Source organism: Fistularia commersonii, chromosome 9 (genome assembly GCF_037954325.1).
Source record: "Fistularia commersonii isolate RoL2024-O1a breed Wild chromosome 9, RoL_Fcom_v1.0, whole genome shotgun sequence".
In the NCBI taxonomy this organism is placed as follows: Eukaryota; Metazoa; Chordata; class Actinopteri; order Syngnathiformes; family Fistulariidae; genus Fistularia; species Fistularia commersonii.
In genome coordinates, this window is record NC_141292.1 from 16,042,965 (window position 1) to 16,112,081 (window position 69,117).

Consider the following 69,117-nt stretch of genomic DNA (forward strand, 5'->3'; position numbering starts at 1 on the left):
GCTTTGAGAATGCTAATAGAAAAGTACAGAGAAGGCCAGAGGGAGTTACATTGCGTTTTTGTAGACCTAGAAAAAGCATATGACAGGGTGCCAAGAGAGGAGCTCTGGTATTGTATGAGGAAGTCTGGAGTGGCAGAGAAGTGTGTTAGACTGGTGCAGGACATGTATGCTAGCTGTGAGACACTGGTGCGGTGTGCTGTAGTTGTTGCAGAGAAGTTCAAGGTGAAGGTGGGACTCCATCATGGTCTTGTTTGCAGAGGTGCTGGACAGGCTGACAGATGAGGTTGGACAGGAATCTCCATGGACCATGATGTTTGCAGATGACATTGTGATCTGTAGTGAGAGCAGAAAACAGGTAGAGGAAAATCTAGAGAGGTGGAGGTATGCTCTGGAAAGGAGAGGAATGAAAGTTAGTCGCAGCAAGACAGAATATATGTGTGTGAATGAGAGGAACTCGGGTGGATTGGTGAGGCTACAGGGGGTGGAGAGGGGGGAGGACTTCAGGCACTTGGGGTTAACAATCCAGAGCGTAGGAGAGTGCGGAAAAGAGGTGAAGAGACGGGTCCAAGCAGGTTGGAATGGGTGGAGAAAAGTGTCAGGGGTACGAAGAGATAGAAGACTATTGGCCAGAATAAAAGGAAAGGTGTACAAGACAGTGGTGAGACCAGCGATGACGTTTGGACTAGAAACTGTTCCAATGACCAAAAGACAGCAGGCAGAACTAGAGGTTGCAGAGATGAAGATGTTGAGGTTCTCTTTGGGAGTGACCAGGATGGAGAGGATCAGGAATGAGTCTATCAGAGGGACAGCACATGTTAGATGTTTTGGAGAGAAGGTCAGAGAAGCCAGACTGAGATGGTTGGGTCATGGACAGAGGAGGGATAGAGAATATATTGGTAGACGGATGCTGGAATTGGAGCTGCCAGGCAAGAGGTCTGGAGGAAGACCAAAGAGAAGATGGATGGACGTAGTGAGAGAAGATATGAAGGTAGTTGGTGTGAGAGAGGAGGATCCAGAGAATAGGGTTGGATGGAGAAAGTTGATGTCGCGAACCCTGAAGGGAATAGCCGAAAGGCGGAGAAAAAGAAGGTGTGTCGTTTGTATCTTCACTCTTCTTCCTCCATGTCTCTGCCTTCCTCCGTCCTGCCCACTTCCTAATCTGCCTCCTCCTTGTGGATGGAAGTTCTTCTGAGTTCAGGCGTTGACAGAAACTCTATTTCTCTTGACGCTCCAGAGCTTCCCAGAGTGTCTCTCCTCCAGAAGACGCCCTCCTCTCCGGTCAGCTGCCACGCCACCGGTTTCTTCCCCAGGGGAGCCATGCTGTTCTGGACGAAGGACGGAGAGACGGTCCGCCAGGAGCTCGGAGAGATCCTCCCCAACTCCGACGGAACCTTCCAGATGAGCACTGACCTGAAGCTCCTGGACACACCTGGAGATCTGAGGGCATACAAGTGTGTGTTCCAGCTCTCTGGTGTCAAGGAGGACATGGTCACCGTCCTGGACAGAGACGCCATCAGGAGCAACAGTATGACCGGACCCACAGGGGATGAAGGTAGGAAACGACCCTCTAGTTCTCCATCAGCGTCCAGATCTTCAGAGCCAAAGTTGACTATTTGTCTTGCGTTTTTCTCAACAGCAAACACTGGCCTTATCGTCATCCCTGTTGTCATGGCACTGATTGTTGTTGCTCTGCTCGCTGCGGTTGCCATTGGATACATCTTTTAGAAGAAGTCTGGTGAGAGACGTCGACAGAGTGATGTTTGATTTGGACTCCAAGTTGTTTTGTTGCAAATATCTTTGTGCCAACGTGAACCTGTGCGAGGCTCCGAGCCTCAGCCTCACCATGTTGTAACACATTGTCTGCAAACTCTTCTGGTAGAGCTGAACTATTATTTATCTTCTTGTATTTCAGCCAAAAGGACCTCTGTCTCGTAAGTAGAAGCAGTTTTTGTTCAATTCTTTGGAAGTGACAACATCAGCAGGATCATGTTATTTACCCTTTAGCCCCAGTGGAACACGCTCACCTGAGGTGGTTCCTTCAGCTGGAGCTACTGGGAAAATACTGCCACTTTTAGTTTGGAACAGGACTCTGGCTAATTGTTTGTTTCTGACCTTCCAGCTGTCAGCAGCTCAGAAGTTTGGAGGAACTCAATCCCAATTCCAACTCCCCATCCTGCGAGACAAACCCACCACTGCAAACTCTTGAAAGCTGCCTTCCAGGGTTTCTGTACTTACTTACAAAAGAAAGTTCTCCACCTCCATTTTCCCCTCAAAGTAAAGCTTGTCAACTTGGTTCTTTGAAATGGTCAACAGAAAAGCTGACTTTCCTTCAGAAACTGTCGATTCCATCAAAATGTCAACTTTCTAAAAATAATTATTTCATTTTTGCCCCTTCTTGAGCCACCACCCTATCGTGTTGGCGGCGTTCGCATGTTCTAGTGATCCCCAGGAGCTTTGTTGTATGTGGCTTTATGCCATTGGTAGGGTCACCTAAGGCAGCCAGGTCTTGGGTTAGGGACCAGACAAAGCGTGGCTCAAGAAGACCCCAAGTGAGGAAAAAGATGAACGGACTTGGTTTTCCCTTGCTAGGACACGGGTCACCGAGCCTCCTCCCTGGAGCCAGGCCCAGGGACAGGGCTTCACAGAGTGCCTAGTGGCCGGACCTACACCCATTTGGCTCGGCCCGAAAGGGCAACGTCGGTCCCCCTTCCCTTAGGCCCAACACCCATAGGAGGGGCCATAGGGATCGGATGCGATGTGAGCTGGGTGGTGGCCAGAGCCGGGGAACTTGATGGTCTGATCCTCAGCTGAAAAACTGCCTGAGCTACTGCGAATGGCTGAGAGATTCTGCCTAAATATTGTTGGACTCAACTCAACACACGGCTCTGAAACCAGGCCTGTCAAGAGGGGTACGGTCAGAAAGGGTCAGAAAAGTCAACAGCAAGCTTGCATCGTTCCAACATGGAAGACATGAAATACCAAAAGTCAGGTCAAAAACCATAGACCTGATGGACCCAATGTCCCTGAAGGCACAAAGGGCGCAGAGAAAGAAGGTCCCCTGGTGGAAGCGGGGTCCTTGTGTGATCACCAACATCCAGTCCCCAAACCTTTACAAGACCGAGCCACAAGCAGACACTGAGAAGCCAGTGAGAAAGAACAAGAGACACCGGGTAAAATTAAATGACGCAGAAGTATGGCACATATTGGACGCAGACCGGACAAAGACACTGGAGAAACCTTGCCTGGAGGCATTGAAGCCAAGCTTGACCTGTTTGGGGATATAATATATTCGACCTGTAAGGATAGCCTTGGTGAAATTATCCCCAAAAAGAGGACTGCCCCAAGAAAAATGGGAAGGAGGGAAAAGAGGATGACCCAGCATCTACAAAGGCGCTGAAAACAAGAGCTGGAGGAAGGCAACAAAGCCATAAAGAGAAGGTCTGATGGTCCTAGGGGAGGAAGACTGGCAAGGATTAGTCAGGCTTGGCAGAGCTGAACCATCTGCAAGTACAGCCAACGGAAGCAAAATGGGTGAACCAGCTTCCCGAAAGACCCTTTCAAGCATGCCAGACAGCTGCCGGAGCAGAAGAAGCACGGGAAGCTTGAAGCTACCAGGTGGAAGATGGAACAGTATGCCAAAGGGGAGTACAATGACCTGGGAAGGAACATCCCCTTAAACACCAGGGTGTGTGCCTTGACCAATACCACTGACAGATGAGTTTTAAACAATGCTCCCAACCTCAGCAAAGTCAGGCATGTCGTTGAGAAGTCATTGTCCGCTTCTGCCCCTGGCCCCAATGGAGTCCCCTACAAGCTCTACAAAAACTGCCCAAGGTGCTAGAGCTGGTGTGGTACCTGATGAGAACTGCCTTGAAGACACAGCTGATTCCATCTGAATGTCAAAGGGCAGTCGCGTCTAATGAAGGACAACACCTTGGTAGACAGAATGAAACTTACCACAGACCACATGTGCACGCTTTTGGACCTCTGTCTACAGGCCACATACTTTCAATACAACAGTGGTTTCTATAGTCAAAAACACGGATGTCCCATGGGCTTGACCGCGTCCCCCCGCCCTGGCCAACCTATACATGGAGGAAGTTGAGAGCAGGGCCCTTGCGTCCCTCAGGGGCACACCTTCAGCCAGGTAGGTGGATACGACATTGGCCAAGATTAAGAAGTAAGAGGTGGAAGCGTTTGCTTCACACCTCAACTTGATCGACACCAACATCAAATTCACTAGGGAAGATGTCACTGATGGGTTCTGACTCATACCAACTCATGCATCAATATTTACTCTTTGACTCACATCACCCCCTTCAACAGAAACTAGGGATTATCAGAACTCTACACCACTGGGCCAAGAACATCCCATCAACCACCACAGGCAGAGAAACTAAGGTTCAAAATAGTACAAAAACCCACAAATCCTTGCGCTTTTGCCAAATCTGAAGCCACCAGACCCAAGAGCACAGAACAGGAGGAGGACAGTAATAAACAAGAGGAGATCGTAATACTCTGTTTCTGGCATTTAGGAAAAGCTCCTTAGGGTTTCCAATGAACACCAAATACTGGTACACTTCAAACCTCACAATACTCTGATGCAGTAATGGCACTGGGCGAAATTATCAAGGGGGTACAACTTTTGCGATGATGATCAAGGTAACCCATGAATCAACAGGTGACTAGACAATTGTCACAATTTGTCAAAACAAAGCAATACAATATGTAACCAACTGGTGGGCAGATAAACTAAATGTTCCCTCTAGCTACATGAGCTACGAGCAAGTTACATATAGGTACATCACCCGTAGTCCCTTGTTTGTGGCAGGGGTTACATTCCAGAACCAGTCGCAATAATCGAAATCCACGAAGCAGCAAACATAATTATATATTTTTTACAGATTTATGACCCCCCCACATTCTTATTAACCCTTCCCATACTCATATAAATACTTCCTATATAATTCAAAACAGACACAACACAACAGCAGAGTAGCACTACTTCTCAGAAGATGCTGAATGCAAGGAAGATGCTGACCAGGAGATGCAGAGAATGATGCTACTGTTGCTAAGCCAATCAGAGCCCAGGATATAGAACACCATGTCCTTGTTGGTTGCCACCTTAGAAAATAATAATTTTGCCATAAAAATAATTGAAATAGATATCTAAAAATATATATTTACTGCATATCCACAGTAAATCCACAATATAAAATCACTGCGAAAGGTGAACCAGGTTATGGGGAGGGACTACTGGGGATCCAATGGATACCATTCCTTGGCCTGAGCAAGTTACGAAATGACAAAAGCACGTTTGTGCAAGCCCTTGCTCTGTGTTTTGAAAAAAAAAATATATATAAAAGGATTTCACATGAGAGTCTGAGAGACCTCAGAGGGATTTTTACCTAACTGAAAAGGGGGCGGTTCGCCACCATGGAGCGGCACTGCATGCTGATTGGGCAGAGCATTCAGAGTCAGAACTGTAGTCTCTAGAACTGTAGTCAATAGTCAGACCTGCTGTTATTGTGGTAGAATTTTAAAAAATTCCCTCCTTTTCCGCTTTGGTTATGGGTCACCCACAACACCCTTATGAACAAGCCACCCCTGCTCTCATGTAAAGGCTGGTGGACCCCAAGGACAAAGCACCCAGACACAAGTTCGAAAATGTGCCATTTGCGGTCACCTGCATTGGGGATTGTGGTAACATCTACATTTCAGAAACAAAACAACTTCTGCACAAAGGGATGGCCCAACACAGGAGAGCCACCACTTCAGGACAGAACTCTGCAGTCCACCTACACCTGAAGGACAAGGGCTACTCCTCAGAAGACAGCAATATCCACATTCTGGTCAGAGGAGACAGGTGGTTGGATTGAGGGAAGGGAGCTACAATGCCGTGGTGGGATCCACCCCAGAAAGAGCCAACACTGAACCAGATCCGAATAAACCTGAACCTCAGTCAGCGTGATCCAAGAGGTGTCTCTCTCTTGGTCACATTTTGAGAACTTTGGCTACACCTTGTCAAATTTTGATCCAGATATGTCCTCAGAAGATGTACCTTTGTTCACATGTAACGATACTCCATTAGCACAACAAGGAAAAGGTAGAGAGTTGGCTGACATGATGCAGAGAAGGAAGGTGGATATACTGTGTGTCCAGGAGACCAGGTGGAAAGGTAGTAAGGCTAGAAGCTTAGGAGCAGCTTTAAGTTGTACTATTATGGTACTGACAGGGAGAAAAATTGACTTGGCATTATCTTGAAGGAGGAGTTTGTGAGGAATGTTGTGGAGGTGAAAAGAATGTCAGATAGACTTATGAGTCTGAAACTGGAAACTGAAGATGTGATGCTCAATGTTGTGAGAGTCTATGCCCCATAGGTTGGATGTTTGTTTGACGTGAAGAAGTTCTGGAAAGAGCCAGATGAAGTGATGCAGAATTTCCCCAGAGATGATAATTGATGGTAATTGGTTCAGACTTCAATTGACATGTTGGTTCAAGCAAAACAGGCACTGAAGAAGTAATGAGCATGTTTGGTGTCCAGGATAGGAATGCAGAGGGACAGATGCTGTAGACTTTGCAAAAGGATGGAATGGGCAGTTGTGAATACTTTTTTCCAGAAAAGGTAGGATCATAGGGTATCTTACAAGACCAGAGGCGGGATTACGCAGGTAGACTACATCTTGTATCGATGAGGTAATCTGAAGGTGATCAGTGGTTGGTGAGTGTAGCTAGACAGCATAGGATGGTGATTTGTAGGATGACTTTGGTGACAAGAAAGCTCAAGAGGACAAAGGCAGAGCAGAGAGCAAAAGTAGTGGAAGCTGAAAAGAGTGTTATATAGTTTTTCAGGAGGAGTTGAAAAAGGCTCTGGGTGTTCAGGGAGAGCTTCAAGATGACTGGACAACAACAGCTAACGTGATCAGTCAGAGAGGTAGGAAAGTACTTGTATCATCTGGAAGGAAAGCATATAAGGAGACCTGGTGTTGGAATGAAGAAGTGCAGGAGTATATACAGAGAAAGCGGTTAGCAAGAGTAAGTGGGACACTGAGGGCACTGAAGAGAACAGGAGTACAGGGATATACAGCACAAGTTAAAGACAAAGGTAGCAAAGGCAAAACAAATGGCGTAAAATGACTTGTGTGCTTCGTCAGACAGTAAAGGATGGAGAGAATGATCTATGCAGGTTGGTGAAACAGGGAGATAAAGATGGAAAGGATGTACAACTGGTCCGGGTGATTAAGGACAGAGAGGGAAATGTATTGACAGATGCTAGAGGAGTGATGGAAAGAAGGAAAGAGTACTTTGAAGAGCTGATGAATGTCGGAAAATGAACGAGGCAAGGGTGGAAGAGGTGACTTTTGTAGACCACAAAGTAGCAGAGATTAGTAAAAGTGAAGTGAGGAAGGGATTGAAGAGGATGAAGAGTGGAAAGGCAGTTGGACCTGATGATATACCTGTGAAAGTATGGGAGTGTCTTAGAGAGGCAAAGGTAAGAGTTTCTAGCTAAATTATTCAACAGGAGTTGAGAAAGTGAGAGGATGCCTGAAGAATGGGGTGTGACGAAGTGTGATGGTGCCAATTTTTAAGAGCAAGGGGGATGTGCAGAATTGCGGCAACTATAGAGGGATACAGTTGATGAGCCATATAATGAAGTTATGGAAAAGAGTATTGGAAACTAGACTGAGAGCAGAAGTCAGCATTTGTGAACCTCTAATTAGTTTGTTTAGTAATCAAGGTAAGGTACAAGGGAGAGGTGCGGAATTGTTGATGAGCCATACAATGAAGTTGAGGGAAAGTAGAAATGAGAATGAGAGCAGAAGTCAGCATTTGTGAACAGCAGTACGGCTTCATGCCTAGAAAGAGTACTACAGATGCGGTATTTGCTTTGAGAATGCAAATAGAAAAGTACAGAGAAGGCCAGAGGGGCTGCATTGTGTTTTTGTAGACCTAGAAAAGGCATATGACAGGGTGCCAAGAGAGGAGCTCTGGTATTGTATGAGGAAGTCTGGAGTGGCAGAGAAGTATGTTAGACTGGTGCAGGACATGTATGCCAGCTGTGAGACAGTAGTGCAGAGTGCTGTCGGGGTAACAGAGAAGTTCAAGGTGGAGATGGGACTCCGTCAGGGATCACCTCTGAGCCCCTTCTTGTTTGCAGTGGTGATGGACAGGCTGACAGATGAGGTTATACAGGAATCTTGATGAAAATCTTGAGAGGTGGAGGTATGCTCTGGAAAGGATAGGAATGAAGGTTAGTCGCAGCAAGACAAAATGTATGCGTGTGTGTGTGTGAATGAGAAGAATGAGTGGAATGGTGAGGCTAAAGGGAGTGGAGAAGCTGGAGGATTTGAAGTACTTAGGGTCAAAGGTCCAGAGCAATGGAGAGTGTGGAAAGAAGTAAAGAAACGGGTCAAAGCAAATTGGAATGGTTGGAGAAAAGTGTCAGGAGTATTATGAGATAGAAGACGATCAGCCAGAATGAAAGATGCACAAGACAATGGTGAGAGCAGCAATGTTGTATGGTTTAGAAACAGTGACATTGACGAAAATACAGAGGATAAGGAGACAACATTGGTTGTGAAGTAGTAAGAGGTGGAAACTTTTCTACACACCTCAACTTGATAAACGCTCACATCAGAATCACTAGGGAAGATATCACTGTTGGCAAACTTCCTTTCTTGGACTATTGCACTCATACTCAACAGGACAGAGGATTAACTGGAAACCAACACACACTGATCAATTTTTACTCTTTGACTCACATGTATGACTCATATGTACCTGTGATTGATTTAGAGAAAAACTACATAAAACTACAAAAAAAAACTGAATATCTCTCTCTGGCAGGGATAAACTTTGCTATTTCATTGTGCCTTTTCATAATATCAAGAACCATGTTTTGCTCTCCATTGCCTACTGAACCTCCAGCATTGACACTGGATAGTGTTTGGGTTGTAAATGGGCAGTACTTTTACCAATAGATGGTGCTACTGCTCTATCATCGCGTTGTTCTGCTTGTAGGTGTCCAGTGAAGAACGAACGTTCTGTGTGTTCATGCTGCCTGAAATAAAGTTCGTGTTCGAAAAACAAGAGCCTCAGCCGACTTTCCCATACAAACAGCACTCCCCGATAGACGCGCTCTTTATCAAACTCCGTTCAAGCCATCATACACAGCGTGATACAGTCCTACCACAAGTCTCTGGCGTTGCAGTGGTGCACTGTGAGACGTGATCCTTGTGTCCACAGATGCCACTTGGGTGTAGCTTGTTTGTCGACAAAGTTGTAGAGACTCCGAACCAAGAAAAAAACAAAGTGAACGAGAGGCTAAGTCCACTTCCATGCCCTCGTCTGGCCTTATTTATTCCAACGACTAACAACCAAGACAGACAAGGCGAGGCACAGCACGCAGTTCCAAATATTCACTTTCTAGTTGGTTTGCGTTCAACAAAAATGATGTTTCCCCTCCTCACTCCCTTTCCATGCAGCCGCCACAGTGAACAGGTGAATGTAATCCCAGTTCAATCATTCGGTCAATCACCGCTCCTTGACCACACCCCCTGTGACAACTGACAGCTAACTTCAGGATCGATAGCTTAGCATATAGCCCTTTGGAGTTGAGGGGCGGTGTGGCTCAGGGTGTGAGAGTGGTTCTCCTCGGAACTTAACGTTCTGGGTTCAGTTCCCAACGGGCCATTTGAGGTTTTGCTGAGCAAGACCTTGAACCCCTGGCGCTGCTCATTAGCTGCCTTCTGCTCACGGTTCATCCATGATGGATTAAATGCAAGGGTCAAATTTCCCTGATGTTGCGCTCTGTGTAGAACTGAATGTGAAAATGAAGGTATTTCTGTCTTCCACCAATTTAAAAACCTGAATGAGAACGCTGAGGTGGCGAGTCCGTGCAGACTGTGGATGAGCTGTGGCCAACCGTATGACCCAGATCCAACGCCATTGGTCCGTCACGAAGACGTCGGACCCTCCGATCCTGCCCACCAGGTAGACAGGTAGTAGCGTAGCTGATAGCAGAACGGGACACGTTGGACTGGACTGACTAAATCCTGGGAACTCAACACACACATTGCCAAGGTAGGAGTTCTTTTACGGTTCACTCTCTTGTTTTGTTTTTTTCCACTGGTCAGTTGTTCACCTTCTGTTTTTTTTTTGAGAAGCTTATATCTCCTTTGGACCAGGCAGATGTTTAGTGCTGTTTTCTCTCGGTATTGGCCCGGACGATCAAAACTTGAGTAATCTCATATTTTAGCACTGCATTTATCGTCCGATCGGCCGAACCATTTCTTTCAGATTCCAGATGTTCTCGGTGGAAACGTGGCAGCGCCATTGCAAAGTTGAATTCAAAACTTGAGCAATCTCATGTTTATCAGATGTAAAAGAGGATGATTTTGTCCCAAATAGTCAAAGTCAACTTTATTGTCAAAACTGCCCGATGTTCACACATATTTCTTATCCCCCCCTTTTTTTTCAATACAATTTTCCAGTATTATTTATTATTGTTATGTTTTTCTTTTAACTCTGGCACAACATTTTCCTTCGAGATAAATAAAGTTGTTCTTATTCTTATACAGAGCATTGAAGTAGAACAACAGAGAACTACGGCGAATTATGCAGAGGTAGATTTGGCTGGAGCGCAATTTTCTTTCGATTTGTCAGTTCTGTCAACAAGTGACAGAAGGTGCAGTGGCAAGAAAAAAAAGAAAAGTGATAGCAGTATGAAAGTGCAGTTGCATCAACTGTTTTTACAGGGCTTTTTTTGCATTGAAGTGAATGAGTAAGTGAGTCCATGAAAGAGTTCTGATGGCAGGTACTTGATGTGAGGTTCAAAATGTGTTGAGAATGTTTAAAAATAGTTGTATATTGACTAACATGCGGCAATGTAGTGCAGGATTTGTTCAAAATTTAGTGTCTTGTGAAAATGGGACATTGTGATTTCATAGAAATGTTGTAGACGTGATTATTATTATGAGAAAACATGAACACGATCGCTGCCTTCACATGGACGAATAGCATTGATAATTAATAACAACAATATGTGAAGAAAGTTGAAGAAGAATGTTTCAATTAACAAAACTGCATTTCCACTGAGAAACGGTTGCAGTTCTCCAGGCGTCCACTAGGGGGCGCCCTGAGACAAACTCAGTCACAGGAAACTCGCATGTTTTTGACGCTTGATGTGATATTTTGATCAGGACGGAAAGAAAGAGCAGAAAATCCATCAATTGAAACTTTGATCACTATTAATATGACTTTGGAACAGCGGGAAACTCGAAATGAGTTTCATTTATCATGAAATCGCCTCATAAAGTGGATAAAAACAACTGCGTCATACAACGCAGTATTTCCCACACCGATATGTAAACTGTTTTTTTTATTATATACTTTTTATAATTTATATCTTTGCATTTTACAGTACTAACAGCAATGTTTCCACGACCATAAAAGCATTCTGACTCATTCTGACCGACTTTAGCGTCTAGCCTGTGCATTTTGAGTTTACCTGGCGACCCGTGACGTTTCAGCCCGATCTGAATTCTCATTGGCTCAGACGGGGGTTCGTTGTAGCTCCTCCCCAGTGGATCCTTCAGTGGAGCTCCAGATCCTTCACCTGGAAGACCAGCGTGTGTTTGAGAACAACAATCTGTGAACTTCTGGACGCTCTTCAAACCTGGAGATGATGAAGATCTTTCTACTTGTGCTGGTTGTCATGGGAACGTCCAGCGTGACGGCCGGTAAGTCCGTTTCTTTTCGCTTCATTTGATTTCCTCAAAGAGTCTGAAGCAGCAGCTCGTGTTTAGTTTGGTCCAAAGATGATCTTCAGCCTGTTTCTCATCAACATTTCACCTTTAGAATCAGATGGAAACTGTAGTTTTTAGTTCAGAGTGAGAGTTCAGAGGAGATGGGAGCAAATATGGACGTTGTTTGGAGTTTACGATCAGTCAAAACGAAAGTGAAAGCAGATATGAAGACATTCAGGAAATCCAGCATGAAGGAAGGACAGAAGCAAAGATCTTCAAATAAAGTCCCTTTCTATTAATGTTGGAGTTTTATCTGTTCAGATTGAAATCATCCCATTTCCTAAAATACTGGAAATAATCCTTCACTTTGAGATTGACTTGCAGTATTTCTGACTAAATGTTGAACTGCTTTTCTGGAGAATTCAAAGTGTAAGTTCTAGAATAGTTCCATCATTCACTGTGTTTTTACATCTTTGAGTAACTTAAAGCTGTTTATGGAACTTTCAGTCACCAAAACCTCATCATTCGGTGAAATATTTCTTCCAGTGATTCACTCCATGAAGTATTTCCTCACGGGCTCCTCTCAAGTCCCAAACTTCCCAGAGTTTGTGTATGTTGGTTTGGTGGATGAAGTTCCAATAACTCACTATGACAGCAACACCAGAACAGCAGAACCCAGACAGGCCTGGATGGACCAAGTCTCAGCAGATGATCCAAAGTACTGGGAGACAGAGACCCAGAGGTCACTGGGTAACCAGCAGGTCTTCAAAGGCAACATTGAAATTGCAAAGCAGCGTTTCAACCAGACTGGAGGTTTGTTCAAACACACACACACACACACACACACACACACACACACACACACACACACACACACACACACACACACACACACACACACACACACACACAGTTCTGCACCCTGAGTTTATGTCCATCCCATAATAAACACAGCGGACTGTGCTGAGATCTCACTGGTTCACTGCAGCTTCTGTCTCTCTCAGGAGTCCACATTCTCCAGGCTATGTCTGGCTGTGAGTGGAACGATGAGACTGGAGAAGTGAACGGATTTCATCAGTTGTCTTATGATGGAGAAGATTTAATCTCATTGGACCTGAAGACACTGACATGGATCGCTTCAAGACCACAGGCTTTCATCACCAAACAGAAGTGGGACAATGAGGAGGCCAATAATAATTACTTGAAGCACAGCCTCACCCAGTATTGTCCTGAGTGGCTGAAGAAGTATCTGGACTACGGGAGGAGCTCCCTGCTGAGAACAGGTGGAATCACATGACCTGACGTTGCCTCAACAATGTTTCGACTTCTTTTCAAATCTTTGGTTATTTTCTTGATTTTGAGGAAACCTTTTTTTGGACTTCCAGGACGATTGTCCATCTCAGGCTAGTTTGATGTCCAATGAACACGAATCAATCAATCAATCAATCAATCAATCAATCGATCTTCTTTCCTGCTTCTCTGTTCATTGGATGCAGATTCTTGGGTTCTTCCTTTCTGCTTTTTCGCTGATTTCACTCTTAAATATTGAAAGTTTAGACGGGACAGTGAGTAATATTTGTCCACAGCAGAAGAAGGTGTGATGTTTGTATCTTCACTCTTCTTCCTCCATGTCTCTGCCTTCCTTCTCCTGCCCACTTTCTAATCTGCCTCCTCCGTGTGGATGGAAGTTCTTCTGAGTTCAGGCGTTGACAGAAACTCTGTTTCTCTTGACGCTCCAGATCTTCCCAGAGTGCATCTCCTCCAGAAGACGCCCTCCTCTCCGGTCACCTGCCACGCCACCGGTTTCTTCCCCAGGGAAGCCATGCTCTTCTGGACGAAGGACGGAGAGAAGGTCCCTCAGAAGCTCGGAGAGATCCTCCCCAACTCCAATGGAACCTTCCAGATGAGCACTGACCTGAAGCTCCCGGACACACCCGGAGATCTGAGGGCATACAAGTGTGTGTTCCAGCTCTCCGGTGTCAAGGAGGACATGGTCACCGTCCTGGACAGAGACGCCATCAGGAGCAACGGTAAGACTGGACTCACAGGGGATGAAGGTGGGAAACGACCCTCTAGTTTCCCATCAGCGTCCAGATCTTCAGATCCAAAGTGTGTCGGATTCATGTCTGCCATCAGTCGGGCTTTTTCTTCTTGCCGAATTGTTCAAGTCAGGATCAGTCAAACTTAACTGGTTAACAAGAACTGAACCGCAGAGAAGCAGAGAGACGATTTCAAGACGAGAAACTGTTTGTGTTGTGTTTTGCTCGACAGCAAAGCCTGGCCTCGTCCTCCCCGTCGTCATCACACTGGTTGTTGTTGCTCTGCTCGCCGCCGTTGCCGTTGGATACGTCTTCTACAAGAAGAAGCCTGGTGAGAGACCTCCACAGGGAGATGTTTGACTTGGACTCGATGTCGTTTCATTGTAAATATCTTTGTCCCAACGTGAAGCCATGCGAGGCTCCGACTTTCAGCCTCGCCATGTAGAGACACATCCTCTGCAAACTCTTCTGGCAAAGCTGAATTATTTCTCTTCTCTTTGTATTTCAGCCAAAGCTCGTCTGTCTTGTAAGTAGACGCACTTTATGTTTAATTCTTTGGAAGTGACTTGCTCTCCGAAGATCCAAAATGTGAAACCAGCAGAGGTGTTTCCTGCAGGGAAAAGACTCCTGTAGTTTGGAACAGGATTCGAGCTAATTGTTTGTTTCTGACCTTCCAGCTGTCAGCAGCTCAGAAGTTTCGGAGGAACTCAATCCCAAATCCTCCTCATCTTGAGGGACAAACCAACCCCTGCACTCAGTGAGTTCCTCCTGAAAGCTGCCTTCCAGAATTTCTTGTAAACGTGTTTTCTTTTGTCGGCCGTTTTATGTATTTTTGTTCTTCTCATCTCCTCAGGCTTTCAGATGAATTGTAGACGTGGCCGAAGAGAGGAGACGTCATCTTCAGTCCAGCTGAAAACTTGGAATAACCAGTTCAACATCTAGAATGTAGTTTAAAATTGGATTTCTGAAGACAAGCAACTATAAAAGTGTATTTAAAAAGGATTTGACTCCATAAAAACATGAGTGGAACTAATGGACATTCCGTCCAACATCTACTCAGCATCACTGAAAGACACGTTTCCCAACAACACGTTGACAAATCATCCTGAGATCTGGCTCTGAATGCAACACCACTTCTCTGTGTCTGAATACTGCAACGATCTTGTGGTGGCTTCACACACACACACACACACACACACACACACACACACACACACACACACACACACACACACACACACACACACACACACACACACACACACACACACACACACACACACACACACACACACACACACACACACAATTTATTCATCCAGAATTTCCAGTCCTGCTTTGCTCTGCTTGAACACTTGAATGCTTGAATACTTTGGGGTTTTCACCGTTTTATTGCTCCTGATATTGAATTGTTTTGTCGGATAGAAAATCTTTATTTGGAAACCGGGGTTTCTTTTCTGTGGATTTTGTTGTAAAAGAAAAAAAATCAAATCTGAGATTATGAAAAAGAAAATAAATGTTTAAACAAGAGCCACCGGCCTGGAGTCATTTGGGCTGCCTCTTTTTTGGTCAAGGATAGTGGAGGACTTCAGGTAGCGTGGAACAGAGCACTGGGTTCGGGACTGGTTAAATACATCAGCCAGCTGGTCAGCACAATCTCTCAGAACCGTCCGGTCCAGCAGCTTTGCAGGGCTTCACTACCCACAACGTACGCCTCACCTCGTATGCTTGCACTGCGAGAATGAGGCTACTGCTGGTGACCCCGCCTAAAAATGGGCAAAGAAGCAGTTTAACTCCTAAGGCCACTGCAGCGTCATCATGGGCCACCATGAGGTTGCTAGACCTTTAGTTGATATTTTAGACTCCTTCCTTGCCACACAATCCCGTATATTTTTACTGCTTAACTGCTCCCCAGCCCTCTTCTCATACAACTCGGCCTCTCTGATGCCTTTCCTCATACTGACTCTGGCAGCCCTGAACTGAGCTTTATCCCCAGATGAGAAGGTACCGTTCCTGTCTTTTAGGAGCACTTCGACCTCCGCTTCTTCACAGGTTCTGGTTTGGATACACCCAAATTTGTTTGTCCACCATGACAGTGGCAACACAGTGTTAGATGTAACAAGACACAGTTGAGGTGTACACTTCCCAATCCTGGTCTTGAAAAATATCCAGGTTGTTGTTTTCAAAACAGTCCTGCAGCTGCTGAGAGGCACCATCTACAGAAGGGAAACGATAAGGTAGGCTGAGATGGGGGAGCAGTGCAGCCCTGTAGCGTAGGAGTATTTTCTCCTCTGGTGGCACATTGAACATGGTGATGGAACTTGGGGAGCACTACCTTCTAATCGTTGGTTAAGATCCCCTGCATACATATGGGCTACCTCTGGATAGGTTTTCTGGTTCTGTTGGTGGCTAGTGGCATTGTGCAGATAGGTAAGGGCAGAGTTAGCATTAGAACTCGGTGCAATACACACAGCATTCACGATGGCAACAGGAAACTCTTGTGGTAGAGACGAGGGTCTGCACTTGACAGTCATGTACTCCAAGTGTGAGGAGCAGTGGCTATCAATGATTGTGGCATTGGTGCGCCAGTTGTTCATGTAAATACCCAGTCCCTTGCTCTTACAGGAATAACTGTCTCTGTCATGGCAGTGAACTCAATTGCCGTGTCTGGAATGGATGAGAGGAGCCACATCTCAAGTATCAGCGAAATACAACAGTCCTGGATGAGTCTGTTTGCGGCTATCTATTACAGTCAGCACATCCATTTTATTTGTGAAAGATCTGCCATTTGAGATGAAGATGCTGGGAGGTGGAATCTGAAGGTGGGAGGTATGCTCTGGAAAGGAGAGGCTGTTTGCTCAACAAAATACATGAGTGTGAATGAGAGGGACCCATGTGAAATGGTGAGGCAACCGAGTGGATAAAGAAAGTGCAGGATTTTATGTACTTAAGGACAACTTCATAGAGAGTGTGCAGAAGAAGTGAAGAAATGTGTACAAGCAGTGTGGAGCAAGTGGAGTAAGGTGTCAAGTGATAAGAGCGTTTAAAGGTGGAGGAGATGGTGGTAAGACCAGCCATGCTCTCTGGTTTAGAGACAGAGGAGGGGACAGGAGGCAGCAGAGATGAATATGTGGAGGTTTTCTTTGGGAGTGAGAAGGATAGAGAGGATCAGGAAGGAGGGGCAGCACATGCTCGATGTTTTGAAGATAAAGTCAGACCGAGATGGTCTGGATATGGACAGAGGAGGTATGGTGAAGATCTGGGTGGAAGGACGATGAGGTTCAATGCCGAGGGAGATTTATGAACGAAGGGAGAAGAACAGGAAGTAAGTTGATGTGACAGTAGACGATCCCGTGAAGGTCAGATGGAGGCAATGATTGGAGAATGAAGCGACCAAGTGTTTTTGGACAGTGGGAGGAGACCCTGGAGGAAAAAAAAGGCAGGAACGACGAGAATGTGTCCTTCAGGAACAATTCAGTTTGTTTTCCTTACTTATGAAGTTTATTTAGGGGAAAATAAGTGAATCTTAAAAACTCATTTTGACATTAGCAGGAGTCCTGCTTCTGTCCTCTGGTGCCACTTTCAGGTCAGTTTTGTCCTGGTGATCTGACTCAACTGGAAATGAAACACTTACAACAAAGGCGAATTACCAGTTTGAACCTCATGCTAATTGGCCAACATGCTAACGTTAAGAAGAGCGTGTTAGCATTACAGACGGAACTGAAGGGAGTCATGGAGAATTTATTTTTAGAAAAGAATCAAAAGGTTTCAGAACGAAAGGCATCAATCGGGATCCTACAGGAGCAGATACCTCGTAGAACATCGACAGTCCAGGTGGAGTTAATGTTCCTCAATTGTATCCAACGTGCGTGAGACTTGGGCACAACATTTCACCCAAAGTTCAGTTAGAAAAGTTTACCCCCACTCCAAAAGTCCGGGATCAGCTCGTCTTGAAACAAAAGCTCTTCAGCGTTTTTTTCCCACGGCTGTTCTTCTGTAAGAGACACATTGAACCAATACTCACACTGAAAATAATTTTGATTTTTGGTGATATCTGATTGGACTCCCGTTTTGGGGGATCGTCTCTTCTTCTTCTTCTTCTTTTGGCTTTTCCCTTCAGGTGTCGCCACAGCAAGTCAACTTTCTCCATCTAACCCTATTCTCTGTATCTTCCTCTCTCACACCAACTACCTTCATATCCTCTCTCACTACGTCCATAAATCTTCTCTTTGGTCTTCACAAGGTTTAGGTCATTGCGTACTAACTTTATTGGCGCTTTTCTCAATTCTCAATTGCTTTCAGTCTTTACACTTTGCACTTCCCTGACAACTGTTTGGTCAGTCCCTGCCAGTTTCCTGCAAGTATTCCGGTAGAAAGCTTATAATAAGCATTAAGGCTAGCTGTTAGCTATTATGCCACAGGCTTACTCTTCTGAAGGATAGTAGCAACGAGGTGCGAGGGGCTACGGGTGGGAGGGCATGCGGGGCTCCCGGGTGCGATGGGAGGGCAAGCAGGAATCCCAGCGACAGAGCGCTTGAGGCTCCTGGCATCTGGGGAGAGGGCGTGCGGGGTTCCTGGTGACAGGGTGCTTGGATATCCTGGTGAAGGGTGCGTGGGGCTCCCGGTGTCCAAGGGTAGGTTGCGCGTGGCTCCCAGATCTTGCGGGGTGCAGCGACAGGGCGCTCAGGGATCCCGGGGTGCTGCGACAGGGCGTGCTGCCACTCCAGACTTCCTCATACAATACCAGAGCTCCTGAATGAGCTCCATTCATTCATTCATTCATTCATCCCCTCAGGTGAAGAACACTCCCCAGGAAGTAGGTCTATCAGTATCTATGTCTACCATAAAGATGAGAGTTAATAAAAAGGATTCACCACAAGGTACAAACCATTGGTCAACCTCAAAAATAGAAAGAATTGACTTTGACAAAAAACACGTGAAGAAGCCAGTCCAGTTCCGGAACAGCATTCTTTGGACAGATGGGACTAAGATCAACCTGTACCAGAATGATGGGAAGAAGAAAGTGTGAAGAAGAATTGGAAGTGCTCATGATCCAAAGCACACCACATCTTCTGGTGGAGGCAGTGTGATGGCATGGGCATGCATGGCTTCCACTTGTGTTTATTGATGATGTGACAAAAGACAGAAGCAGCCGGATGAATTGTGAAGTGTTTAGGGATATATTTTCTTCTCAGATTCAGCCAAATGCAGCAAAGTTGATTGGCTGTCGCTTCACAGTACAGATGGACAATGATCCAAAACATACTGCAAAAGCAACCCAGGAGTTTTTTTAAAGCGCAGAAATTGAATATTCTGCAATGGCTGAGTCAGTCACCAAATCTCAACCCAATGGAGCATGCATTTTACTTGCTCAAGACAAAACTGAAGGCAGAAAGACCCACTAACAAGCAACAACTGAAGACAGCTGCAGTAAAGGCCCAGCAAAGCATCAGAAAGGAGGAAACCAAGCGTCTGGTGATGCCCATGGGTTCCAGAATTCAAGCACTGACTGCAAAGGATTCTCAAAAAAATATTGAAAATAAATATTTTACTTCCTCTCAAGTCCCAAACTTCCCAGAGTTTGTGGAAGTTGGTTTGGTGGATGAAGTTCCAATAACCCACTACGACAGCGACACCAGGAGAAAAGAACCCAAACAGGACTGGATGGACAAAGTCTCAGCAGATGATCCACAGTTCTGGGAGACAGAGACCCAGAGGTTACTGGTTAACCAGCAGTGGTACAAAGTCAACCTCTAAACTGCAAAGCAGCTCTTTAACCAGACCGGAGGTTTGTTCACACACACTTCTGCACCCTGAGTTTATGTCCATCCCATCATCAGAATCACTAGGGAAGATATCACTGTTGGCAAACTTCCTTTCTTGGACTATTGCACTCATACTCAACAGGACAGAGGATTAACTGGAAACCAACACACACTGATCAATTTTTACTCTTTGACTCACATCACCCCCTTGAACACAAACTCGGGGTTATCAGAATTCTACACCACCGGACCAAGAACATCCCGTCAACCACCGAATACAGAAAAAGTGAGGTCCAAAATATTGGTAAAGCCCTCAAATCCAGTGGCTATTCTAATTGGACCTTTGCCCAAGACTGGAAATGTGGTGGAACAGCACATGTTCGATGTTTTGGAGAGAAGGTCGGAGATGGTTGGGTCATATTCATTATTATTATTATATGTGGTATATGTACCTGTCATTGATTTAGAGAAAAACTACATAAACATTTAGTTTTAAAAAAAAAACTGAATATCTCTCTTGGGCAGGGATAAACTTTGCTATTTCATTGTGCCTTTTCATAATATCAAGAACCATGTTTTGCTCTCCATTGCCTACTGAACCTCCAGCATTGACACTGGATAGTGTTTGGGTTGTAAATGGGCAGTACTTTTACCAATAGATGGTGCTACTGCTCTATCATCGTGTTGTTCTGCTTGTAGGTGTCCAGTGAAGAACGAACGTTCTGTGTGTTCATGCTGCCTGAAATAAAGTCGTGTTCGAAAAACAATAGCCTCAGCCGACTTTCCCATACAAACAGCACTCCCCGATAGACGCGCTGTCTATCAAACTCCGTTCAAGCCAACATACACAGCGTGATACAGTCCTACCACAAGTCTCTGGCGTTGCAGTGGTGCACTGTGAGACGTGATCCTTGTGTCCACAGATGCCACTTGGGTGTAGCTTGTTTGTCGACAAAGTTGTAGAGACTCCGAACCAAGAAAAAAACAAAGTGAAGGAGAGGCTAAGTCCACTTCCATGCCCTCGTCTGGCCTTGTTTATTCCAACGACTAACAACCAAGACAGACAAGGCGAGGCACAGCACGCAGTTCCAAATGTTCACTTTCTAGTTGGTTTGCGTTCAACAAAAATGACGTTTCCCCTCCTCACTCCCTTTCCATGCAGCCGCCACAGTGAACAGGTGAATGTAATCCCAGTTCAATCATTCGGTCAATCACCGCTCCTTGACCACACCCCCTGTGACAACTGACAGCTAACTTCAAGATCGATAGCTTAGCATATAGCCCTTTGGAGTTGAGGGGCGGTGTGGCTCAGGGTGTGAGAGTGGTTCTCCTCGGAACTTAACGTTCTGGGTTCAGTTCCCACCGGGCCATTTGAGGTTTTGCTGAGCAAGACCTTGAACCCCTGGCGCTGCTCATTAGCTGCCTTCTGCTCACGGTTCATCCATGATGGATTAAATGCAAGGGTCAAATTTCCCTGATGTTGCGCTCTGTGTAGAACTGAATGTGAAAATGAAGGTATTTCTGTCTTCCACCAATTTAAAAACCTGAATGAGAACGCTGAGGTGGCGAGTCCGTGCAGACTGTGGATGAGCTGTGGCCAACCGTATGACCCAGATCCAACGCCATTGGTCCGTCACGAAGACGTCGGACCCTCCGATCCTGCCCGTCAGGTAGACAGGTAGTAGTGTAGCTGATAGCAGAACGGGACACGTTGGACTGGACTGACTAAATCCTGGGAACTCAACACACACATTGCCAAGGTAGGAGTTCTTTTACGGTTCACTCTCTTGTTTTGTTTTTTTCCACTGGTCAGTTGTTCACCTTCTGTTTTTTTTTTTTGAGACGCTTATATCTCCTTTGGACCAGGCAGATGTTTAGTGCTGTTTTCTCCCGGTATTTGCCCGGACAATCAAAAGTTGAGTAATCTCATATTTTAGCACTGCATTTATCGTCCGATCGGCCGAACCATTTCTTTCAGATTCCAGATGTTCTCGGTGGAAACGTGGCAGCGCCATTGCAAAGTTGAATTCAAAACTTGAGCAATCTCATGTTTATCAGATGTAAAAGAGGATGATTTTGTCACAAATAGTCAAAGTCAACTTTATTGTCAAAACTGCCAAATGTTCACACATATTTCTTATTCCTCCTTTTTTTCATACAATTTTCCAGTATTATTCATTACTGTTATGTTTTTCTTTTAACTCTGGCACAACATTTACCTTCGAGATAAATAAAGTTGTTCTTATTCTGACACAGAGCATTGAAGTAGAACAACAGAGAACTACGGCGAATTATGCAGAGGTAGATTTGGCAGGAGCGCAATTTTCTTTCAATTTGTCAGTTCTGTCAACAAGTGACAGAAGGTGCAGTGGCAAGAAAAAAAAGAAAAGTGATAGCAGTATGAAAGTGCAGTTGCATTAACTGTTTTTACAGGGCTTTTTTTGCATTGAAGTGAATGAGTAAGTGAGTCCATGAAAGAGTTCTGATGGCAGGTACTTGATGTGAGGTTCAAAATGTGATGAGAATGTTTAAAAATAGTTGTATGTTTACTAACATGCTGCAATGTAGTGCAGGATTTGTTCAAAATTTAGTGTCTTGTGAAAATGGGACATTGTGATTTCATAGAAATGTTGTAGACGTGATTATTATATGAGAAAACATGAACACGATCGCTGCCTTCACATGGACGAATAGCATTGATAATTAATAACAACAATATGTGAAGAAAGTTGAACTGAACAAATGTTTTCATTCACAAAACTGCATTTCCACTGAGAAACGGTTGCAGTTCTCCAGGCGTCCACTAGGGGGCGCCCTGAGACAAACTCAGTCACAGGAAACTCGCATGTTTTTGACGCTTGACGTGATATTTTGATCAGAACGGAAAGAAAGAGCAGAAAATCCATCAATTGAAACTTTGATCGGTATTAATATGACTTTGGAACAGCGGGAAACTCGAAATGAGTTTTATTTATCATGAAATCGCCTCATAAAGTGGATAAAAACAACTGCGTCATACAACGCAGTATTTCCCACACCGATATGTAAACTGTTTTTTTTTTATTATATACTTTTTATAATTTATATCTTTGCATTTTACAGTACTAACAGCAATGTTTCCACGACCATAAAAGCATTCTGACTCATTCTGACCGACTTTAGCGTCTAGCCTGTGCATTTTGAGTTTACCTGGCGACCCGTGACGTTTCAGCCTGATCTGAATTCTCATTGGCTCAGACGGGGGTTCGTTGCATTTCCTCCCCAGTGGATCCTTCAGTTGAGCTCCAGATCCTTCACCTGGAGGCCCAGCGTGTGTTTGAGAACAACAATCTGTGAACTTCTGGACGCTCTTCAAACCTGGAGATGATGAAGATCCTTCTACTTGTGCTGGTTGTCATGGGAACGTCCAGCGTGACGGCCGGTAAGTCCGTTTCTTTTCGCTTCATTTGATTTCCTCAAAGAGTCTGAAGCAGCAGCTCATGTTTAGTTTGGTCCAAAGATGATCTTCAGCCTGTTTCTCATCAACATTTCACCTTTAGAATCAGATGGAAACTGTAGTTTTTAGTTCAGAGTGAGAGTTCAGAGGAGATGGGAGCAAATACGGACGTTGTTTGGAGTTTAAGATCAATCAAAACGAAAGTGAAAGTAAATATGAGGCCTTTCAGGAAATCCAGCATGAAGGAAGGACAGAAGCAAAGATCTTCAAATAAAGTCCCTTTCTATTAATGTTGGAGTTTTATCTGTTCAGATTGAAATCATCCCATTTCCTAAAATACTGGAAATAATCCTTCACTTTGAGATTGACTTGCAGTATTTCTGACTAAATGTTGAACTGCTTTTCTGCTAAATTAAAGTGTAAGTTCTAGAATAGTTCCATCATTCACTGTGTTTTTACATCTTTGAGTAACTTAAAGCTGTTTATGGAACTTTCAGTCACCAAAACCTCATCATTCGGTGAAATATTTCTTCCAGTGATTCACTCCATGAAGTATTTCAAGACGGGCTCCTCTCAAGTCCCAAACTTCCCAGAGTTTGTGGATGTTGGTTTGGTGGATGAAGTTCCAATAACTCACTATGACAGCAACACCAGAACAGCAGAACCCAGACAGGCCTGGATGGACCAAGTCTCAGCAGATGATCCACAGTTCTGGGAGACAGAGACCCAGAGGTCACTGGGTAACCAGCAGGTCTTCAAAGGCAACATTGAAACTGCAAAGCAGCGTTTCAACCAGACTGGAGGTTTGTTCACACACACACACACACACACACACACACACACACACACACACACACACACACACACACACACACACACACACACACAGCTCTGCACCCTGAGTTTATGTCCATCCCATAATAAACACAGCAGACTGTGCTGAGATCTCACTGGTTCACTGCAGCTTCTGTCTCTCTCAGGAGTCCACATTGTCCAGGTGATGTCTGGCTGTGAGTGGAACGATGAGACTGGAGAAGTGAATGGATTTCATCAGCACTCTTATGATGGAGAAGATTTCATCTCATTTGACCTGAAGACACTGACATGGATCGCTCCGAGACCACAGGCTTTCATCACCAAACAGAAGTGGGACAATGACGAGGCCATCAAGGAAAACAACAAGCACTACTTCACCCAGATTTGTCCTGAGTGGCTGAAGAAGTATCTGGACTACGGGAGGAGCTCCCTGCTGAGAACAGGTGGAATCACATGACCTGACGTCGTCTTAACAATGTTTCGACTTCTTTTCAAATCTTTGGTTATTTTCTTGATTTTGAGGAAACAATTTTGGGACTTCCAGTAAAATTGTCCATCTCGGGCCAGTTTGATGTCAAATGAACACACACCAATCAATCAATCAATCAATCAATCAATCGATCTTCTTTCCTGCTTCTCTGTTCATTGGATGCAGATTCTTGGGTTCTTCCTTTCTGCTTTTTCGCTGATTTCACTCTTAAATATTGAAAGTTTAGACGAGACAGTGAGTAATATTTGTCCACAGCAGAAGAAGGTGTGATGTTTGTATCTTCACTCTTCTTCCTCCATGTCTCTGCCTTCCTTCTCCTGCCCACTTTCTAATCTGCCTCCTCCGTGTGGATGGAAGTTCTTCTGAGTTCAGGCGTTGACAGAAACTCTGTTTCTCTTGACGCTCCAGATCTTCCCGGAGTGCATCTCCTCCAGAAGACGCCCTCCTCTCCGGTCACCTGCCACGCCACCGGTTTCTTCCCCAGGGAAGCCATGCTGTTCTGGACGAAGGACGGAGAGAAGGTCCCTCAGGAGCTCGGAGAGATCCTCCCCAACTCCAATGGAACCTTCCAGATGAGCACTGACCTGAAGCTCCCGGACACACCTGGAGAAGATCTGAGGGCATACAAGTGTGTGTTCCAGCTCTCTGGTGTCAAGGAGGACATGGTCACCGTCCTGGACAGAGACGCCATCAGGAGCAACGGTAAGACTGGACTCACAGGGGATGAAGGTGGGAAACGACCCTCTAGTTTCCCATCAGCGTCCAGATCTTCAGATCCAAAGTGTGTCGGATTCATGTCTGCCATCAGTTGGGCTTTTTCTTCTTGCCGAATTGTTCAAGTCAGGATCAGTCAAACTTAACTGGTGAACAAGAACTGAACCGCAGAGAAGCAGAGAGACGATTTCAAGACCAGGAACTTTTTGTGTTGTGTTTTGCTGGACAGCAAAGCCTGGCCTCGTCCTCCCCGTCGTCATCACACTGGTTGTTGTCGCTCTGCTCGCCGCCGTTGCCGTTGGATACGTCTTCTACAAGAAGAAGTCTGGTGAGAGACCTCCACAGGGAGATGTTTGACTTGGACTCGATGTCGTTTCATTGTAAATATCTTTGTCCCAACGTGAAGCCGTGCGAGGCTCCGACTTTCAGCCTCGCCATGTTGAGACACATCGTCTGCAAACTCTTCTGGCAAAGCTGAATTATTTCTCTTCTCTTTGTATTTCAGCCAAAGCTCCTCCGTCTAGTAAGTAGATGCATTTTTTTGTTCAATTCTTTGGAAGTGACTTGCTCTCTGAAGATCCAAAATGTGAAACCAGCAGAGGTGTTTCCTGCAGGGAAAAGACTCCTGTAGTTTGGAACAGGATTCGAGCTAATTGTTTGTTTCTGACCTTCCAGCTGTCGGCAGCTCAGAAGTTTTGGAGGAACTCAATCCCAAATCCTCCTCATCTTGAGGGACAAACCAACCCCTGCACTCAGTGAGTTCCTCCTGAAAGCTGCCTTCCAGAATCTCTTGTAAACGTGTTTTCTTTTGTCGGCCGTTTCATGTATTTTTGTTCTTTGTGTATCCTCAGGCTTTCAGATGAATTGTGGAAGTGACCGAAGAGAGGAGACGTCATCTTCAGTCCAGCCGTAAACTTGGAACAACGAGTTCAACATCTAGAATGGAGTTTAAAATTGGATTTCTGAAGAAAAGCAACTATAAAAGTGTATTTAAAAAGGATTTGACTCCATAAAAACATGAGTTGAACTGATGGACATTCCGTCCAACATCTACTCAGCATCACTGAAAGACATGTTTCCCAACAACACGTTGACAAATCATCCTGAGATCTGGCTCTGAATGCAGCACCACTTCTCTGCATCGGATACCTGAAGCGATCTGGTGGCAGCTTTTCAAACACACATACAAGCAGTTTATTCATCCAGAATTTCCAGGTCTACGTTGCTCTGCTTGAACAGACATACTTTGGGGTTTGTACTGTTTATTGCAACTGATATTGAATTGTTTTGTTGGATAGAAAATCTCTACTCGGAAACCGGGGTTTCTTTTCTGTGAATTTTGTTGTAAAAGAAAACCTGACAGAATCTTCCTGTGATTTCATGGGCCATAGAAGCAGCTCCACAAGAAAAGAAATAGTGGGAAACTGGCATTTAGAAGTGAGTGTTTTATTTTTTTCAGACAAACACACACTCATGATGGTCCAGGTGTTTTCCCTGAAAAATCTTTTCTGCTGAGTTCTGCAGAGACTGCTGACAAATGACAAGTGTCAAGAAACATTTGTCCTCTGCTGAGGTTAACAGCAAAAAATGTAAGACAACAGCTAGAATAAATAAATGTTTAAACGAGAGCCACTTGGTTGGAGTCATTTGGGCTGCTCAGCCCTCTTTTTATATAACTTGGCCTCTCTGATGCCTTTCGTCATACTGCCTCTGGCAGCCCTGAACTGAGCTTTATCCCCAGATGAGAAGGTACCGTTCCTGTCTTTTAGGAGCACTTCGACCTCCGCTTCTTCACAGGTTCTGGTTTGGATACACCCAAATTTGTTTGTCCACCATGACAGTGGCAACACAGTGTTGATGTAACAAGACACAGCTGAGGTGTACACTTCCCAATCCTGGTCTTGAAAAATGTCCAGGTTGTTGTTTTAAAAACAGTCCTGCAGCTGCTGAGAGGCACCATCAACAGAAGGGAAACGATAAGGTAGGCTGAGATGGGGGAGCAGTGCAGCCCTGTAGCGTAGGAGTATTTTCTCCTCTGGTGGCACATTGAACATGGTGATGGAACTTGGGGAGCACTACCTTCTAATCGTTGGTTAAGATCCCCTGCATTCATATGGGCTACCTCTGGATAGGTTTTCTGGTTCTGTTGGTGGCTAGTGGCATTGTGCAGATAGGTAAGGGCAGAGTTAGCATTAGAACTCGGTGCAATAAACACAGCATTCACGATGGCAACAGGAAACTCTTGTGGTAGAGACGAGGGTCTGCACTTGACAGTCATGTACTCCAAGTGTGAGGAGCAGTGGCTATCAATGATTGTGGCATTGGTGCACCAGTTGTTCATGTAAATACACAGTCCCTTGCTCTTACAGGAATAACTGTCTCTGTCATGGCAGTGAACTCAATTGCCGTGTCTGGAATGGATGAGTGGAGCCACATCTCAAGTATCAGCGAAATACAACAGTCCTGGATGAGTCTGTTTGCGGCTATCTGTTACAGTCAGCACATCCATTTTATTTGTGAAAGATCTGCCATTTGAGATGAAGATGCTGGGAGGTGGAATCTGAAGGTGGGAGGTATGCTCTGGAAAGGAGAGGCTGTTTGCTCAACAAAATACATGAGTGTGAATGAGAGGGACCCATGTGAAATGGTGAGGCAACCGAGTGGATAAAGAAAGTGCAGGATTTTATGTACTTAAGGACAACTTCATAGAGAGTGTGCAGAAGAAGTGAAGAAATGTGTACAAGCAGTGTGGAGCAAGTGGAGTAAGGTGTCAAGTGATAAGAGCGTTAAAAGATGGAGGAGATGGTGGTAAGACCAGCCATGCTCTCTGGTTTAGAGACAGAGGAGGGGACAGGAGGCAGCAGAGATGAATATGTGGAGGTTTTCTTTGGGAGTGAGAAGGATAGAGAGGATCAGGAAGGAGGGGCAGCACATGTTCGATGTTTTGAAGATAAAGTCAGACCGAGATGGTCTGGATATGGACAGAGGAGGTATGGTGAAGATCTGGGTAGAAGGACGATGAGGTTCTAGGCCGAGGGTGATTTATGGATGAAGGGAGAAGAACAGGAAGTAAGTTGATGTGACAGTAGAGGATCCCGTGAAGGTCAGATGGAGGCAATGATTGGACAATGAACCGACCAAATGTTTTTGGACAGTGGGAGGAGACCCTGGAGGAAAAAAAAAAGGCAGGAACCAGGAGAATGTATCCTTCAGGACAGATTCAGTTTGTTTTCCTTATTTAAGAAGTTTATTTAGCGGAAAATAAGTGAACCTTAGAAACTCGTCCTGAAAGGAGCAGGAGTCCTGCTTCTGTCTTCTGGTGCCACCTTCAGGTCAGTTTTGTTCTGCTGATCTGACTCAACTGGAAATGAAACACTTACAACAGAGGCGAATTACCAGTTTGAGCCTCATGCTAACTGGCCAACATGCTAACGTTAAGAAGAGCGTGTTAGCATTACAGACAGAACTGAAGGGAGTCATGGAGAATTTATTTTTAGAAAAGAATCGAAAGGTTTCAGAACGAAAGGCATTGATCGGGATCGTACAGGAGCTGCTACCTCGTAGAACATCGACAGTCCAGGTGGAGTTAATGTTCCTCAATTGTATCCAACGTGCGTGAGACTTGGGCACAACATTTCACCCAAAGTTCAGTTAGAAAAGTTTACCCCCACTCCAAAAGTCCGGGATCAGCTCGTCTTGCCCTTCCTGTTTTTTCCTCCCGTGAAACAAAAGCTCTTCAGGGTTTTTTTTCCCACGGCTGTTCTTCTGTAAGAGACACATTGAGCCAATACTCAAAATGAAAATAATTTTGATTTTTGGTGATATCTGATTGGACTCCCGTTTTGGGGGATCGTCTCTTCTGATAGAGTTAAAGGTCAACAGGACTCAACCGGCCTCACCTTGAAAATGGTCTTGGCAACTCCCTCTGATCGGGATGTCTCCTTCCTCTTATGCCTCCTCCTGCAGGACAGGGGGTCCAGCAACCCCTTTAGGGTCTCGGGAACTGTAGAGATCAAAACACAGAGTCAGTCGACAAGCGGTTACTGTTAGCATCCAGAAAATGGGGAGGGGGGCCTTACTGAGGTACTCTGGCACGTTACTAAGGTGGGGCTTGATGACAGCTGGTTGGAGGTCTTTGTCGTGACGCAGGAGCTGCAGGTCACGAGGGTTGTCCTCAAAGTACGTCTGAGGGAAAGAAGTGGGGTAGGGGCTGGTCAGGCTAGGAGATGAAGCTAAACCTAACAGCCAACCACCAGGGATCAATTTGCTCACCTTCAGCTTCTATGAGTTCAGCAGCTCCAGCTTGATCTCCTTTAGCCGAGCCTCACGCACCATCTGCTTGGTCACTGCTTGGTCAACGCATTGCGTCCTGCAAACAGAAATACAGAAGGGTAGGTCAGGATCCCCCAGCCCTGAGGGAGGCCAAGCATCAGAGACAGTAACTCACCCTGCATCTGTACCGGAAGCCCTCAATCTCCTCCATCTTGAACTGGTACAGCTTTAGGGGGCACTCTGCATCATCTGGAATCCAAAGTGCATTTAGCCTTCAAGACAGGTTCTCTCCTCATTCGTGTTTTCTCCGCACTTCTTGCCAAAAGTGCATGCTTCACCTCCAGTCAGCGTTTCCGCCACCTCCGACTGTAGTTGCTGCTCGCTGTGAGACACGAAGGACAGTGCCGTCCCTGGGTTGTCCGCTCTTGCCGTTCTGCCAGGATTAACACACATGCAGGTGATTTCCTGCCATTTTTACTTTCTGGGAGAAGTTCCTGAGGGTTCTTCACAAGGTTTAGGTCATTGCATACTAACTTTATTGGCGCTTTTCTCAATTCTCAATTGCTTTCAGTCTTTACACTTTGCACTTCCCGGACAACTGTTTGGTCAGTCCCTGCCAGTTTCCTGCAAGTATTCTGGTAGAAAGCTTATAATAAGCATTAAGGCTAGCTGTTAGCTATGATGCCACAGGCTTACTCTTCTGAAGGATAGCAGCAACAGGGCACGAGGGGCTACGGGTGGGAGGGCATGCGGGGCTCCCGGGTGCGGTGGGAGGCTGTGCGGGGCTCCTGGGGTGCGGTGGGAGGGCAAGCAGGAATCCCAGCGACAGGGCGCTCTTGGCATCTGGGGAGAGGGGAGAGGGCGTGCGGGGTTCCTGGTGACAGGGTGCTTGGATATCCTGGTGAAGGGTGCGCGGGGCTCTCGGTGTCCAAGGGTAGGTTGCGCGTGGCTCCCAGATCTCGCGGGGTGCAGCGACAGGGCGCTCAGGGATGCCGGGGTGCGGCAACAGGGCGTGTGGGGATCCTGGGGTGCGGCGACAGGGTGTGCGGGGATCCCAGGTTGCGGGGCTACTTGGGTCCAGCAACATGATTCCTGGCATCAGGGCGTGCAGGGCTCCCGGCGTTCGGGGGGGAGGGCGCGCATGGCTCCCTGGGCTCCTGGGGTCCAGCATCAGCCCGCATGACTCTCTGGGCTCCAGCATCAGGGCGCATGGCTCCCTGGGCTCCAGCATCGGGGCGCGCGGGGTTCCCAGTGACAGGACGTGCTGGGCTCCCAGGGTGCGGCAGGAATCCCGATGACTAGGTTCCTGAGACTCCCCGCATCCAGAGGGTGGGGCTGGGCTCCTGGGGTCCAGCAATAAGGCGCGAAATGTTCCCGGCATCAGGGCGCATGGCTCCCAGAGCTCCTGGGGTTCCTGGTGACAGGGCGCTCAGGGATCCCGGGGTGCTGCAACAGGGCGTGCGGCGATCCCAAGTTGCGGGGCTACTTGGGTCCAGCAACAAGATTCCTGGCGTCAGGGCGTGCTGGGCTCCAAGCGTCTGGGGGGGGAGGGCGCGCATGGCTCCCTGGGCTCCTGCATCAGGCTGTATGGCTCCCTGGGCCCCAGCATCAGGGTGCGCGGGGTCCCTGGTGACAGGACGCGCTGCGCTCCCAGGGTGCGGCAGGAATCCCGGTGACAAGGTGCCTGAGACTCCTGGCATCCGGAGGGTGGGGCGGGGCTCCTGGGGTCCAGCAATAAGGCGCGCAATGTTCCCGGCATCAGGGAGCGTGACTCCCAGAGCTCCTGGGGTTCCTGGTGACAGGGCGCGCAGGAATCCATGTGACATGGCGCGCGGGAATCCATGTGACAGGGTGCATGGGAATCCTGGTGACAGAGTGCAAGGGCCCCCGGCGCCCGGTTAAGGGTCATGCGGCTCCCGGAGCTCCAGGAGTCCAGCAACAGGGCGCGCGGGGTTCCTCTTGACAGGGTGCTCGGGAATCCTGATGAAGGTTGAACGGGGCTTCCGGCGTCTGACGGTGGGGGGCGCACGACTCCCTGAGCCCTTGGGGTCCAGCATCAGCATACGCGAGGTTTCCCAAGAACAGAACGCAGTGGGATCCCGGGGTGAGGCGACAGGGCGCGCAGGGATCCTGGCGTGCGGGGCTCCTGGCATCTGGGGGGGAGGGGGCCCATTTCTCCCTGGGCTCCAGCAGCAGGCCGCATGGCTCCCTGGGCTCCAGCATCAGGGCACATGGGGTTCCCAGTGACAGGACGCACTGGGCTCCCAGGGTGCGGCAGGAATCCCGGTTACAGGGTGCCTGAAACTCCCAGCTTCCGGAGGGTGGGGCGGGGCTCCTGGGGTCCGGTAATAAGGCGCACAATGTTCCTGGCATCAGGGTGCGTGGCTCCCGGAGCTCCTGGGGTCCAGCAACAGGGCACGCGGGGTTCCTGGGGACAGGGCGCACGGGAATCCTGGTGAAAGAGTGCACGGGGGTCCCGGCGCCCAGGGTTAAGGGGCACGTGGCTCCCGGAGCTCCTGGAGTCCCATCCTGCGCAGAGACTGAACTCTAAAAATTAGTCCTTCATGTGAGCAGGTGTAAGAAGTGTTTTCCATAAGTCTTGTCAGTCTCCTATAAGTAGTTTAACTGCCTTGAGGGAATCCAAAACTAAAAAGTCCTCCAGGAGGAGGCTAGTTCCTCAAACAAAAATCAAGCAGTGTCTCAGGGTCATTAGCAAAATTGTAATGCTGGGAAGGCCTGTCCTTTTGGTGATTTAAAATGAATTGCATTCTATATTTGTTTCATTTTATAGGGTCAATAGTGACACTTGTGCTGTGAGAGACTTGAAGGGCTGTTTCTTTTCATGCTTAAGCTATGGCATTCATTCTGTGGAAGTTATACAGGGGTTTCTATGAACGGAGGATTATATATTTTTGCTCGCTTGGTAATTTTTTGATTAACAAATATATACACAGGAAGTCATTTAGCCAGGGGTAGCATATACACATGTATACACATACACACGAAAATTAAACATTTTTTTCTCAAAATAAAGTTATTTTTGAACCGGGGTTTTGAAGTCCATTTATAACGGTGCAGTATTCATACATTTCCTGTAGAAAGACTGACGTTTTGTTTGCTGTTAGTCCATTTTCTTTTATGAATGTGAAATTTTCCAAAAAAAATAGAACAAGTTTGACCCAAAAAAAAAAAATGAAGTCCTTTTCCTTGGTGTGGTCTTCATCATAAAGAAAAATGCCCTTACCCAGCAGTTGCAGTGAGAATCCAATTCTCCTCTCGATAAAGGCTTGCAGATTTAACCAGAATATTTGTGAATACACAATGATTCAGCCTCAGGGCAGCACGGGCCAGTGTCTCCTTGAGCCAAAACCAAACATGCAAATCAAACTTAATAATCTCATACGGGATCTGTCAAGGCCCGGGTCAACGACTGCCATTGGCACCAATGACCTACAGGATACCATTGAAACTGGGCTACTGTAGGTCAAAGAAGGAGAGGAGGAAGGTGTGTTCAGAAGCGGTGAGTGAAGAGGAAAGGCAAGAGTCTGGGACTGAGAGTAGGGACTTTGAATACAGGGACTATGACAGGAAAAGGTAGAGAGTTGGTCGACATGATGCAGAGAAGGAAGGTGGAAATACTGTGTGTCCAGGAGACCAGGTGGAAAGGAAGTAAGGCTGGAAGCTTAGGAGCAGGTTTAAATTGTACTATCATGGTACTGACAGGAAAATAAATGAAGTAGGACTTATCTTGAAGAAGGAGTTTGTTAGGAATATTCTGTTGGTGAAAAGAATGCCAGACACACTTATGAGTCTGAAAACGGAAATTGAAGGTGTGATGCTCAATGCTGTTAGTGTCTATGTCCTAGGTAGGATGTAAGTTGGAGGAGAAGGAGAAGTTCTGGAAGGAGATGAATGAAGTGATGCAGAATATCCCCAGAGATGAGAGCGGTAATTGGTGCCAACTTCAATGGGCTTGTTGGGGAGGGCAATAGAGGGGATGAAGAAGTGATGGGCAGATTTGGTATACAGGATAGGATCACAGAGGGACAGATGGTGGTAGACTCTGCAAAAAGGATGGGAATGGTTGTAGTGAACATTTTTTTCCAGAAGAGACAGGAACATAGGGTGGGTGAGAGCATACCCAGACAGCATAAGATGGTGGTTTGTAGGATGACTCTGGGGACAAGGACGATCAAGAAGACAAAGGCAGAGCAAAGGGCAAAGTGGTGGAAGCTGAAAAGGCAGAAGTGTTGTATGGTTTTCAGGGAGGAACTGAGAAAGGCTCTAGGTGGTCAGGGAGAGCTTGGAGATGATTGGACAACTACAGCTAATGTTATCAGAGAGACAGGTAGGAGAGTACTTGGTGTATCATTTGGGAGGAAAGTACATAAGGACACTTAGTGGTGGAATGAGGAAGTGCAGGAATATATACAGAGAAAGTGGTCAGCAAAGAAGTGGGGCAACGAGGGGAGTGAGGAGAACAGACAGGAGGACAGGGCAATACTGTGTAAAGATAGAGGTAGCAAAAGCAAAACAAAGGGAGTATGATGACTTGTATGCTTGGATGAACAGCAAGGAGAGAGAGAATGATCAATACAGGTTGGCAAAACAGAGAAATGAACATGGAAAGGATGTACAACAGATCCGGGTGATTAAGGATAGTGAGGGAAATGTATTGACAGATGCTAGAAGAGTGATGTGAAGATAGGAGGAGTACTTTGAAGTGCTGATGAATGAGGGAAATGAAAGAGAGACAAGGGTAGAAGAGGTGACTATTGTAGACCACAAAGTAGCAGAGATTAGGAAAAGTGAAGTGAGGAAGGCATTGAAGTCAGTTGGTCCTGATGATATAGCTGTGGAGGTATCTAGGAGAAGCAGCGGTAGAGTTTTTGACTATATTATTTAACAGGATCTTAGACAGTAAGAAGACGCCCGAAGAATGGAGACGAAGTGTGATGGTGCCCATTTTTAAGAAAATCGGGGATGTGCAGAATTGCGGCAACTATGGAGGGACAATGTTGATGAGACATACAATGAAGTTATGGGAAAGCGTAGTGACTAAGAGCAAAAGTCAGCCTTTGTGAGCAGCAGTATGACTTCTGGACTTCTTCTTCTTTTGGCTTTTCGCTTCAGGGGTCGCCACAGCAAATCAACAGTCTCCATCTAACCCTATTCTCCGTATCCTCTCTCACACCAACTACCTTCATGTCCTCTCTCACTACGTCCATAAATCTCCTCTTCGGTCTTCCTCAAGACCTCTTTCCTGGCAGCTCCAATTCCAGCATCCTTCGACCAATATATTCTCTATCCCTCCTCTGCACATGTCCGAACCATCTCAGTCTGGCTTCTCTGACCTTCTCTCCAAAACATCTAACATGTGCTGTTCCTCTGATAGACTCATTCCTGATCCTGTCTATCCTGGTCACTCCCAAAGAGAACCTCAACATCTTCATCTCTGCAACCTCTAGTTCTGCCTGCTGTCTTTTGAGCATTGTAACAGTTCCTAGTCCATACATCAGCGCTGGTCTCATCACTGTCTTATACACCTTTCCTTTTATTCTGGCTGACAGTCTTCTATCACATAATACCCTTTGACACTTTTCTCCACCCATTCCAACCTGCTTGGACCCGTCTCTTCACCTCTTTTCCACACTCTCCTTTGCTCTGGTCTGTTGACCCTAAGTACCTGAAATCCTCCAGCTTCTTGATCCCCACTCCCTGTAGCCTCACCGTTCCACCCGAGTTCCTCTCATTCACACACATATATTCTGTCTTGCTGCGACTAACTTTCATTCCTCTCCTTTCCAGAGCATACCTCCACCTCTCTAGATTTTCCTCTCCCTGCTGTCTGCTCTCACTACAGATCACAATGTCATCCGCAAACATCATGGTCCATGGAGATTCCTGTCTAACCTCATCTGTCAGCCTATCTATCACCTCTGCAAACAAGACCATGATGGAGTCCTACCTTCACCTTGAACTTCTCTGCAACAACTACAGCACACCGCACCAGTGTCTCACAGCCAGCATACATGTCCTGCACCAGTCTAACATACTTCTCTGCCACTCCAGACTTCCTCATACAATACCAGAGCTCCTCTCTTGGCACCCTGTCATATGCTTTTTCTCGGTCTACAAAAACACAATCTAACTCCCTCTGGCCTTCTCTGTACTTCTCTATTAGCATTCTCAACGCAAATACTGCATCTGTAGTCCTCTTCCTACGCATGAAGCCATACTGCTGTTCACAAATGCTGACTTCTGCTCTCAGTCTAGTTTCCACTACTCTTTCCCATAACTTCATTGTATGGCTCAGCAACTTTATCCCTCTATAGTTGCCGCAATTCTGCACATCCCCTTTCTTCTTTAAAATAGGCACCAGCACACTTTGTCTCCATTCTTCAGGCATCTTCTCACTATTTAAGATCCTGTTGAATAATCTAGTCAGAAAATCTACCGCTGCCTCTCCTAGACACTTCCACACCTCCACAGGTATATCCTCAGGACCAACTGCTTTTCCACTCTTCATCCTCTTCAATGCCTTCCTCACTTCACTTTTACTAATTTGTGGTCTACAATAGTCCCCTCTTCTACTCTTGCCTCTCTTTCATTGAGACAACATAATGGAACAGTAAGGGTGAAAAATACACAACCAGATCTTAATGACAGTATAAGTAGAGCGACAATAGCAATAACAAGAATAAGAATAAACAAAAATAGGCAGAATGTGTGCGGCCTGGGACAAACAAGAGTAAGAAAGACAGCAGAGTTAGGGCATGACATGTACATGGGTGAGGTAGTGAGATTGTGGAAGCAGCACAGATGCACCTCAGGCTGGTCAGAGTTGTGTGCCATCCATACTGTTGTTCTCCAGGCAGAAAGGAGCGTCTAAAGCATTTTGGTTCTGCGTTCAGGGTAAGATGAACCGTTGGCTGAAGGAGCATCCCATCAGCAACAGTTCGTGGTGCAGGGGATGGGAAGGATTGTTCAGGATCACTCCCAATTTGTCCTTCACCTTCCCCACTGCCACCCATTGAAGATGGTACATCTCTGATTCTTCCGAAAGCCCACAACCACCTCCTTGGTCTTGGAGATGTTGACGAGGAAGTGCTTCTGGTCTCTGGTTGATGCATCCAACAATGGAAGAGTCATCTGAGAACTTCTGCAGGTGGTAAGAACTGGAGTTGTACTGGAAGGTGGAGGAGAAGAGGGTGAAGAGGAATGGAGACAGGACAGTACCTTGGGTACTCCAGTGCTGCACGCCATGGCCTCAGAAACACACCCATCCACCCTGACATACTGCAGCAGTCCTATTAGGTAATGCAGGATCCAGGCAGTGATGTGAGGGTGAAGTTGTATACTCTGCAGCTTGTCCTTGAGGAGGGTGGGTTGACGGCACTGTTGAAGTCACTGGAAAAGTCAAAAAAGGTGACTCTCCCATTGCTTACTGTACGCTCCACATGAGATAGGGCTCTATGAGTGAGAGAGATGAGTGCATCCTCCACACCCATGTACTGCCTGTGCCTCCCATAGTTTCCCCATCATCTCCGTCTGGACAGCCCTGAGGGTCTGGTGGTCCTTAGCCATGAAGGCTCTCTTCTTCTTGTTGTTAAGGAGGCCTTTGATGTCCTTGTTGATCCATGTCTTGTTGTTATTGAAACAACAGACCTTTTATTGTGATATAGTCTGTTATGCAACGGGAGAGGCTCTTGATGTTGTCACCAAAGTCCTTTCAAAAAGGCTCCAGTCGGTGGCGTTGAAGCACTCCTACAATGCCTTCTCTGTGGCTTTGGACCAGATCTTCACAGACCTGGTGCTGGCCGCCTGCTGCTTCACCACCGGTGTCCACGAGTACCAGGTTATGGTGCGAGTTGCAAGGGGGGCAGGGGGGGCTATAGGAACTATGACAGGAAAAGGTAGAGAGTTGGTCGACATGATGCAGAGAAGGAAGGTGGATATATTGTGTGTCCAGGAGACCAGGTGGAATGGAAGTAAGGCTAGAAGCTTAGGAGCAGGCTTCTTATTGCCTTTAGTATTGGCAGGAGGAACACCGTGGCAAACAACACAGTGCATTAGAGAAACGGTATCTAGTCACACACGTGAAAGAAGAGTGGACAGGTCAATAAATAAGTTAAGGAAATAAAGAGACAGAATTAAAGATAGTAGGAGCTGCTGCAACAGGCTGCTGTCCTCCAGCAGCATTTTGAAAAAACAAAAGAGGTGGAAGCGGCTTCTGTGAACACACAACATGTGGTCAAAGGACCTCTCAATGGAGGTGAAACAGACCAACCTGAGGCCGAAAAAAAGAGATAGCAGAAATGTTAAAAGTAGCCAAATCTGAAAAAAAAAGTGCACTGGTGAGTTTGGGAACTTAAAAAGGGCCTTAGCTCCACAGGAGACAACAGGGGTGGATGATTGCAGAATCCTTTCCATGGTGAAGAAAAACCCCTTCACAACTGCAACCGCCTGGAGCAAGAACCCGCCGCCAGGACACTGGTTATTCTTCTTTCAGTGAATTGGCGTCACCACCATAGACCGCGCCGCTGGAGCTCGACAGGTTCCTCCGAAGAAGTGAGTTTACCTTTTTGTTTTGCTGCTGCCGTAACAAAGGTTAGAGCACTGCTTGCAAAACTGTAGCGCAACGCTTGTCTCTGTGCGGTAAAAGCTGCTTTACGTTTGCATCACTCTCGCCATCACTCTCCACCGGCAACTTGCTAGCAGCTAGCCACTACGAGCTGATCGACCTGCGGCCCCGCGCATAACTGCCCGGCTCCCTGCCTACCTCCCCGTGGTTCCGTTACGCGGCGTGTTCGCCGCCCACGGGGCCGGAGGTAAGAGAGAGCCTGCTGATTTTCACTGTGGCCGCCGAGGACCTAACATCTCCCCCGCCCGTCAACCTCCGCTCCCCCGCCAGCACCATGCCGCCCCACTCCCCGCTCGCAAACCAATGCCACCCGGACGACAGCGCCTGTCAGAATTGTGCGAAATTGCTCAAGCGTAACGCGGTTCCGGAAAAGAGAATTGACACCCTCCGGGCGATTAACGAAGGAGAAGACTTTTTGCGCGACATAGTGACATCACTCTCCACCGGCTCGGAAGCGAAATGCACATCAAGAACAACCCAAGACGACACAGTGGTCTTCAGCCCACTCAAAGCCACCTCTTTCGGTAGTAGAGAGGATTTGGAAGACACACTTCCTTGGGACCCAGTCAGAGATCCATACCCCACGCGGGAGAGGAAAGCCAGCACCCCGCTGAGACTGAACAGTGAATCGGCTTTCCCACCACTCCCAGCGCCGGGAGGTACGCTCCCTTCTCGTCGCAATTCCACCAACAAAAGACTTCAACTCCTCAAAAATGCTGTTCGGAGCCGCACGCCGAGACGAGACGTCGACAGTCACAAGACCACCACTAACACCCCAAAACAGTTCCCACCTCATAAAACGGTTCCTAAAAGACTGCTAATCGGTGACCAAAATGTAAGTTCGATTTCACTACCCGAAACTATAACTCACTCTTTTGCCGATGCAAACATCGCAGATATTAAACGGCACGTCCCTCTGATTCTCACGGAACACCCCAAAACACGAACCGTTATCATTCACGCCGGGAACAATGACGCCAGGCGCAGACAAAATTGGGCATTGATGACCCAATTAAAAAGTCTCACGCGCCAAATTAATAACGAATTCAACTGCCATTGTATCCTTTCCGGAACCTTCCCGGCACCTCGGGACGGTTCCGAAAAATTCAGTCGCTTATATGGAACACATCAATCGATGGATCCGGTCACGGATACATACACAATTTCGACTCGTTCTGGAAACGCCCAGAACTTTTTGCATACGGGGAGCGAATCAATTACCGCGGTGCCGAGATCATCAGGGAGAATATTCTCCAATATCTCAAACAATGACGCGATCAGCGGTGCCCAGGCGCCACCAGAACCAAGGTTCTGATGAGGCCTGGGCAGCGACTCCTCGACTCCACGCCAACCCCCCATCACAAGCCCTTGTACGAGTATGACGTCGCAAATATGGATTCCAACGAGGGAGAGGACCTCATATGTGAACTCAAATCATCTCTTCCCAACGGAGATACGGAAGGCCCATCAAAACAGGACACAGTAACTCTGGCGATAACATCAAGAGCTTCTAGTGTTACACCCATCAGTGAAACAATACTGCCCCCTGCCGGATCACCACAAGCAACGCACTCAAATCGTTCACCAGTGCCCCCTGCTGGCGCAAAGAAACAACTGCACCCGGCAGTCTGTCATTTTCAAAACACTTATAAAATATTCCAAAGGGTTAACCACGCCAATATGATATGGAATCCCAACTTCAAACACAAAGGTTTAATTGGTGGTCATCTTAACATACGCAGCATGTTACCAAAGAAAGCACAACTTGAAATCTTGCTATCAAACACAAATTTAGACTTTCTAGCCCTTTCTGAAAGCTGGTTATCTGCTTCAATTGAGAGTATCCTTGTCACTTTTCCTGGTTTTAAAATCTTTAGAAAAGACCGCCCCAAGAGAGGTGGTGGAATAGTGTTTTATATCAAAGACACATTTCAATGTGAAGAGATCACACTCCCAGATGGATGTATGGAATGTTTAGGTATAAAAATGGTTTTTGCAAACAAGATGCCCTTGAATATCGTTGTCATATACAAACCACCCAAAGAAAATGACAATGACTTCACCCAACTGAACCACATCATTAAAACTCTGGGAGACAAATCATAATTGGCGATTTCAATTTTAACTGGCAAAGTAAACAGACCAGTTCAAAGCTCAAACAGACCTGCTCAAAGTCAGGCCTCACCCAACTCATTAACTCCCCAACCAGAATCTCCAAATTCTCCAACTCTACAATTGATCTAATATTCACAAATAAGCCCGAACGAATCACCAAAACCTACAATTTATCGACGGGCCTATCAGATCACAATCTCATCCTCTTAATCAGGAAAATCAACAACTCCAAAAATATCCCTCAGTCTCTCAGAAAAACCCTTTTCGTCCCCCCAAAAAATTTTCCACAACTAGACAACGATATTGAAGGAATTCCATGGGTTGAGATGATAATGGAAACGAACCGTGATGCACTCTGTGAAGCAATCATCGCCAACACAACTGATAAAATTAATAAACACTCCGTACTCCCGAAAGCCTGCAAGAAGCAGAAAAAATTGCCATGGTTCAGCGACAACTTAAAGGTAATCATGAAAAAACACGACCTGGCACTAAAACGATATATCAAAGCGAAAAGACAATCTGACCACCTCCTTTTCAAATCACTCAGAAATAAAACGATCGCTGCCTTCAGACTGGCCAAAGCAAACTATTTCCTAACGCTAATTCACACAGCCAAAGGAAATAGTAAATGACTTTGGCAACAGATTGACAAACTATCGGGCAAACCAGCTAAAAGCTCAAAAAATCTACAGTTGAATATGGAAGGCGAACTCATCACAGACAGCATCGCAGTTGCCGATGCATTTAACAAACACTTCCTCAACATCTGTCCAATGGCGGACGGTGTTATCTCTGTCTCGGCCCCCCTTTTCCAAACACCACCCCTTGAGCTCTTACCAATAACACAGTTAGAGACCCTAAACTACATCACATCGCTCTCGAACTCCAGAGCCAAGGACATATATAACATCGATGCCGGCGCGGTCAAACGTAACAAATTAGCATTTGTGCTCCCCCTAACGTCACTGATCAACAAGTCCTTTGTCAACAACACCTTCCCTGAGGCGCTGAAAAAATCTGTGGTCACGCCGATTCATAAAGCGGGAAACGCTCAAGACGTAAATAACTACAGACCCATCAGCATCCTACCGGTTTTTTCCAAAGTAATAGAAAAAACAGTAGCGAAGCAACTAACAAACCATCTAGAGGCCAACCAACTACTTCACCCCATGCAATTCGGATTTAGACCCAAATACTCCACCGAAACTGCATGCTGCCATCTAATAGAACTTATCAAAAAACATCCAGACAACGGCTTTAAGGTAGGCGCCATCTTTCTGGATCTCAGAAAAGCTTTTGATACCGTCAATCATAAAACTCTCATTGAAAAATTGAAACTCTTCAACCTATCTAATAACACACGCGACTGGCTCGCCTCCTACCTAAATAACCGAACCCAAACCGTAAATATCAACGGAAGCAGATCCGCATTTGGAAAACGCACCATGGGAGTGCCACAAGGTTCGACATTAGCTCCGCTCCTATTTAGTATGTACATCAACGACCTCCCAAGCATCTGCCCAAATATCATGACACAAATGTATGCGGACGACACCGTCGTCCTGGCTCATGCGAAAAGCATAAGCGAAATCAACACAACCCTAAACAGCGCTCTAAGTAGAATCGCGGGTTGGTTAGAAACCAACCATTTAGCGCTCAACGTCAAAAAAACAATGGCGGTCTTGTTCTCAATCAGAGCACTACCACCCAACCACAATCTCACTCTTACGGTTAATAATGAGCCAATCCAAAACCTCACCGAAACAAAATACCTAGGCATTATCATTGACAACCACCTAAACTTTGAAAAACAAGCCAACGCCCTGTCCCACAACCTGAAAAGGACAGTAAACACCTTCAAACAGATAAGAGACTCTCTCTCCCTAGATGCCGCCAAAACATTCTATAACGCCCTCATCATTTCCCGAATAACATACTGCAGCACTACCTGGGGTTTCGCCACTAGTAATGCGATTTTCAAAATTACAGCTGTGCACAAAAGAGCACTAAAAATTTCTAGATAAAAAAAATCTCACACATCACCACTGTAGAATTCTCGAAAAACATAATCTTCTTGCCCTCCCGCACATCTTCGAATTAGCAAACCTCACCCTAGTCCACAAAATACTAAGCGGTGCAGCCCCCGGCCCCCTAGACAAATTCTTCGACAAATCCCACAACAACCTAAGAAGTGGCACCCAGGGAAACTGCTCCGTTCCAAACAAAAAAACATCTTTCGGTCAGAACTCGCTCTCTTTCGTCGGCCCAAAACTCTGGAACGATCTGCCCCTAGGAGTTAAAACTTTGAGTCTTCGGAGCTTCATTGAAGCCACCAAACAGCTCCTGCTAAGAAAACAAATATGCCAACACTAAGCCAGAACCGTCTCCGTCTCGAGCCAAACTGTCTAGCGACCTGCCCCGCCAGCCTCCTTGATGCTTCCGCCCTGCTTTTGCATATAATAAAAAAAAAAAAAAAAAAAAGAATGAGATGAACCTCTTATCACGGCCCTAACCACAAGCAAGCGGTTTTAACTGGTTTTAACATGTTTTAACTTGTTTTCCGGTTTTAACCTGTCTTCAACCTGTTTTAGCTACTTCTAATTGTTTTTATTCCCCACTGGAGTACATTTACTCCACCCACGGACAGCCGGGTGCAATATAGCAACTCTGCTAAGCCTGTCTGGTACATCCATCTTCTCATATCGCGTTTTATGCTGAAATGTTTAATGGCACTGTACTGTCTGTCCTTAAATAAAATTCATTCATTCATTCATTCATTCATTCATTCATTCATTCATTCATCCCCTCAGGTGAAGAACACTCCCCAGGAAGTAGGTCTATCAGTATCTATGTCTACCATAAAGATGAGAGTTAATAAAAAGGATTCACCACAAGGTACAAACCATTGGTCAACCTCAAAAATAGAAAGAATTGACTTTGACAAAAAACACGTGAAGAAGCCAGTCCAGTTCCGGAACAGCATTCTTTGGACAGATGGGACTAAGATCAACCTGTACCAGAATGATGGGAAGAAGAAAGTGTGAAGAAGAATTGGAAGTGCTCATGATCCAAAGCACACCACATCTTCTGGTGGAGGCAGTGTGATGGCATGGGCATGCATGGCTTCCACTTGTGTTTATTGATGATGTGACAAAAGACAGAAGCAGCCGGATGAATTGTGAAGTGTTTAGGGATATATTTTCTGCTCAGATTCAGCCAAATGCAGCAAAGTTGATTGGCTGTCGCTTCACAGTACAGATGGACAATGATCCAGAACATACTGCAAAAGCAACCCAGGAGTTTTTTTAAAGTGAAGAAGTGGAATATTCTGCAATGGCTGAGTCAGTCACCAAATCTCAACCCAATGGAGCATGCATTTTACTTGCTCAAGACAAAACTGAAGGCAGAAAGACCCACTAACAAGCAACAACTGAAGACAGCTGCAGTAAAGGCCCAGCAAAGCATCAGAAAGGAGGAAACCAAGCGTCTGGTGATGCCCATGGGTTCCAGAATTCAAGCACTGACTGCAAAGGATTCTCAAAAAAATATTGAAAATAAACATTTTACTAGGGGTTATGTTTATTTGACCAATTACATTTGAGCCCCTGAAATGAGGAGCGTTTGTATAAAAGTAGCTACAATTCCTACATGCTATTCAGATATTTTTGTTCAACCCCTTGAATTAAACCTTAAAGTCTGCACTTCAATTCTGTTGTAGTTGTTTCATTTCAAATCCAATGTGGTGGCATGCAGAGCCCAAATCATGACGATTGTGTCACTGTCCAAATATTCCTGGGCCTAACTGTAGATGTGAAGAGATTCTGGAAATACACCATGAAGAATGTGAAGAAGCAAAGATCTTCAAATAAAATTGCTTTCATCCTATTAATCTTGAAGTTATGTCTGTTCAGATTGCAATCATCAAGTATTTCTGCACAGCATCCTCTCAAGTCCCAAACTTCCCAGAGTTTGTGGAAGTTGGTTTGGTGGATGAAGTTCCAATAACCCACTACGACAGCGACACCAGGAGAAAAGAACCCAAACAGGACTGGATGGACAAAGTCTCAGCAGATGATCCACAGTTCTGGGAGACAGAGACCCAGAGGTTACTGGTTAACCAGCAGTGGTACAAAGTCAACCTCTAAACTGCAAAGCAGCTCTTTAACCAGACCGGAGGTTTGTTCACACACACTTCTGCACCCTGAGTTTATGTCCATCCCATCATCAGAATCACTAGGGAAGATATCACTGTTGGCAAACTTCCTTTCTTGGACTATTGCACTCATACTCAACAGGACAGAGGATTAACTGGAAACCAACACACACTGATCAATTTTTACTCTTTGACTCACATCACCCCCTTGAACACAAACTCGGGGTTATCAGAATTCTACACCACCGGACCAAGAACATCCCGTCAACCACCGAATACAGAAAAAGTGAGGTCCAAAATATTGGTAAAGCCCTCAAATCCAGTGGCTATCCTAATTGGACCTTTGCCCAAGACTGGAAATGTGGTGGAACAGCACATGTTCGATGTTTTGGAGAGAAGGTCGGAGATGGTTGGGTCATATTCATTATTATTATTATATGTGGTATATGTACCTGTCATTGATTTAAAGAAAAACTACATAAACATTTAGTTTGAAAAAAAACTGAATATCTCTCTTGGGCAGGGATCAACTTTGCTATTTCATTGTGCCTTTTCATATATCAAGAACCATGTTTTGCTCTCCATTGCCTACTGAACCTCCAGCATTGACACTGGATAGTGTTTGGGTTGTAAATGGGCAGTACTTTTACCAATAGATGGTGCTACTGCTCTATCATCGTGTTGTTCTGCTTGTATGTGTCCAGTGAAGAACGAACGTTCTGTGTGTTCATGCTGCCTGAAATAAAGTTCGTGTTCGAAAAACAATAGCCTCAGCCGACTTTCCCATACAAACAGCACTCCCCGATAGATGCGCTGTCTATCAAACTCCGTTCAAGCCAACATACACAGCGTGATACAGTCCTACCACAAGTCTCTGGCGTTGCAGTGGTGCACTGTGAGACGTGATCCTTGTGTCCACAGATGCCACTTGGGTGTAGCTTGTTTGTCGACAAAGTTGTAGAGACTCCGAACCAAGAAAAAAAACAAAGTGAAGGAGAGGCTAAGTCCACTTCCATGCCCTCGTTTGGCCTTATTTATTCCAACGACTAACAACCAAGACAGACAAGGCGAGGCACAGCACGCAGTTCCAAATGTTCACTTTCTAGTTGGTTTGCGTTCAACAAAAATGACGTTTCCCCTCTTCACTCCCTTTCCATGCAGCCGCCACAGTGAACAGGTGAATGTAATCCCAGTTCAATCATTCGGTCAATCACCGCTCCTTGACCACACCCCCTGTGACAACTGACAGCCAACTTCAAGATCGATAGCTTAGCATATAGCCCTTTGGAGTTGAGGGGCGGTGTGGCTCAGGGTGTGAGAGTGGTTCTCCCCGGAACTTAACGTTCTGGGTTCAGTTCCCACCGAGCCATTATAGGTTTTGCTGAGCAAGACCTTGAACCCCTGGCGCTGCTCATTAGCTGCCTTCTGCTCACGGTTCATCCATGATGGATTAAATGCAAGGGTCAAATTTCCCTGATGTTGCGCTCTGTGTAGAACTGAATGTGAAAATGAAGGTATTTCTGTCTTCTACCAATTTAAAAACCTGAATGAGAACGCTGAGGTGGCGAGTCCGTGCAGACTGTGGATGAGCTGTGGCCAACCGTATGACCCAGATCCACCGCGATTGGTCCGTCACGAAGACGTCGGACCCTCCGATCCTGCCCGTCAGGTAGACAGGTAGTAACGTAGCTGATAGCAGAACGGGACACGTTGGACTGGACTGACTAAATCCTGGGAACTCAACACACACATTGCCAAGGTAGGAGTTCTTTTACGGTTCACTCTCTTGTTTTGTTTTTTTCCACTGGTCAGTTGTTCACCTTCTGTTTTTTTTTTTGAGAAGCTTATATCTCCTTTGGACCAGGCAGATGTTTAGTGCTGTTTTCTCCCAGTATTGGCCCGGACAATCAAAACTTGAGTAATCTCATATTTATCAGATGTAAAAGATGATGATTTTGTCACAAATAGTCAAAGTCAACTTTATTGTCAAAACTGCCAGATGTTCACACATATTTCTTATCCCCCCCTTTTTTTTCAATACAATTTTCCAGTATTATTTATTATTGTTATGTTTTTCTTTTAACTCTGGCACAACATTTTCCTTCGAGATAAATAAAGTTGTTCTTATTCTTATACAGAGCATTGAAGTAGAACAACAGAGAACTACGGCGAATTATGCAGAGGTAGATTTGGCAGGAGCGCAATTTTCTTTCGATTTGTCAGTTCTGTCAACAAGTGACAGAAGGTGCAGTGGCAAGAAAAAAAAGAAAAGTGATAGCAGTATGAAAGTGCAGTTGCATTAACTGTTTTTACAGGGCTTTTTTTGCATTGAAGTGAATGAGTAAGTGAGTCCATGAAAGAGTTCTGATGGCAGGTACTTGATGTGAGGTTCAAAATGTGATGAGAATGTTTAAAAATAGTTGTATGTTTACTAACATGAGCAATGTAGTGCAGGATTTGTTCAAAATTTAGTGTCTTGTGAAAATGGGACATTGTGATTTCATAGAAAAGTTGTAGACGTGATTATTATTATGAGAAAACATGAACACGATCGCTGCCTTCACACGGACGAATAGCATTGATAATTAATAACAACAATATGTGAAGAAAGTTGAACTGAACAAATGTTTTAATTCACAAAACTGCATTTCCACTGAGAAACGGTTGCAGTTCTCCAGACGTCCACTAGGGGGCGCCCTGAGACAAACTCAGTCACAGGAAACTCGCATGTTTTTGACGCTTGACGTGATATTTTGATCAGGACGGAAAGAAAGAGCAGAAAATCCATCAATTGAAACTTTGATCGGTATTAATATGACTTTGGACCAGCGGGAAACTCGAAATGAGTTTTATTTATCATGAAATCGCCTCATAAAGTGGATAAAAACAACTGCGTCATACAACGCAGTATTTCCCACACCGATATGTAAACTGTTTTTTTTTTATTATATACTTTTTATAATTTATATCTTTGCATTTTACAGTACTAACAGCAATGTTTCCACGACCATAAAAGCATTCTGACTCATTCTGACCGACTTTAGCGTCTAGCCTGTGCATTTTGAGTTTACCTGGCGACACGTGACGTTTCGGGCCAATCTGAATTCTCATTGGCTCAGACGGGGGTTCGTTGCAGCTCCTCCCCAGTGGATCCTTCAGTGGAGCTCCAGATCCTTCACCTGGAGGCCCAGCGTGTGTTTGAGAACAACAATGCTTGAACATCTGAAGGCTCTTCAAACCTGGAGATGATGAAGATCTTTCTACTTGTGCTGGTTGTCATGGGAACGTCCAGCGTGACGGCCGGTAAGTCCGTTTCTTTTCGCTTCATTTGATTTCCTCAAAGAGTCTGAAGCAGCAGCTCGTGTTTAGTTTGGTCCAAAGATGATCTTCAGCCTGTTTCTCATCAATATTTCACCTTTAGAATCAGATGGAAACTGTAGTTTTTAGTTCAGAGTGAGAGTTCAGAGGAGATGGGAGCAAATACGGACGTTGTTTGGAGTTTAAGATCAGACAAAACGAAAGTGAAAGTAGATATGAAGACATTCAGGAAATCCAGCATGAAGGAAGGACAGAAGCAAAGATCTTCAAATAAAGTCCCTTTCTATTAATGTTGGAGTTTTATCTGTTCATATTGAAATCATCCCATTTCCTAAAATACTGGAAATAATCCTTCACTTTGAGATTGACTTGCAGTATTTCTGACTAAATGTTGAACTGCTTTTCTGCTAAATTAAAGTGTAAGTTCTAGAATAGTTCCATCATTCACTGTGTTTTTACATCTTTGAGTAACTTAAAGCTGTTTATGGAACTTTCAGTCACCAAAACCTCATCATTCGGTGAAATATTTCTTCCAGTGATTCACTCCATGAAGTATTTTGTCACGGCATCCTCTCAAGTCCCAAACTTCCCAGAGTTTGTGGATGTTGGTCTTGTGAATGAAGTTCCAATAGTTCACTATGACAGCAACACCAGAACAACAGAACCCAGACAGGCCTGGATGGACCAAGTCTCAGCAGATGATCCAAAGTACTGGGAGACAGAGACCCAGTACTCACTGGGTAACCAGTATGTCTTCAAAGGCAACATTGAAACTGCAAAGCAGCGTTTCAACCAGACTGGAGGTTTGTTCACACACACACACACACACACACACACACACACACACACACACACACACACACACACACACACACACACACAGACACACAGCTCTGCACCCTGAGTTTATGTCCATCCCATAATAAACACAGCGGACTGTGCTGAGATCTCACTGGTTCACTGCAGCTTCTGTCTCTCTCAGGAGTCCACATTCTCCAGTCTATGTCTGGCTGTGAGTGGAACGATGAGACTGGAGAAGTGAATGGATTTCATCAGCACTCTTATGATGGAGAAGATTTCATCTCATTTGACCTGAAGACACTGACATGGATCGCTCCGAGACCACAGGCTTACATCACCAAACAGAAGTGGGACAATAACGAGGCCATAAAGGAAAACAACAAGCACTACCTCACCCAGATTTGTCCTGAGTGGCTGAAGAAGTATCTGGACTACGGGAGGAGCTCCCTGCTGAGAACTGGTGGAATCACATGACCTGACGTCGCCTCAACAATGTTTCGACTTCTTTCCAAATCTTTGGTTATTTTCTTGATTTTGAGGAAACAATTTTGGGACTTCCAGTAAAATTGTCCATCTAAGGCCAGTTTGATATCCAATGAATACACACCAATCAATCAATCAATCAATCAATCGATCTTCTTTCCTGCTTCTCTGTTCAGTGGATGCAGATTCTTGGGTTCTTCCTTTCTGCTTTTTCGCTGATTTCACTCTTAAATATTGAAAGTTTAGACGAGACAGTGAGTAATATTTGTCCACAGCAGAAGAAGGTGTGATGTTTGTATCTTCACTCTTCTTCCTCCATGTCTCTGCCTTCCTTCTCCTGCCCACTTTCTAATCTGCCTCCTCCGTGTGGATGGAAGTTCTTCTGAGTTCAGGCGTTGACAGAAACTCTGTTTCTCTTGACGCTCCAGATCTTCCCAGAGTGCATCTCCTCCAGAAGACTTCCTCCTCTCCGGTCACCTGCCACGCCACCGGTTTCTTCCCCAGGGAAGCCATGCTGTTCTGGACGAAGGACGGAGAGAAGGTCCCTCAGGAGCTCGGAGAGATCCTCCCCAACTCCGACGGAACCTTCCAGATGAGCACTGACCTGAAGCTCCCGGACACACCTGGAGATCTGAGGGCATACAAGTGTGTGTTCAAGCTATCCGGTGTCAAGGAGGACATGGTCACCGTCCTGGACAGAGACGCCATCAGGAGCAACGGTAAGACTGGACTCACAGGGGATGAAGGTAGGAAACGACCCTCTAGTTTCCCATCAGCGTCCAGATCTTCAGATCCAAAGTGTGTCGGATTCATGTCTGCCATCAGTCGGGCTTTTTCTTCTTGCCGAATTGTTCAAGTCAGGATCAGTCAAACTTAACTGGTTAACAAGAACTGAACCGCAGAGAAGCAGAGAGACGATTTCAAGACCAGAAACTGTTTGTGTTGTGTTTTGCTGGACAGCAAAGCCTGGCCTCGTCCTCCCCGTCGTCATCACACTGGTTGTTGTTGCTCTGCTCATCGCGGTTGTCGTTGGATACGCCTTCTACAAGAAGAAGTCTGGTGAGAGACCTCCACAGGGAGATGTTTGACTTGGACTCGATGTTGTTTCATTGTAAATATCTTTGTCCCAACGTGAAGCCGTGCGAGGCTCCGACTTTCAGCCTCGCCATGTTGAGACACATCGTCTGCAAACTCTTCTGGCAAAGCTGAATTATTTCTCTTCTCTTTGTATTTCAGCCAAAGCTCGTCTGTCTTGTAAGTAGACGCACTTTATGTTTAATTCTTTGGAAGTGACTTGCTCTCCGAAGATCCAAAATGTGAAACCAGCAGAGGTGTTTCCTGCAGGGAAAAGACTCCTGTAGTTTGGAACAGGATTCGAGCTAATTGTTTGTTTCTGACCTTCCAGCTGTCGACAGCTCAGAAGTTTTGAAGGAACTCAATCCCAAACCCTCCTCATCTTGAGGGACAAACCAACCCCTGCACTCAGTGAGTTCCTCCTGAAAGCTGCCTTCCAGAATTTCTTGTAAACGTGTTTTCTTTTCTCGGCCGTTTCATGTATTTTTGTTCTTTGTGTCTCTTCAGGCTTACAGATGAATTGTGGAAGTGGCCGAAGAGAGGAGACGTCATCTTCAGTCCAGCTGAAAACTTGGAACAACGAGTTCAACATCTAGAATGGAGTTTAAAATTGGAAAAAATTTAAAAGTGTATTTAAAAAGGATTTGACTCCATAAAAACTCAGCATCACTGAAAGACATGTTTCCCAACAACACGTTGACAAATCATCCTGAGATCTGGCTCTGAATGCAACACCACTTCTCTGCATCTGATATCTGAAGCGATCTGGTGGCAGCTTTTCAAACACACACACAAGCAGTTTATTCATCCAGAATTTCCAGGTCTACGTTGATCTGCTTGAACAGACATACTTTGGGGTTTGCTACTGATATTGAATTGTTTTGTTGGATAGAAAATCTCTACTTGGAAACCGGGGTTTCTTTTCTGTGGATTTTGTTGTAAAAGAAAACCTGACAGAATCTTCCTGTGATTTCATGGGCCATAGAAGCAGCTCCACAAGAAAAGAAATAGTGGGAAACTGGCATTTAGAAGTGAGTGTTTTATTTTTTTCAGACAAACACACACTCACGATGGTCCAGGTGTTTTCCCTGAAAAATCTTTTCTGCTGAGTTCTGCAGAGACTGCTGACAAATGACAAGTGTCAAGAAACATTTGTCCTCTGCTGAGGTTAACAGCAAAAAATGTAAGACAACAGCTAGAATAAATAAATGTTTAAACAAGAGCCACTTGGTTGGAGTCATTTGGGCTGCTCAGCCCTCTTTTTATATAACTTGGCCTCTCTGATGCCTTTCCTCATACTGACTCTGGCAGCCCTGAACTGAGCTTTATCCCCAGATGAGAAGGTACCGTTCCTGTCTTTTAGGAGCACTTCGACCTCCGCTTCTTCACAGGTTCTGGTTTGGATACACCCAAATTTGTTTGTCCACCATGACAGTGGCAACACAGTGTTGATGTAACAAGACACAGTTGAGGTGTACACTTCCCAATCCTGGTCTTGAAAAATATCCAGGTTGTTGTTTTAAAAACAGTCCTGCAGCTGCTGAGAGGCACCATCTACAGAAGGGAAACGATAAGGTAGGCTGAGATGGGGGAGCAGTGCAGCCCTGTAGCGTAGGAGTATTTTCTCCTCTGGTGGCACATTGAACATGGTGATGGAACTTGGGGAGCACTACCTTCTAATCGTTGGTTAAGATCCCCTGCATACATATGGGCTACCTCTGGATAGGTTTTCTGGTTCTGTTGGTTGCTAGTGGCATTGTGCAGATAGGTAAGAGCAGAGTTAGCATTAGAACTCGGTGCAATACACACAGCATTCACGATGGCAACGGGAAACTCTTGTGGTAGAGACGAGGGTCTGCACTTGACAGTCATGTACTCCAAGTGTGAGGAGCAGTGGCTATCAATGATTGTGGCATTGGTGCGCCAGTTGTTCATGTAAATACACAGTCCCTTGCTCTGACAGGAATAACTGTCTGTCATGGCAGTGAACTCAATTGCCGTGTCTGGAATGGATGAGAGGAGCCACATCTCAAGTATCAGCGAAATACAACAGTCCTGGATGAGTCTGTTTGCGGCTATCTGTTACAGTCAGCACATCTATTTTATTTGTGAAAGATCTGCCATTTGAGATGAAGATGCTGGGAGGTGGAATCTGAAGGTGGAAGGTATGCTCTGGAAAGGAGAGGCTGTTTGCTCAACAAAATACATGAGTGTGAATGAGAGGGACCCATGTGAAATGGTGAGGCAACCGAGTGGATAAACAAAGTGCAGGATTTTATGTACTTAAGGACAACTTCATAGAGAGTGTGCAGAAGAAGTGAAGAAATGTGTACAAGCAGTGTGGAGCAAGTGGAGTAAGGTGTCAAGTGATAAGAGCGTTAAAAGGTGGAGGAGATGGTGGTAAGACCAGCCATGCTCTCTGGTTTAGAGACAGAGGAGGGGACAGGAGGCAGCAGAGATGAATATGTGGAGGTTTTCTTTGGGAGTGAGAAGGATAGAGAGGATCAGGAAGGAGGGGCAGCACATGCTCGATGTTTTGGAGATAAAGTCAGACCGAGATGGTCTGGATATGGACAGAGGAGGTATGGTGAAGATCTGGGTAGAAGGACGATGAGGTTCAAGGCCGAGGGAGATTTATGAACGAAGGGAGAAGAACAGGAAGTAAGTTGATGTGACAGTAGAGGATCCCGTGAAGGTCAGATGGAGGCAATGATTGGAGAATGAAGCGACCAAGTGTTTTTGGACAGTGGGAGGAGACCCTGGAGAAAAAAAAAGGCAGGAACGACGAGAATGTGTCCTTCAGGAACAATTCAGTTTGTTTTCCTTACTTATGAAGTTTATTTAGCGGAAAATAAGTGAATCTTAAAAACTCGTTTTGACAGGAGCAGGAGTCCTGCTTCTGTCCTCTGGTGCCAACTTCAGGTCAGTTGTCCTGGTGATCTGACTCAACCGGAAATGAAACACTTACAACAAAGGCGAATTACCAGTTTGAACCTCATGCTAATTGGCCAACATGCTAACGTTAAGAAGAGCGTGTTAGCATTACAGACGGAACTGAAGGGAGTCATGGAGAATTTATTTTTAGAAAAGAATCAAAAGGTTTCAGAACGAAAGGCATTGATCGGGATCCTACAGGAGCTGCTACCTCGTAGAACATCGACAGTCCAGGTGGAGTTAATGTTCCTCAATTGTATCCAACGTGCGTGAGACTTGGGCACAACATTTCACCCAAAGTTCAGTTAGAAAAGTTTACCCCCACTCCAAAAGTCCGGGATCAGCTTGTCTTGCCCTTCCTGTTTTTTCCTCCCGTGAAACAAAAGCTCTTCAGGGTTTTTTTCCCACGGCTGTTCTTCTGTAAGAGACACATCGGACCAATACTCACACTGAAAATAATTTTGATTTTTGGTGATATCTGATTGGACTCCCGTTTTGGGGGATCGTCTCTTCTGATAGAGTTAAAGGTCAACAGGACTCAACCAGCCTCACCTTGAAAACGGCCTTGGCAACTCCCTCTGATCGGGATGTCTCCTTCCTCTTATGCCTCCTCCTGCAGGACAGGGGGTCCAACAACCCCATTAGGGTCTCCGGAGCTGTAGAAATCAAAACACAGAGTCAGGCGACAAGCGGTTACTGTTAGCATCCAGAAAATGGGGAGGAGAGCCTTACTGAGGTACTCTGGCACGTTACTAAGGTGGGGCTTGATGACAGCCGGGTGGAGGTCTTTGTCGTGACGCAGGAGCTGCAGGTCCCGAGGGTTGTCCTCAAAGTACGTCTGAGGGAAAGAAGTGGGGTAGGGGCTGGTCAGGCTAGGAGATGAAGCTAAACCTAACAGCCCACCACCAGGGATCAATTTTGCTCACCTTCAGCCTCTCTGAGTTCAGCAGCTCCAGCTTGATCTCCTTTAGCCGAGCCTCGCGCACCATCTGCTTGGTCACTGCTTGGTCAACGCATTGCGTCCTGCAAACAGAAATACAGCAGGGAGGGTCAGGATCCCCCAGCCCTGCAGGAGGCCAAGCATCAGAGACAGTAACTCACCCTGCATCTGTACCGGAAGCCCTCAATCTCCTCCATCTTGAACTGGTACAGCTTTAGGGGGCACTCTGCATCATCTGGAATCAAAAGTGCAATTAGCCTTCAAGACAGGATCTCTCCTCATTCGTGTTTTCTCCGCACTTCTTGCCAAAAGTGCATGCTTCACCTCCAGTCAGCGTTTCCGCCACCTCCGACTGTAGTTGCTGCTCGCTGTGAGACACGAAGGACAGTGCCGTCCCTGGGTTGTCCGCTCTTGCCGTTCTGCCAGGATTAACACACATGCAGGTGATTTCCTGCCATTTTTACTTTCTGGGAGAAGTTCCTGAGGGTTCTTCACAAGGTTTAGGTCATTGCATACTAACTTTATTGGCGCTTTTCTCAATTGCTTTCAGTCTTTACACTTTGCACTTCCCGGACAACTGTTTGGTCAGTCCCTGCCAGTTTCCTGCAAGTATTCCGGTAGAAAGCTTATAATAAGCATTAAGGCTAGCTGTTAGCTATTATGCCACAGGCTTACTCTTCTGAAGGATAGCAGCAATGGGGCGCGAGGGGCTACGGGTGGGAGGGCATGCGGGGCTCCTGGGGTGCGATGGGAGGGCAAGCAGGAATCCCAGCGACAGGGCGCTTGAGGCTCCCGGCATCTGGGGAGAGGGCGTGCGGGGTTCCTGGTGACAGGGTGCTTGGATATCCCGGTGAAGGGTGCGTGGGGCACCCGGTGTCCAAGGGTAGGTTGAGCGTGGCTCCCAGATCTCGCGGGGTGCAGCGACAGGGCGCTCAGGGATGCCGGGGAGCGGCAACAGGGCGTGTGGGGATCCTGGGTGCGGCGACAGGGCGTGCGGGGATCCCAGGTTGCGGGGCTACTTGGGTCCAGCAACAAGATTCCTGGCGTCACGGCGTGCTGGGCTCCCAACGTCTGGGGGGGAGGGCGCGCATGGCTCCCTGGGCTCCAGCATCAGGGCGCGCGGGGTTCCCAGTGACAGGACGTGCTGGGCTCCCAGGGTGCGGCAGGAATCCCGGTGACAAGGTGCCTGAGACTCCTGGCATCCGGAGGGTGGGGCGGGGCTCCTGGGGTCCAGCAATAAGGCGCGCAATGTTCCCGGCATCAGGGCGCATGGCTCCCAGAGCTCCTGGGGTTCCTGGTGACAGGGCGGTCAGGGATCCCGGGGTGCTGCGACAGGGCGTGCGGCGATCCCAAGTTGCGGGGCTACTTGGGTCCAGCAACAAGATTCCTGGCGTCAGGGCATGCTGGGCTCCCAGCGTCTGGGGGGGGAGGGCGCGCATGGCTCCCTGGGCTCCTGGGGTCCAGCATCAGCCCACATGGCTCCCTGGGCTCCAGCATCAGGGCGCGCGGGGTTCCCAGTGACAGGACGTGCTGGGCTCCCAGGGTGCGGCAGGAATCCCGATGACTAGGTTCCTGAGACTCCCCGCATCCAGAGGGTGGGGCTGGGCTCCTGGGGTCCAGCAATAAGGCGCGAAATGTTCCCGGCATCAGGGCGCATGGCTCCCAGAGCTCCTGGGGTTCCTGGTGACAGGGCGCGCAGGAATCCATGTGACATGGCGTGCGGGAATCCATATGACAGGGCGCATGGGAATCCTGGTGACAGAGTGCAAGGGGCTCCCGGTGCCCGGGGTTAAGGTGCATGCGGCTTCCGGAGCTCCAGGAGTCCAGCAACAGGGCACGCAGGGTTCCTGTTGACAGGGTGCTCGGGAATCGTGATGAAGGGTGCGCGGGGCTTCCGGCGTCTGGGGGTGGTGGGCGCACGACTCCCGGAGCCCTTGGGGTCCAGCATCAGCACGCGCAGGGTTTCCCAAGAACAGGACGCAGTGGGCTCCCGGGGTGAGGCGACAGGGTGCGCAGGGATCCTGGCGTGCGGGGCTCCTGGCATCTGGGAGGGAGGGGGCCCATTGTTCCCTGGGCTCCTGGGGTCCAGCATCAGGCCGAATGGCTCCCTGGGCTCCAGCATCAGGGGCACGTGGGGTTCCCAGTGACATGACGCACTGGGCTCCCAGGGTGCGGCAGGAATCCCGGTTACAGGGTACCTGAAAATAAGGCGCACAATGTTCCTGGCATCAGGGCGCGTGACTCCCGGAGCTCCTGGGGTCCAGCAACAGGGCACGCGGGGTTCCTGGGGACAGGGCGCACGGGAATCCTGGTGAAAGAGTGCACGGGGCTCCCAGCGCCCGGGGTTAAGGGGCACTCGGCTCCCGGAGCTCCTGGAGTCCCATCCTGCGCAGAGACTGAACTCTAAAAATTAGTCCTTCAATGTGAGCAGGTGTGAGAAGTGTTTTCCACAAGTCTTGTCAGTCTACTACAAGTAGTTTAACTGCCTTGAGGGAATCCAAAACTAAAAAGTCCTCCAGGAGGAGGCTAGTTCCTCAAACAAAAATCAAGCAGTGTCTCAGGGTCATTAGCAAAATTGTAATGCTGGGAAGGCCTGTCCTTTTGGTGATTTAAAATGAATTGCATTCTATATTTGTTTCATTTTATAGGGTCAATAGTGACACTTGTGCTGTGAGAGACTTGTGAGAGACTTGAAGGGCTGTTTCTTTTCATGCTTAAGCTATGGCATTCATTCTGTGGAAGTTATACAGGGGTTTCTATAAACGGAGGATTATATATATTTGCTCACTTGGTAATTTTTTAATTAACAAATATATATACAGGAAGTCATTTAGCCAGGGGTAGCATATACACATGTATACACATACACACGAAAATTAAACAATTTTTTTCCAAAATAAAGTTATTTTTGAACCGGGGTTTTGAAGTCCATTTATAACGGTGCCGTATTCATACATTTCCTGTAGAAAGACTGAAGTTTTGTTTGCTGTTAGTCCATTTTCTTTTATGAATGTGAAATTTTCCAAAAAATAGAACAAGTTTTACAAAAAAAAAAAAAAATGAAGTTGTTTTCCTTGGTGTGGTCTTCATCGTAAAGAAAAATGCCCTTACCCAGCAGTTGCAGTGAGAATCCAATTCTCCTCTTGATACAGGCTTGCAGATTTAAAAAGAAAGAATATTTGTGAATACACAATGATGCAGCCTCAGGGCAGCACGGGCCAGTGTCTCCTTGAGCCAAAACCAAACATGGAAATCAAACTTAATAATCTCATACGGGATCTGTCAAGGCCCGGGTCAACGACTGCCATTGGCACCGATGACCTACAGGATACCATTGAAACTGGGCTACTCAAGGTCAAAGAAGGAGAGGAAGAAGGTGTGTTCAGAAGCGGAGAGTGAAGAGGAAAGGCAAGAGTCTGGGACTGAGAGTAGGGACTTTGAATATAGGGACTATGACAGGAAAAGGTAGAGTGTTGGTTGACATGATGCAGAGAAGGAAGGTGGATATACTGTGTGTCCAGGAGACCAGGTGGAAAGGAAGTAAGGCTGGAAGCTTAGGAGCAGGCTTTGAATTGTACTATCATGGTACTGACAGGAAAATAAATGAAGTAGGACTTATCTTGAAGAAGGAGTTTGTTAGGAATATTGTGTTGGTGAAAAGAATGTCAGATACACTTATGAGTCTGAAAATGGAAATTGAAGGTGTGATGCTCAATGCTGTTCGTGTCTATGTCCTGCAGGTAGGATGTGAGTTGGAGGAGAAGGAGAAGTTCTGGAAGGAGATGAATGAAGTGATGCAGAATATCCCCAGAGATGAGAGTGGTAATTGGTGCCAACTTCAATGGGCTTGTTGGTGAGGGCAATAGAGGGGATGAAGAAGTGATGGGCAGATTTGGTATACAGGATAGGATCACAGAGGGACAGATGGTGGTAGACTCTGCAAAAAGGATGGGAATGGTTGTAGTGAACACTTTTTTCCAGAAAAGACAGGGACATAGGGTGGGTGAGAGCATACCCAGACAGCATAGGATGGTGGTTTGTAGGATGACTCTGGGGACAAGGACGATCAAGAAGACAAAGGCAGAGCAGAGGACAAAGTGGTGGAAGCTGAAAAGGGAGAAGTGTTGTATGGTTTTCAGGGGGGAACTGAGAAAGGCTCTAGGTGGTCAGGGAGAGCTTGGAGATGATTGGACAACTACAGCTAATGTTATCAGAGAGACAGGTAGGAGAGTACTTGGTGTATCATTTGGGAGGAAAGTACATAAGGACACTTAGTGGGGGAATGAGGAAGTGCAGGAATATATACAGAGAAAGTGGTCAGCAAAGAAGCGGGACACCGAGGGGAGTGAGGAGAACAGACAGGAGTACAGGGCAATACTGCGTAAAGATAGAGGTAGCAAAAGCAAAACAAAGGGAGTATGATGACTTGTATGCTTGGATGAACAGCAAGGAGGGAGAGAATGATCAATACAGGTTGGCAAAACAGAGAAATGAATATGGAAAGGATATACAACAGATCCGGGTGATTAAGGATAGTGAGGGAAATGTATTGACAGATGCTAGAAGAGTGATGTGAAGATAGGAGGAGTACTTGGAAGTGCTGATGAATGAGGGAAATGAAAGAGAGACAAGGGTAGAAGAGGTGACTATTGTAGACCACAAAGTAGCAGAGATTAGGAAAAGTGAAGTGAGGAAGGCATTGAAGTCAGCTGGTCCCGATGATATAGCTGTGGAGGTGTGGAAGTATCTAGGAGAAGCAGCGGTAGAGTTTTTGACTATATTATTTAACAGGATCTTACACAGTAAGAAGATACCCGAAGAATGGAGACGAAGTGCGATGTTGCCCATTTTTAAGAATATCGGGGATGTGCAGAATTGCGGCAACTATGGAGGGACAATGTTGATGAGACATACAATGAAGTTATGGGAAAGCGTAGTGACTAAGAGCAAAAGTCAGCCTTTGTGAGCAGCAGTATGACTTCTGGACTTCTTCTTCTTCTTTTGGCTTTTCCCTTCAGGGGTCGCCACAGCGAATCAACTCTCTCCCACTAACCCTTCTCTGTATCCTCCTCTCTCACACCAACTACCTTCATATTCTCTCTTACTACGTCCATAAATTTTCTCTTTGTCTTCCTCAAGACCTCTTGCCTGGCAGCTCCAATTCCAGCATCCGTCTACCAATATATTCTCTATCCTTCCTCTGCACATGTCCGAACCATCGCAGTCTGGCTTCTCTGACCTTCTCTCCAAAACATCTAACATGTGCTGTTCCTCTGATAGACTCATCCCTGATCCTGTCTATCCTGGTCACTCCCAAAGAGAACCTCAACATCTTCATCCCTGCAACCTCTACTTCTGCCTGCTGTCTTGGACACTTTTCTCCACCCATTCCAACCTGCTTGGACCTGTCTCTTCACCTCTTTTCCACACTCTCCTTTGCTCTGGTCTGTTGACCCTAAGTACCTGAAATCCTCCAGCTTCTTGATCTCCACTCCCTGTAGCCTCACCGTTCCACCCGAGTTCCTCTCATTCACACACATATACTCTGTCTTGCTGCGACTAACTTTCATTCCTCTCCTTTCCAGAGCATACCTCCTCCTCTCTAGATTTTCCTCTACCTGTTGTCTGCTCTCACTACAGATCACAGTGTCATCTGCAAACATCATGGTCCATGGGGATTCCTGTCTAACCTCATCTGTCAGCCTATCCATCACCATTGCAAACCAGAAGGGGCTCAGAGCTGATCCCTGATGGAGTCCCACTTCCACCTTGAACTCCTCTGTTACCCCTACAACACACCGAACTTGTATCTCACAGCAAGCATATATGTCCTGCACCAGTTTAACATACTTCTCAGCCACTCCAGACTTCCTCATACAATACCACAGCTCCTCTCTTGGCACCCTGTCATATGCTTTTTCTCATTCTACAAAAACACAATGCAGCTCCCTCTGGCCTTCTCTGTACTTTTCTATTAGTATTCTCAACGCAAATACAGCAGCTGTAGTACTCTTCCTAGGCATGAAGCCATACTGCTGTTCACAAATGCTGACTTCTGCTCTCAGTCTAGTTTCCACTACTCTTTCCCATAACTTCATTGTATGGCTCATCAACTTAATCCCTCTATAGTTGCCACAATTCTGCACATCCCCGATATTCTTAAAAATAAGCACCATCACACTTTGTCTCCATTCTTCAGGCATCTTCTCACTCTCTAAGATCCTGTTGAATAATCTAGTCAGAAAATCTACCGCTGCCTCTCCTCGACACTTCCACACCTCCACAGGTATATCCTCAGGACCAACTGCTTTTCCACTCTTCATCCTCTTCAATGCCTTCCTCACTTCACTTTTACTAATTTGTGGTCTACAATAGTCCCCTCTTCTACTCTTGCCTCTCTTTCATTGAGACAACATAATGGAACAGTAAGGGTGAAAAATACACAACCAGATCTTAATGACAGTATAAGTAGAGCAACAATAGCAATAACAAGAAAAAGAATAAACAAAAATAGGCAGAATGTGTGCGGCCTGGGACGAACAAGAGTAAGAAAGACAGCAGAGCTAGGGCATGACATGTACATGGGTGAGGTAGTGAGATTGTGGAAGCAGCACAGATGCACCTCAGGCTGGTCAGAGTTGTGTGCCGTCCATACTGTTGTTCTCCAGGCACAAAGGAGCGTCTAAAGCATTTTGGTTCTGCGTTCGGGGTGAGATGAACCGTTGGCTGAAGGAGCATCCCATCAGCAACAGTTCGTGGTGCAGGGGATGGGAAGGATTGTTCAGGATCACTCCCAATTTGTCCTTCACCTTCCCCACTGCCACCCATTGAAGATGGTACATCTCTGATTCTTCCGAAAGCCCACAACCACCTCCTTGGTCTTGGAGATGTTGACTAGGAAGTGGTTCTGGTCTCTGGTTGATGCATCCAACAATGGAAGAGTCATCGGAGAACTTCTGCAGGTGGTAGGAACTGGAGTTGTACCGGAAGGTGGAGGAGAAGAGGGTGAAGAGGAATGGAGACAGGACAGTACCTTGGGTACTCCAGTGCTGCACGCCATGGCCTCGGAAACACACCCATCCACCCTGACATACTGCAGCAGTAAGATTAGGTAATGCAGGATCCAGGCAGTGATGTGAGGGTGAAGTTGCATACTCTGCAGCTTGTCCTTGAGGAGGGTGGGTTGACGGCACTGTTGAAGTCACTGGAAAAGTCAAAAAAGGTGACTCTCACATTGCTTACTGTACCCTTCAGATGAGATAGGGCTCTATCAGTGAGAGAGATGATTGCATCCTCCACACCCATGTACTGCCTGTGCCTCCCATAGTTTCCCCATCATCTCCGTCTGGACAGCCCTGAGGGTCTGGTGGTCCTTAGCCATGAAGGCTCTCTTCTTGTTGTTGTTAAGGAGGCCTTTGATGTCCTTGTTGATCCATGGCTTGTTGTTATTGAAACAACAGATCTTTTATTGTGATATAGTCTGTTATGCAACGGGAGAGGCCCTTGATGTTGTCCCCAAAGTCCTTTCAAAAAGGCTCCAGTCGGTGGCGTTGAAGCACTCCTACAATGCCTTCTCTGTGGCTTTGGACCAGATCTTCACAGACCTGGTGCTGGCCGCCTGCTGCTTCACCACCAGTGTCCACGAGTACCAGGTTATGGTGCGAGTTGCAAGGGGGGCGGGGGGGGCTATAGGAACTATGACAGGAAAAGGTAGAGAGTTGGTCGACATGATGCAGAGGAGGAAGGTGGATATATTGTGTGTCCAGGAGACCAGGTGGAATGGAAGTAAGGCTAGAAGCTTAGGAGCAGGCTTCTTATTGCCTTTAGTATTGGCAGGAGGAACACCGTGGCAAACAACACAGTGCATTAGAGAAACGGTATCTCGTCACACACGTGAAAGAAGAGTGGACAGGTATATAAATAAGTTAAGGAAATAAAGAAAAAAAATTAAAGACAGTAGGAGCTGCTGCAACAGGCTGCTGTCCTCCAGCAGCATTTTAGAAAAAACAAAAGAGGTGGAAGCGGCTTCTGTGAACACACAACATGTGGTCAAAGGACCTCTCAATGGAGGTGAAACAGACCAACCTGAGGCCGAAAAAAAGAGATAGCAGAAATATTAAAAGTAGCCAAATCTGAAAAAAAAAAAATGCACTGGTGAGTTTGGGAACTCAAAAAGGGCCTTAGCTCCACAGGAGACAACAGGGGTGGATGATTGCAGAATCCTTTCCATGGTGAAGAAAAACCCCTTCACAACTGCAACCGCCTGGAGCAAGAACCCGCCGCCAGGACACTGGTTATTCTTCTTTCAGTGAATTGGCGTCACCACCATAGACCGCGCCGCTGGAGCTCGACAGGTTCCTCCGAAGAAGTGAGTTTACCTTTTTGTTTTGCTGCTGCCGTAACAAAGGTTAGAGCACTGCTTGCAAAACTGTAGCACAACGCTTGTCTCTGTGCGGTAAAAGCTGCTTTACGTTTGCATCACTCTCGCCATCACTCTCCACCGGCAACTTGCTAGCAGCTAGCCACTACTAGCTGATCGACCTGCGGCCGGGCCCTTAACTGCCCGGCTCCCTGCCTACCTCCCCGTGGTTCCGTTACGCGGCGTGTTCGCCGCCCACGGGGCCGGAGGTAAGAGAGAGCCTGCTGATTTTCACTGTGGCCGCCGAGGACCTAACATCTCCCCCGCCCGTCAACCTCCGCTCCCCCGCCAGCACCATGCCGCCCCACTCCCCGCTCGCAAACCAATGCCACCCGGACGACAGCGCCTGTCAGAATTGTGCGAAATTGCTCAAGCGTATCGCGGTTCCGGAAAAGAGAATTGACACCCTGCGGGCGATTAACGAAGGAGAAGACTTTTTGCGCGATATAGAGACATCACTCTCCACCGGCTCGGAAGCGAAATGCACATCAAGAACAACCCAAGACGACACAGTGGTCTTCGGCCCACTCAAAGCCACCTCTTTCGGTAGTAGAGAGGATTTGGAAGACACACTTCCTTGGGACCCAGTCAGAGATCCATACCCCACGCGGGAGAGGAAAGCCAGCACCCCGCTGAGACTGAACAGTGAATCGGCTTTCCCACCACTCCCAGCGCCGGGAGGTACGCTCCCTTCTCGTCGCAATTCCACCAACAAAAGACTTCAACTCCTCAAAAATGCTGTTCGGAGCCGCACGCCGAGACGAGACGTCGACAGTCACAAGACCACCACTAACACCCCAAAACAGTTCCCACCTCATAAAACGGTTCCTAAAAGACTGCTAATCGGTCACCAAAATGTAAGTTCGATTTCACTACCCGAAACTATAACTCACTCTTTTGCCGATGCAAACATCGCAGATATTAAACGGCACGTCCCTCTGATTCTCATGGAACACCCCAAAACACGAACCGTTATCATTCACGCCGGGAACAATGACGCCAGGCGCAGACAAAATTGGGCATTGATGACCCAATTAAAAAGTCTCACGCGCCAAATTAATAACGAATTCAACTGCCATTGCATCCTTTCCGGAACCTTCCCGGCACCTCGGGACGGTTCCGAAAAATTCAGTCGCTTATATGGAACACATCAATCGATGGATCCGGTCACGGATACATACACAATTTCGACTCGTTCTGGAAATGCCCAGAACTTTTTGCATACGGGGAGCGAATCAATTACCGCGGTGCCGAGATCATCAGGGAGAATATTCTCCAATATCTCAAACAATGACGCGATCAGCGGTGCCCAGGCGCCACCAGAACCAAGGTTCTGATGAGGCCTGGGCAGCGACTCCTCGACTCCACGCCAACCCCCCATCACAAGCCCTTGTACGAGTATGACGTCGCAAATATGGATTCCATCAAAGGCCAAAGGCCCATCAAAACAGGACACAGTAACTCTGGCGAGAACATCAAGAGCATCTAGTGTTACACCCATCAGTGAAACAATACTGCTCCCTGCCGGATCACCACAAGCAACGCACTCAAATCGTTCACCAGTGCCCCCTGCTGGCGCAAAGCAACAACTGCACCCGGCAGTCTGTCATTTTCAAAACACTTATAAAATATTCCAAAGGGTTAACCACGCCAATATGATATGGAATCCCAGCTTCAAACACAAAGGTTTAATTGGTGGTCATCTTAACATACGCAGCATGTTACCAAAGAAAGCACAACTTGAAATCTTGCTATCAAACACAAATTTAGACTTTCTAGCCCTTTCTGAAAGCTGGTTATCTGCTTCAATTGAGAGTAACCTTGTCACTTTTCCTGGTTTTAAAATCTTTAGAAAAGACCGCCCCAAGAGAGGTGGTGGAATAGTGTTTTATATCAAAGACACATTTCAATGTGAAGAGATCACACTCCCAGATGGATGTGTGGAATGTTTAGGTATAAAAATGGTTTTTGCAAACAAGATGCCCTTGAATATCGTTGTCATATACAAACCACCCAAAGAAAATGACAATGACTTCACCCAACTGAACCACATCATTAAAACTCTGGGAGACAAATCAGAATTGGCGATTTCAATATTAACTGGCAAAGTAAACAGACCAGTTCAAAGCTCAAACAGACCTGCTCAAAGTCAGGCCTCACCCAACTCATTAACTCCCCAACCAGAATCTCCAAATTCTCCAACTCTACAATTGATCTAATATTCACAAATAAGCCCGAACGAATCACCAAAACCTACAATTTATTGACGGGCCTATCAGATCACAATCTCATCCCCTTAATCAGGAAAATCAACAACTCCAAAAATATCCCTCAGTCTCTCAGAAAAACCCCTTTCGTCCCCCCAAAAATTTTCCACAACTAGACAACGATATTGAAGGAATTCCATGGGTTGAGATGATAATGGAAACGAACCGTGATGCACTCTGTGAAGCAATCATCGCCAACACAACTGATAAAATTAATAAACACTCCGTACTCCCGAAAGCCTGCAAGAAGCAGAAAAAATTGCCATGGTTCAGCGACAACTTAAAGGTAATCATGAAAAAACGCGACCTGGCACTAAAACGATATATCAAAGCGAAAAGACAATCTGACCACCTCCTTTTCAAATCGCTCAGAAATAAAACGATCGCTGCCTTCAGACTGGCCAAAGCAAACTATTTCCTAACGCTAATTCACACAGCCAAAGGAAATAGTAAATGACTTTGGCAACAGATTGACAAACTATCGGGCAAACCAGCTAAAAGCTCAAAAAATCTACAGTTGAATATGGAAGGCGAACTCATCACAGACAGCATCGCAGTTGCCGATGCATTTAACAAACACTTCCTCAACATCTGTCCAATGGCGGACAGTGTTATCTCTGTCTCGGCCCCCCTTTTCCAAACACCACCCCTTGAGCTCTTACCAATAACACAGTTAGAGACCCTAAACTACATCACATCGCTCTCCAACTCCAGAGCCAAGGACATATATAACATCGATGCCGGCACGGTCAAACGTACCAAATTAGCATTTGTGCTCCCCCTAACGTCACTGATCAACAACTCCTTTGTCAACAACACCTTCCCTGAGGCGCTGAAAAAATCTGTGGTCACGCCGATTCATAAAGCGGGAAACGCTCAAGACGTAAATAACTACAGACCCATCAGCATCCTACCGGTTGTTTCCAAAGTAATAGAAAAAACAGTAGCGAAGCAACTAACAAACCATCTAGAGGCCAACCGACTACTTCACCCCATGCAATTCGGATTTAGACCCAAATACTCCACCGAAACTGCATGCTGCCATCTAATAGAACTTATCAAAAAACATCCAGACAACGGCTTTAAGGTAGGCGCCATCTTTCTGGATCTCAGAAAAGCTTTTGATACCGTCAATCATAAAACTCTCATTGAAAAATTGAAACTCTTCAACCTATCTAATAACACACGCGACTGGCTCGCCTCCTACCTAAATAACCGAACCCAAACCATAAATATCAACGGAAGCGGATCCGCATTTGGAAAACGCACCATGGGAGTGCCACGAGGTTCGACATTAGCTCCGCTCCTATTTAGTATGTACATCAACGACCTCCCAAGCATCTGCCCAAATATCATGACACAAATGTATGCGGACGACACCGTCGTCCTGGCTCATGCGAAAAGCATAAGCGAAATCAACACAACCCTAAACAGCGCTCTGAGTAGAATCGCGGGTTGGTTAGAAACCAACCATTTAGCGCTCAACCTCAAAAAAACAATGGCGGTCTTGTTCTCAATCAGAGCACTACCACCCAACCACAATCTCACTCTTACGGTTAATAATGAGCCAATCCAAAACGTCACCGAAACAAAATACCTAGGCATTATCATTGACAACCACCTAAACTTCGAAAAACAAGCCAACGCCCTGTCCCACAACCTGAAAAGGACAGTAAACACCTTCAAACAGATAAGAGACTCTCTCTCCCTAGATGCCGCCAAAACATTCTATAACGCCCTCATCATTTCCCGAATAACATACTGCAGCACTACCTGGGGTTTCGCCACTAGTAATGCGATTTTCAAAATTACAGCTGTGCACAAAAGAGCACTAAAAATTCTAGATAAAAAAAATCTCACACATCACCACTGTAGAATTCTCCGAAGAATCTGTAGAATCTTCTTGCCCTCCCGCACATCTTCGAATTAGCAAACCTCACCCTAATCCACAAAATACTAAGCGGTGCAGCCCCCGGCCCCCTAGACAAATTCTTCGACAAATCCCACAACAACCTAAGAAGTGGCACCCAGGGAAACTGCTCCGTTCCAAACAAAAAACATCTTTCGGTCAGAACTCGCTCTCTTTCGTCGGCCCAAAACTCTGGAACGATCTGCCCCTAGGAGTTAAAACTTTGAGTCTTCGGAGCTTCATTGAAGCCACCAAACAGCTCCTGCTAAGAAAACAAATATGCCAACACTAAGCCAGAACCGTCTCCGTCTCGAGCCAAACTGTCTAGCGACCTGCCCCGCCAGCCTCCTTGATGCTTCCGCCTTGCTTTTGCATATCATAAAAAAATAAGAAATAAAAAAAAAAGAATGATATGAACCTCTTATCACGGCCCTAACCACAAGCAAGCGGTTTTAACTGGTTTTAACATGTTTTAACTTGTTTTCCGCTTTTAACCTGTCTTCAACCTGTTTTAGCTACTTACTAATTGTTTTTATTCCCCACTGGAGTACATTTACTCCACCCACGGACAGCCGGGTGCAATATAGCAACTCTGCTAAGCCTGTCTGGTACATCCATCTTCTCATATCGCGTTTTATGCTGAAATGTTTAATGGCACTGTACTGTCTGTCCTTAAATAAAATTCATTCATTCATTCATTCATTCATTCATCCCCTCAGGTGAAGAACACTCCCCAGGAAGTAGGTCTATCAGTATCTATGTCTACCATAAAGATGAGAGTTAATAAAAAGGATTCACCACAAGGTACAAACCATTGGTCAACCTCAAAAATAGAAAGAATTGACTTTGACAAAAAACACGTGAAGAAGCCAGTCCAGTTCCGGAACAGCATTCTTTGGACAGATGGGACTAAGATCAACCTGTACCAGAATGATGGGAAGAAGAAAGTGTGAAGAAGAATTGGAAGTGCTCATGATCCAAAGCACACCACATCTTCTGGTGGAGGCAGTGTGATGGCATGGGCATGCATGGCTTCCACTTGTGTTTATTGATGATGTGACAAAAGACAGAAGCAGCCGGATGAATTGTGAAGTGTTTAGGGATATATTTTCTTGTCAGATTCAGCCAAATGCAGCAAAATTGATTGGCTGTCGCTTCACAGTACAGATGGACAATGATCCAAAACATACTGCAAAAGCAACCCAGGAGTTTTTTTAAAGTGAAGAAGTGGAATATTCTGCAATGGCTGAGTCAGTCACCAAATCTCAACCCAATGGAGCATGCATTTTACTTGCTCAAGACAAAACTGAAGGCAGAAAGACCCACTAACAAGCAACAACTGAAGACAGCTGCAGTAAAGGCCCAGCAAAGCATCAGAAAGGAGGAAACCAAGCGTCTGGTGATGCCCATGGGTTCCAGAATTCAAGCACTGACTGCAAAGGATTCTCAAAAAAATATTGAAAATAAACATTTTACTTGAGGTTATGTTTATTTGTCCAATTTTCATTTGAGCCCCTGAAATGAGGAGCGTTTGTATAAAAGTAGCTACAATTCCTACATGCTATTCAGATATTTTTGTTCAACCCCTTGAATTAAACCTTAAAGTCTGCACTTCAATTCTGTTGTAGTTGTTTCATTTCAAATCCAATGTGGTGGCATGCAGAACCCAAATCATGACGATTGTGTCACTGTCCAAATATTCCTGGGCCTAACTGTAGATGTGAAGAGATTCTGGAAATACACCATGAAGAATGTGAAGAAGCAAAGATCTTCAAATAAAATTTGTTTTCATCCTATTAATCTTGAAGTTATGTCTGTTCAGATTGCAATCATCAAGTATTTCTGCACAGCATCCTCTCAAGTCCCAAACTTCCCAGAGTTTGTGGAAGTTGGTTTGGTGGATGAAGTTCCAATAACCCACTACGACAGCGACACCAGGAGAAAAGAACCCAAACAGGACTGGATGGACAAAGTCTCAGCAGATGATCCACAGTTCTGGGAGACAGAGACCCAGAGGTTACTGGTTAACCAGCAGTGGTACAAAGTCAACCTCTAAACTGCAAAGCAGCTCTTTAACCAGACCGGAGGTTTGTTCACACACACTTCTGCACCCTGAGTTTATGTCCATCCCATCATCAGAATCACTAGGGAAGATATCACTGTTGGCAAACTTCCTTTCTTGGACTATTGCACTCATACTCAACAGGACAGAGGATTAACTGGAAACCAACACACACTGATCAATTTTTACTCTTTGACTCACATCACCCCCTTGAACACAAACTCGGGGTTATCAGAATTCTACACCACCGGACCAAGAACATCCCGTCAACCACCGAATACAGAAAAAGTGAGGTCCAAAATATTGGTACAGCCCTCAAATCCAGTGGCTATCCTAATTGGACCTTTGCCCAAGACTGGAAATGTGGTGGAACAGCACATGTTCGATGTTTTGGAGAGAAGGTCGGAGATGGTTGGGTCATATTCATTATTATTATTATATGTGGTATATGTACCTGTCATTGATTTAGAGAAAAACTACATAAACATTTAGTTTGAAAAAAAACTGAATATCTCTCTTGGGCAGGGATAAACTTTGCTATTTCATTGTGCCTTTTCATAATATCAAGAACCATGTTTTGCTCTCCATTGCCTACTGAACCTCCAGCATTGACACTGGATAGTGTTTGGGTTGTAAATGGGCAGCACTTTTACCAATAGATGGTGCTACTGCTCTATCATCGTGTTGTTCTGCTTGTATGTGTCCAGTGAAGAACG

At 46.2% G+C, this 69,117-nt stretch overlaps 6 protein-coding genes across 8 annotated transcripts in view; 5 read left to right on the top strand and 1 right to left on the bottom strand.

Annotated features, from left to right (window-relative positions):
- The window catches only part of LOC147231370 (major histocompatibility complex class I-related protein 1-like), a 6,081-nt gene extending 3,694 nt beyond the window's left edge, over nucleotides 1–2,387 (top strand). The window contains exons 4-7 of the mRNA XM_086152732.1: nucleotides 1,235–1,552; nucleotides 1,637–1,735; nucleotides 1,913–1,931; nucleotides 2,120–2,387. Of these exons, the coding sequence (XP_086008858.1) occupies nucleotides 1,235–1,552; nucleotides 1,637–1,725 (407 nt within the window). The 3' untranslated portion in view covers nucleotides 1,726–1,735; nucleotides 1,913–1,931; nucleotides 2,120–2,387. The remainder of the gene's footprint in view (nucleotides 1–1,234; nucleotides 1,553–1,636; nucleotides 1,736–1,912; nucleotides 1,932–2,119) is intronic.
- Nucleotides 2,388–11,568: 9,181 nt separating this feature from the next.
- Nucleotides 11,569–15,095, top strand: LOC147231371 (major histocompatibility complex class I-related protein 1-like). 2 transcript variants are annotated; one of them, XM_086152733.1, is made up of 8 exons: nucleotides 11,571–11,741; nucleotides 12,294–12,560; nucleotides 12,752–13,030; nucleotides 13,487–13,777; nucleotides 14,019–14,117; nucleotides 14,295–14,312; nucleotides 14,464–14,543; nucleotides 14,640–15,095. In XM_086152733.1, exons 1-7 carry the CDS (start codon nucleotides 11,684–11,686, stop codon nucleotides 14,517–14,519), a joined length of 1,068 nt encoding a protein of 355 aa, XP_086008859.1. In that variant the 5' UTR covers nucleotides 11,571–11,683; the 3' UTR covers nucleotides 14,520–14,543; nucleotides 14,640–15,095. The 2 variants fall into 2 exon arrangements, with proteins under 2 accessions (XP_086008860.1, XP_086008859.1); XM_086152734.1 differs by lacking the exons at nucleotides 13,487–13,777; nucleotides 14,019–14,117; nucleotides 14,295–14,312; nucleotides 14,464–14,543; nucleotides 14,640–15,095 and having other exon boundaries at nucleotides 11,569–11,741; nucleotides 12,752–13,044.
- A 7,740-nt stretch (nucleotides 15,096–22,835) lies between these two features.
- LOC147231372 (major histocompatibility complex class I-related protein 1-like) lies at nucleotides 22,836–26,635 on the top strand. Of its 2 annotated transcripts, XM_086152735.1 has the most exons (8): nucleotides 22,836–22,972; nucleotides 23,524–23,790; nucleotides 23,968–24,246; nucleotides 24,702–24,995; nucleotides 25,237–25,335; nucleotides 25,513–25,530; nucleotides 25,683–25,762; nucleotides 25,859–26,635. In XM_086152735.1, exons 1-7 carry the CDS (start codon nucleotides 22,915–22,917, stop codon nucleotides 25,736–25,738), a joined length of 1,071 nt encoding a protein of 356 aa, XP_086008861.1. In that variant the 5' UTR covers nucleotides 22,836–22,914; the 3' UTR covers nucleotides 25,739–25,762; nucleotides 25,859–26,635. The 2 variants fall into 2 exon arrangements, with proteins under 2 accessions (XP_086008861.1, XP_086008862.1); XM_086152736.1 differs by lacking the exons at nucleotides 24,702–24,995; nucleotides 25,237–25,335; nucleotides 25,513–25,530; nucleotides 25,683–25,762; nucleotides 25,859–26,635 and having other exon boundaries at nucleotides 23,968–24,260.
- Nucleotides 26,636–28,882: 2,247 nt separating this feature from the next.
- ddx56 (DEAD (Asp-Glu-Ala-Asp) box helicase 56) lies at nucleotides 28,883–54,269 on the bottom strand. The gene is made up of 5 exons (XM_086153008.1): nucleotides 54,069–54,269; nucleotides 53,896–53,979; nucleotides 53,731–53,807; nucleotides 53,537–53,642; nucleotides 28,883–29,010 (listed from the first exon to the last, which is right to left on the bottom strand). Exons 1-5 carry the CDS (start codon nucleotides 54,181–54,183, stop codon nucleotides 28,883–28,885), a joined length of 510 nt encoding a protein of 169 aa, XP_086009134.1. The 5' UTR covers nucleotides 54,184–54,269.
- On the top strand, nucleotides 47,353–49,334 carry LOC147231374 (major histocompatibility complex class I-related protein 1-like). Its single transcript, XM_086152757.1, has 4 exons — nucleotides 47,353–47,497; nucleotides 48,049–48,315; nucleotides 48,495–48,892; nucleotides 49,225–49,334. The coding sequence occupies exons 1-3, from the start codon at nucleotides 47,440–47,442 to the stop codon at nucleotides 48,785–48,787; spliced, it is 618 nt and encodes a 205-aa protein (XP_086008883.1). The 5' UTR covers nucleotides 47,353–47,439; the 3' UTR covers nucleotides 48,788–48,892; nucleotides 49,225–49,334.
- Nucleotides 49,154–51,090, top strand: LOC147231375 (RLA class I histocompatibility antigen, alpha chain 11/11-like). Its single transcript, XM_086152760.1, has 5 exons — nucleotides 49,154–49,515; nucleotides 49,757–49,855; nucleotides 50,033–50,050; nucleotides 50,202–50,281; nucleotides 50,378–51,090. The coding sequence occupies exons 1-4, from the start codon at nucleotides 49,167–49,169 to the stop codon at nucleotides 50,255–50,257; spliced, it is 522 nt and encodes a 173-aa protein (XP_086008886.1). The 5' UTR covers nucleotides 49,154–49,166; the 3' UTR covers nucleotides 50,258–50,281; nucleotides 50,378–51,090.
- Nucleotides 54,270–69,117: the final 14,848 nt, after the last annotated feature.

Coding starts and splice junctions, on each gene's coding strand:
- LOC147231372 (XM_086152735.1), top strand. CDS start 22,915: ATGATGAAGATCCTTCTACTTGTGCTGGTTGTCATGGGAACGTCCAGC. Junction 22,973..23,523: donor AACGTCCAGCGTGACGGCCG/GTAAGTCCGTTT, acceptor TATTTCTTCCAG/TGATTCACTCCATGAAGTAT. Junction 24,996..25,236: donor AGACGCCATCAGGAGCAACG/GTAAGACTGGAC, acceptor TTTGCTGGACAG/CAAAGCCTGGCCTCGTCCTC.
- ddx56 (XM_086153008.1), bottom strand. CDS start 54,183: ATGTGTGTTAATCCTGGCAGAACGGCAAGAGCGGACAACCCAGGGACG. Junction 53,980..54,068: donor GGCGGAAACGCTGACTGGAG/GTGAAGCATGCA, acceptor TTTTGATTCCAG/ATGATGCAGAGTGCCCCCTA. Junction 53,643..53,730: donor TGAACTCAGAGAGGCTGAAG/GTGAGCAAAATT, acceptor TCTTTCCCTCAG/ACGTACTTTGAGGACAACCC.
- LOC147231375 (XM_086152760.1), top strand. CDS start 49,167: ATGGAAGTTCTTCTGAGTTCAGGCGTTGACAGAAACTCTGTTTCTCTT. Junction 49,516..49,756: donor AGACGCCATCAGGAGCAACG/GTAAGACTGGAC, acceptor TTTGCTGGACAG/CAAAGCCTGGCCTCGTCCTC.
- LOC147231371 (XM_086152733.1), top strand. CDS start 11,684: ATGATGAAGATCTTTCTACTTGTGCTGGTTGTCATGGGAACGTCCAGC. Junction 12,561..12,751: donor GCGTTTCAACCAGACTGGAG/GTTTGTTCAAAC, acceptor TGTCTCTCTCAG/GAGTCCACATTCTCCAGGCT. Junction 13,031..13,486: donor GAGCTCCCTGCTGAGAACAG/GTGGAATCACAT, acceptor TTGACGCTCCAG/ATCTTCCCAGAGTGCATCTC.
- LOC147231374 (XM_086152757.1), top strand. CDS start 47,440: ATGATGAAGATCTTTCTACTTGTGCTGGTTGTCATGGGAACGTCCAGC. Junction 47,498..48,048: donor AACGTCCAGCGTGACGGCCG/GTAAGTCCGTTT, acceptor TATTTCTTCCAG/TGATTCACTCCATGAAGTAT. Junction 48,316..48,494: donor GCGTTTCAACCAGACTGGAG/GTTTGTTCACAC, acceptor TGTCTCTCTCAG/GAGTCCACATTCTCCAGTCT.